The 72,089-nt window shown below is 45.3% G+C and overlaps 2 protein-coding genes across 2 annotated transcripts in view; both read left to right on the top strand.

Annotated features, from left to right (window-relative positions):
- The window catches only part of LOC115323497, a 17,869-nt gene extending 8,617 nt beyond the window's left edge, over positions 1-9,252 (top strand). Inside the window, exons 2-5 of the mRNA XM_040216539.1 lie at positions 1,499-1,653; positions 7,308-7,381; positions 7,708-7,785; positions 9,128-9,252. Of these exons, the coding sequence (XP_040072473.1) occupies positions 1,499-1,653; positions 7,308-7,381; positions 7,708-7,785; positions 9,128-9,252 (432 nt within the window). The remainder of the gene's footprint in view (positions 1-1,498; positions 1,654-7,307; positions 7,382-7,707; positions 7,786-9,127) is intronic.
- Positions 9,253-40,739: 31,487 nt separating this feature from the next.
- On the top strand, positions 40,740-67,076 carry LOC120844658 (chymotrypsinogen B-like). Its single transcript, XM_040216540.1, has 6 exons — positions 40,740-40,788; positions 55,207-55,426; positions 60,078-60,291; positions 60,364-60,499; positions 62,451-62,710; positions 66,786-67,076. The coding sequence occupies exons 1-6, from the start codon at positions 40,740-40,742 to the stop codon at positions 67,074-67,076; spliced, it is 1,170 nt and encodes a 389-aa protein (XP_040072474.1).
- Positions 67,077-72,089: the final 5,013 nt, after the last annotated feature.

Raw genomic sequence — 72,089 nt, 5'->3', positions numbered from 1 at the left:
TTTAGAGGCTGTCTGAAATTCCGAGACTCCATATAAAATGGGCCGCAAAAAACAGCACCTGCACGTAGCAATCTAAACTTTTCGTCAAAAATGTATTTCACAGGTGGTTTTCTCCTATAAAATTCCAAGGCGCGGCCCCCTTTTACTACAAAATGGGCCCAAAACATTCGCCAGGGCCACCGCGGACAGCGATGCAGACGACCGAGTCGAGTGGCGGTGCCCGTTTGGTGCACGTATTGAGAAATGGCGTCGGGAGCGGCGTTGGAAGTTGCAGTCGAACAGTGAAAAAAAGCAGACGACACGCAGACGAGATCTGACGGAAAAAAGAGCGCCGTCGTTATGCAACCGCGTTTTCCTTTATTTTTATTCACGTTTCGCTATAATCGCCCGCATTTCTTTTGAAACCAAAGGTACATTACAAAAATATTAGGATCATTTCAATATACCACGGTCAGCGAGGGCACTCCAGATATTTTTTTTTAGAAAGCAAACCGGAACCTTTGACCGGAACAAGGAGGTAGCGCCATCTATCAATACGTACGCCAAACGCTCCCCGCCGCTCAACCCGGTCGTCTGTGTCGCTTTCTGACATTGACCCTGACAAGTTTCTTGGCCCTATTTTTTCAAATTTGTAATTTTTCAATGTAAAACCCATTTCTGCAACACAGCTTTGATGAACAGTCTAGATTGCTACGTGCAGGCGCCGATTTTAACGTCCCATTTCAAATCAAGCCTCGACGCTTCAGACACCCTGTAGAATATAACAACCTCAATTTTGGTATTGCCGTTGATCAATAGTCGTAATTACAAATTTAAAATGTACGTATACGATTCTAGAGAGAAGGAGTTTTTTTAAAGAATATGAAACGAAGAGCATCGGGTGTCAGGAAAAGAAGATCACTTGCGGTACGTAATCAAATAAAAAGTCTGGGGAAGAAAATGTAAAAGAAATGATATCGTACTTCGCATCAATCGCCATTTGTTAATCAGTATTTCTTCTCTGATGCACGCTATACTGACCTCCCAGCCAGAAAAAGTACATACGGTGCTTTGAGATGTCAACCTGAGTGCCTTGATTACAAAAAGGAATATTAGAGTTTGTTGGACTTATGTGCATTAAAACCCCAAGGATCTAGGCCAAGTGAATATACCTTGGAAACACACAGCGCTTTATGTGTTAAGCTGTAATGTAGCATTAAATGATTCTTAAAAGTATGACTTGCATATATACTCACTCTATTCCATTGAAACTCAAGAAGGTAGGGCGAGGGTAAGACGGGTCGAGGAGGGGGAAGCAGACGGAACGCTGGAGAAGAGAGGGGGAACGTCCCTTCTTTCTTTAGCGTTCCTTCTGCTTCCTCCTCCCTGACCCGTCTTACCCTCGCCCTACCTTCTGGAGTTGCAACGGACTATATCGTTCCTTTCCAGAGTATAGATGGATGATTGCTTCTGTTGATTTTAAAGTTAACAAAGTTGGTCGAACTTATTTCCGTTCTAGTGCTTTCCGCTTCAAGGGAGTTGGTACACGATCTACAGAAATTATGAGTCTGACCCAGTCTTTGGTGGATCAGAGAAGTGCATTAAATACACAGAAAGCGGACCACCCGTAAATGGCGCCTATCCTCTTCGTTTCGATTTTGGAAACCAGTCTGGGTAAGCAAAACCTATTACTACAACATATTTCGTTTGTATAAGCAGCAAGATTGTTACAGCCATCACATCTCATCTTTTGAAGCTGGACAAGCTAAAAAAAGTAAATCAGCCGCGCAGAAACAATTTCAAAGTGATTTCAAGGTTGCGTAAAAATATGGGACTCTTTGGCTCTTTGTAGGGTGTCCATATCTGGTAGTCCTTCCGTTAGCAATAGGTTACTATGGATTTTCTTTTCGTAAATTAAAGCTTGTACCTAACTTTCAGGTTGCATAGGGTAGCAGGGGTTGATTCAGTCATAATGCTATCATATGTAAAACAATACCGAATAGTTTCACGATGGTCGAATACGTTACATATTTCAATATAATATTGAAATATGCTAAGCAATAAAATAAGAATAATTTACGTATTTTAAAAACATATTTGAAAACGAATATCTCCACTTGCATTTTTATTATCGGAAATACAGTAATAGGGGAATGGACATAAAATTTCGAAACTTTAATAAAGGGAGTAAAAACAATTGAAATATTAATCTTATTAATACAAAATTGATAGCGACCTATATTTCCAAAGTTTTATGGTACACACAGGAAATAATTCTAGGAGCAACCATTATTTTTTTTAAAGAAGACATTAAGCATATTTTATGCATATCGATGTCTAGTTTCCTTTCCCCTATTTAAAATAGTTTATATGTATGTGCGAACAATCCTTTACACGTTAAAATTGTGTTCAAGGTATCTGTATTTTGCACGAAGTCCACTCCACTACCGCGATTATTTTTTATTCTCTGTTTGATTCGTTATAGTGTTCTTAGTAGAACCACCAATGACAATGTCTATTTTTCTTCCGTCTGTCTAAACTTCGCCTATGTATATTTGTGAAGTTTCTTAGTATATTGTAAGCATGTTTAAGTATTTTTCGCACTTTACCCCAGAAAACACAATCGTAGGAATGTCCTTGTGGGTAATGAACTTGAATACATCGTTTCGGGGAGTGAAAAACTTCGATTAAAGCAATTCAATGGGGAAACAAATTTGATGCATGCGTCCTGTGCCATCAATTTCCCTGCCGTATTTTCTGGGGAAAGTGATTTTTTGTTGATATCTATGACATCAAGCCACGTGACGTCAATTTTCACGCTGAATTTAGCAGGGAAACCTACTTGGTGCAAAATCACGTTATATCAAATTCCCCGCCGAATTAACCGTACGAACTGAATCGTTGCATAGGACACGTGATACCTGGTCACGTGACGTAAAGCTTTTTTTGCTTTATGAAGCTTCAAAACCGAATCAGTGTGGTAACGTGAAATCAGGTAACTTGACATCGATTTCCCGCTAAATTTAGCGTGGAAATTGAATTGGCGTATAGGTCACGTGACTTTACCTTACCTGCTAGACCTAGCTGCGAAACTATATTAGTTTATAGATCACGGCACGCCAAATAAAATGACATCAGTTTCCCCGACGAAATTAAATATTAAGCTAAATTGGTATATAAGTTTCGTGGCAGGACTCGGGACATCAAATTTCCACTAATTTTAGCGAGGAAAGTGAATTGGTGTTTAGGTCACGTAACGTCAATTTGCCCCGCTAATTTTAGCGGGAAATGAATGGACACATTGACGAAAACTGAGACGGACGGAGAGATAAAGTTTTGGGATTTGGAGTTGAGGGGGGCTCCATTAGAAAGGATTGCATGCTTTAAAAATCGTAATAGTTGAAGATATTATCTTTTTTCTCTGTTTTGTTTAAACGGAAGCCTTCTAAAATAATTGTGTATTTTAATGCATTCTATCAAACACTAACCCAAAGTAATTGCAACGCAAAATATGCAAGATGTTAAAAAACTTTCGGAAATAAAAAAAAAAAGATCGGGAAGCCACGCTAATTTGTTTATGCAGTGAAGCTAGCAGAACGGGACATATTATAGGGGTTATTCGTCACAATAACTTTATTAGTTAATTAATATGCGCTGATTATGTTTTTAGTTATCGAATGATGATCACATTTTTCCTATTAGAACCTTACTGGGCGTCATCGAAAACTCTGAATTTGTAACTTCTGGAAAGACTTGGATCGTGTGCAAAGCGCGGTCGTATGTTAAAAAAATTACCAAGATGCGCAACTCTGGTGAAGTGAATAAACGCCGGTGCAGTTATTCCGTCGTTTATCTAGAATTTAGTACCCCCCCCCCCCCCCGCCCCCGCCAGCCTTGCGCCTATTCGAGGAGTGGCAGCTCGCTTGCGAATTATCGTTCTCTCTTCGCGTTCGAAGTTTTTTCTAAAATTTAATGATATAGTGGATTTCAATGAGGCTCAGCAAGTTTGTTTAGTTTGAAGCCATATATTTATTTTCATTAATAAATAGTTAATTAACGCATTCTGTTTGTTTTGACAACATATCGGGACGATTATACCCTGGCCCTATAACTGAGGGCACAAACTGAATTAGGGAAGCTTTCCCTGATTTGTGAAGACAAAGTTTTAACGCCAACAGATACAAACGCAGGTTTTTTTTTCTCTACTATACCTGAGCGTATTGAGTTACAAAAGAAAGAACGCCGAAGCTTTGTCATTTTATAGACCCCTTGATTTCCGATCTTCTAACTCTGCCTCGATGTTCCCTACTAGAATAATTAATTGGATATTGCTTAGAACGCAGCGTGACAGAACAAACGACTTAAAAATAAGCTTTGACGTGACAATGTATTATGGGAAGGGGTGCTTGTACCAAAACTTATGCAGCAAGAAAAATGCATCACTGAAAGTGCGTAACTCAAAGCTACAACAAACAATATTTCTTACATAAACCATAAGAACAGAAAAAAAGCAAGGACGTTTACGATTCTCTGTAGTGCGATATTAGAGCGCAGTTCTTGAGGAGGAGGGGGAAGGGTGCCGTGGGGAGGGTCTTGAGGGAAGCTACATGGCGGTGAACACTGATATGATTAGGTAGACTCTGCCACAAGAAGACAAGTTGAATCTTGAAGCCAGATACCTGTTGCCCTATTTTTGATATAACTGCCCGCTCCATTATGGCGGTCATTCATGCTCAATCCAGAAATCATTCGTGTTTCTAAAACGAAAGGAATCCCCGCCAAGCAAAAAATCTTAAAAATTCTCAAAGCTCTTTGCAATTCAAAACATTAAGCCGTGCCCCCAAAAGACGGGCATAATATTCAAAGCTCTTAGTCATTGCGAAAACACTGTTGGGGTCCCGTAGAAAACGTTAAACATCGTCAGCCTATGCTGAGACGGACACCACCTGATTTCCGAAGAGCGGGAAACCTCGTGTAATCTCAAATATTTTCATTGGGTCGAGGTTCGCCGTGTGGGGAGAGGCGCGCCCGACACAGCGTAGGCAAGATTCGGCGGCGCTTCGAAGATAGCCAGTTTGAATTTAGTTCTTGCACCACGAAACAATAAACTTAGCACGAAGGGGCGACAAAGGCCAGCACTGTAGAAAACTCCAACAAAATAAATTCGAGATTTAGTTACCCACTAAATGGCAACTCCGCCCAAAACTCAAAATTAATTAAATTACTGGTACGGCTGTACTGACACACAATACGACACCAGCCAAAATATTACGTCCGTGGGACGCCGCATTCTCAACTAATACCGTTAATAAAAATGCGACCCGCCGCGAGCCGCTGCTCCTTAGCGGGCGGCCAGCGTTTTGCCGATTGCTAAAACAACATTGGGCCGTGACGTCAGTATCGTTCTCTTTTTTTCCTCCAGTCTGGGAGTTGCGCGCAGTGCGCTTCTTTGAGCCGCAACCACCCCTACTTCGGCGTGTGATTGGCGTGTTTAGCCGTTGCATTTATCTGTAGCCCGTGTAGCTTCGGTATAGCCTTTTGTTTATTTGCTTGTGAGGACTCCAAGACTCGTTTTAGCAAGCAGGTCGGTGCACCCAAGACTGCCCAGCTGTTTCTCGAATGATGCCAAGTACAACTTGTAGCGCTGTGGGCTGCTCAAACAACCCGCTGCGCAACACAGAGGTGCTTTTTCACAAGTTTCCAACCGACCGGAAATTAGAGAAGGTTTGGGTGAACGCTGTTCGACGAGTGGACTTTGGACTTAGGCTTTTACGCGCCCGAGGAAAAAAAGAACAAAAAACAGACGTGTACAGCCCAGCACACGTGTTCGAGCGCCTCGGCCCACGCCGGGGAGCCTCAAAGCTTCGTGTCTGGGACTGACCAGCAGCGCAAAAGCGAGAGGGCCCACAATGGCTGTACGCCAATGGCAGCGCGGCGTAGAGCAACGCCCCTTCATCCACGGATCCCCGATTACAATTTAGGCCTAGCGACGAGTACGGAAGATCGCACACACGGCAACATACGCGGAGTACGGGAGCGTACGAGTTCACGGGTTTTCCAGTCGCTAGCTTTTGTGTATACGCACTATCTCTTGCCAGATATGCTGGATAACTACCACGTATACAGAATTAAAACAAAATCAGCTTACCTCCTATCTTCAGACGGCTAGCGCAACAGAGGTAGGTGCCGCTCGGCCTGCGAACTCATTAAACGAGAACGATCCTGACGTCACGTTCACATGGCGGCTGATTTCCAGTGTTGCCGGGGCCTCGAGCGGCTAGTTTCGATTTTGTTGGCCGCGCCCCAAACAAAACTTTGAGGCTTCGATATCTTTAAAACTACGCACAATAACGAGTAAAAAATTACACCTTGCTATTCAGGGACGCCGACTGCACTAAAAACAGTCGAAATTCTAAAATTGAAAGTATGAACAGGAGTTGCCCTTTAGCAATCAATCCAACACGCGTATAAGTGTACAAGGTTTACACCAATTGTACGAACTAGGGGAAGCCAAACCCGTCGAGCTACGCAAAAAGATACTGATGCCGCACACGATCTAAAGCTTTAGATTGGTCTAGTGATATATGAACACCACGAAGGCCTTGAGATATTGCATACGCGAACAAATCGTGCATCAGTAATATTAACGGGAATATATTCCGTCCAGGAACACAGCATATGTTTGAGATGAGCCTGCAATATACGGCGTGCCCTCTCGGATTCGCTTGACAAACAGCATGTTAGCATTTGATAATCAGCGTTCAGCTAAATTATAGGCTTCCACGCGTTCGGTGATGCGGGGTTTGCTTCTTTATCAAAAATATTATTCGCCCACGCTGAGAGAAAGGTGGCGAAAGTGCAGACTCAAAAACTTATTTCCACAATTTTTACGCCTGTGACATGAAAAAATATTGTGGAGCTCCTATGGAAGCCCTTCAGCGCCGAAAGCGGAGCGTACCTTCACTGAGTTAAAATGGTAAAATCGTTCATGCCGTGTGGTGGAAGCGGTCGAGGTTTCAAAATCGAACAGCGGGAATTTCGGCGGATTCTCCCAAGAAACGCGTCCGCATCCTCGGAGAAGCCAGCTGCGCTGCTATTTTCTCTAATGCAAATACGGGTGAGATACACTCCATAAATCAAGTTCAATATCTTGGGAGCAAGAAGTATTTGTGCCGTCTGGCATGGATACATGTATAATTTTATTAAGGTGCACTCTGCCCACGGTGGCAACAGGTACCTTAGCTTTAGAAACTCAAAAGAGTATGCATTTTTTTCTGCGAAGTATATATTTTGATTTCTAATAGTTTCGTCTCGCACTTTTTACCCAGTATGGCAAGCACGATACTTGAGTCGTCCCCTGGATACACGGGCAAGAACATGTTGAGCCTTACTCCTACAGGTGGTATGTATGACTGAAGTGTCCGAATCCCGAATTTCTTCAAAATATTTTAAATGTGTTTTACCTAATTGAGCAAATGTAAAGTTAGGTAAGTTTGTTTACTTAGCACTGTGGAGATAATAAAAAAATACTTTTTATTAGGCACTTGAACTGACCAAAATATCCGATCTATAAAGTCATAAAAGACCAGTATTTTATCAAATTGAATACGCTATTTATCTTCTGACGTTGTTTGTGTGTCCGGTTTTTGCAATTATTTTTTGTATAAGACAGGAATATGCCGGATAGCTCCCACTCAACTGGCGCAATATTTCCTTCTATATTTGCAGGAAGTACATCGGTGGAGGTATATGGCGCATATGCGGAGTGTGAGCAGTGCTTCGTTCTTAGGAACACCTACATCAGCAGTAAGAACTCTTTCATATCGAAAAGTGCAACTTGTGTGTCTTAAAGGAATGGTGAACCGAAATTCGGATTTCAGAAAAAAACAATGGAGGAGATTTAGGCGGGACGCTACAATCCCTACAACACTACTCGTAAGGCGATATCTCAAATGGACGGCCGTATTTTTGGAAAAAGAGGTCGAGATTGAACCAGGCCGACGAGGCGCGTGACGTGAAGATACCTTGTTTTTTCCTCCTTTTTTCCTCTCTTCGCGTCGTTCCTTCAAGGCCGCGAGGTGGAGAAGACACGAGGCCGTTCCCTCTCCTTCTCGGAGAAACATGACGTGACATTTCTGTCAAATGCGCCTCCTTTTCTTGAAAAATACGGTCATCCGTTCGAAATATTGCGGTATGAGTGATGTTTTGGTGTTTGTGGCATTCCGTTGCACGCTTTTGCCACGTGTTTTGTGGAATCCAGATTTCGGTTCAGCATCCCTTTAAATTCCCAGAGTAAAAATATGCGAAAAAACTGTCAACAGTTGCAGTTATTTTTTTTTTAAATTTGTGCTTTTGTGTTAAATTTTATGCTTGTTTTTCTAAGGTTTTACTCAACGTCTTTTCGATCTCAGTGGTAGTTAAGAAAAATTATGTGATCCCTATAGAAAGCCTCCGCTAAAAGGTAAGGAACACTGCCTTAAAATAAGTGAAAGCTTTGAAGATTAAATATATATTTTGTGTGCTATTTTCAACTCGCAATCTCCTAAAGGCTGACGAAGGGTTACGAGTTTCACAGATGCTGGCTTGAACCTTCTCATTACTCAATTTTTTTTCCTATAAACTTGTGATTATTTCAAAACTTTGAGTCAAGATTATGGGCCGCAAAACTATTTTTTTTTTGTTTTTGTTTCTGTGTTGTCGTAAATAAAAGCCCGGGACACATTTCCGGCAGAGTACATTTTTTTAGATGCACTGGGCTGGTGTCCTTAATCCAAAAAAGGCCCAATACACAGCAGTGAGAAATTATAGGAATGGAACAGGTGAGGTAGCCCATTGACGTCAGTCAAAAATGCACACATCATGGTACAAATAAGTATGACTTGATATACGTTTCTCACTTACATGATACCGATATAACACCTACCTTCCGCTAGGAATCGATGCCGTCAGTGAAAAGAAGGAGGGGAAGGTTGTATAGTTCGGAAGAATTTAGATTGTACGTCAGCCTTTAAAACTCATAAATTATATGAACCATGCAACCCTGTCCTAAACTGTAATCAGTGTCAGACGCGAAAAACGTTTTGTAGACCCCTTTTACTTGTGGAATGTATTGATAGGCGCAATTTTCTAAGCTACTTGAATCTTGCAGATACAGCGTGTGCTTTACTTGTGCCCGAGTCTGTGTTGAACAAGAACACCACCTGCTGTGATTTTATTTTTGACCTTCTTTGCGGCACAATGCAGAAGTACTACATCTACGATGCAAATTGCTAGTTGTGCAAGCTAAGCATGCTACTCTCGCCTGAGGAGAATGTAGTGACACCGTTACTAGGAAAATAAAGACCTCGCAATGGTTGTGTGGGATTAAAACGTTTGTTTCATTTCAGTATATGACTTTGCAAAGCTAAGCGTTATCTTAATCCGCAGTAACATTGTCACGGAAAAAGCGTATACCTGAGTGATTGACGGATATGTAAAGGTGAAAAATATGAATTAAGGAAAACAAGAGCGGCTTCAAGTAGATCTAAGATATTAATATTTGTATTTATTAGTTTGTTATATCAATTGAAGACTAAAAATCTTGAAAGCACGGCTAGAAAACTATCGTTCTAAGAGCCAAATCGCATAAAAAACATTTATGAAATAGCTCTAAAGTCACGGGATCTTGAGAAAATAACTCTAAAATTTTCTTATGGTCGCCATTTTATTTGATATAATGCAGAGTTTCTCCGGGACTTCTTTATTCTTGGTGAACGCCCCTAAATTTTCTAGTGGCGGGACGCTTTCAAGAACGTTTTCTTTTTTATATACCTAGATTTCTATACCCACACACCTGTGAAACAAGCGTACATCGTACCTTCACCACATGCAGCGTTCATGCTTGGAGTCATAGAAAAATAATTTTTCTGTCTTGAAGTAGCAATAATACCATTGTAAAGTATCCGGGGAGGTAAGCATGAGTGATAGGTTTATTGCGTGCGCCTTACCAAATACGCTTATATTTACGATGAACGCTTTCAATATAATGATGCTTCATAGCGATCTTGGAGCGACTGGTTCGCAATGACCCTTTCGAAAATTCGAAGATTTCAAGGAACCGGAATGGAGGTTGGCATGGCAACTAAAACCGATCAGCCCTTCATATTGCTAAGTATGGTCGCTTTCATGTTAGCATCTGTGTCCACTTAGTAGGCAGGGAAGCAATGGCAGTACTTTTTTTATGATCCAGTTATTGCAGGCAAACCAGAAGAAACTAGCGGTGCGTAAATTTTAATGTTTATGATGATAGAAGTCGCCATATCAAGCTTATATTTTGAACAACGTATCGCTGCGTCACACAATCAGGATGAAATTAAAACTTCTTCACGTGGGTGTAAGCTTGTGTTCATTTTGGGCTTGCCGGTTTTATGCCAGGTATTCGGCGCGTCGCTGCAAAACTGGGGAAAAGCTTTCCCACTCCTTTCTCATTCCGACTTAATACAGAAAGAATAAACAGAAAGGACGGACAAGGACGGACATCTTTCGACTTTCAACAACATGTAGCGTTCTTTATTAGAAGTTGGCATCGAGATCGGTGAACCTAGAGAAAAAAGGGGGGAAGGAAAGGACAAGTGACAGAAGGGAGGGAGAGGGAAGAGGGAAAGGAGTAAAAGGGGGAAGGAAAGAGAAAGCGAAACAAGGGAGGGAGAGGGGGAGAGAGAATCGGGGCAGCGGAGGAGCGAGGAATTGTTAGCCCAGTGGGACAAGAAGGGGGGTCGGCATGAGAAAGTCGGGAAGTTGTTAGCCCGTTAAGATTAGGAGGAGGGGAAGGAGAAGAGGGGTCATCTCGAGACACAGAGCGGCGCCGCATCACCGCACTGTCAGGGAGCAAGGGCCCCCCGGGCCCGCGTCAAGGCCGCAAGTTGGGGGCGCAAATAAGCCGCCTCCCTCTCGGAAAGGACAAGCGAGGGAGACGAAATGTTTTGAGATGCCTGCTGCATGGCGTAAGCTTCAATTATCTCGCGTCCGTAGCGGTCTCTATGTGAGCCCAGGATCCGCGCGTTGTGAAACCGGGGCTCACACGAAGAACATGCGCCTCTATGGCGGAGAAAGGGATGCTGGGACTCAATGTCCCCTTTTTTTATTTCCCTGTCGTGCTCGCCCAGCCTGTCATTCACGCAGCGGCCCGTTTGACCGATATACTCGGCGCCGCACGACAGGGGAATGGAGTACACGCGTCCAGTTGCGCAGGAAATGAAGGGTGTTTTGTGTTTCTTTGCACACCCTGCTCGTGAACGGCGCTGGGGGTCGTTCACGAGGCGGCACATGGAGCCTAATCGGAACCGGCATGATAAGGCCACATCCACATCATACCGGCGGGCCGCTGCCCTCGGGCGATGTGATGTGCTGTGGTGGTAAGGTATTACCGCGAACTTTTTTGGTCGAGGCGGTCTGGCGCGGTCGGGGTGAGGCTGGGAGATTAGAGACTTTAGGGATGTCACAAGGAGGTCGCGTGGATAGCCCGCCTTTCGGAGGCGACAGATTTGGGCGGTTAAGCTGGTTTGAGAAAAGTGGGAGCAAGATTTGGTACGGGATGAGGAAAGGAGGGATCTTACAATTCCGGACTTCACAGTTTTTGAGTGGTTGCTTCCGAACGGTAGAACGGGCTTCTTGGTCCGCTGCTGGAAACCCCAGCAGAGTCCATTGGGATTGGTGTGCAGGCGCAGATCGAGGAACTGCAATTCCCCGTCCGAAGGGTCCTCACTGGTGAACTTGAGGCCTTGAGAGTGGGTTGAGAAAACCCGCTCGATGGAGGCGGAAGTGGTGCCGGCTGTGTGGAGTACGAGGTAGTCGTCAACGAACCGAAATACCTTGGTTCCCGGCGCCTCAACGCCGAGCTCCCTCTCCACAGCCAAGTCCACCGATGACATGTAGAATTCGCTTAGAACAGGGGCCAAGCAGGAACCGATGCAAACGCCTGACTTCTGCCTGTAGATGTTCCCTTGGTGTTCCACAAGGGTGGATCTTTCTCATTCCCCGGAGGTTATTTTGGGAGAACATAACGAAAATATTATCAGGCATTGCAATTTATTATACCTCTGTTTCTCTTTGTTGCTTTTTTACACACATTTTATGTAGCATAGGATCCAGAGGTCACGGTGACCTTCAGAGATCTAATTTGTGAAATCGTTTTTGCTTGTACATGCATGGCGTCTGATTGAAGCACGCAAATGCTCGACAAAGGTAAATGAGATGCCACATTAGTACTTAATTGCTCACAATTTCACGTACGTATACACGTTGCTGAAAATAAGGATTAACATATTAAAAAAATGAAACTATGATAGGGAATCGGGATTCGTTTTTGCACGTGATTTATGGTTAAAGGCTCGCACAAGCGCAAGGATAATCGCAGTCATCCATGTCTTCATTTACTTAAACTCAGCAATAAATATTAAACACCTATACTTAGGGTCTGTACTTGGGTTATAGGAACATTATAGCCTCACATTTCTTTTGTTTATTCACTAAAAATAATATTAGTAATATAAAAATGAACAGGTTGCAACATCAATGTTTTGTTTATACTAGTGTGTAATTGTATGGTCATCGCCCAAAGGTGCGTGCTGCAGTAGTGCACGACAATCATGACAAATAATTAGTAGTTAAAAACTCTCAGTTAGATAACAAAACGGCGTGTAAACTTCTCAACCGTTTCACTGCTGTATAAGGAATTCGTAAAATCAATATGAGCATGGTTGGATGTTTGCTTAAAGAACCATGGCTTCCGGCATTTTTTTTTTGTTTTGAACTCGGCACAAATTTTGTGGACTTCCTTTTTGTGAAACCCAACCTTTCGAATTACTGACAAATTTATATTGGAGCCCTAACCCCAGAGCGGAAACCCATGCAGTTTATTTTTGCCTTTCGAAAGAAATTTGATGAAGTCCTGCATAACAGAATTATTTAATTACGCACTTTCTAAATAGAACCTTTCGTAATAAAATTGATTGAAAATTTTCTCTTCAACCACACACAAATTATTCTCATTGATCACGAATGCCCGTCTCACGAGAACGTGAAGTTTGTGGTACCGCGAGGGCGGTCCTGGGCCCTTTACTTTTCTTTTTTTATGTCGCCGACTTTCCGACAAGTTTTGAGGCAACAGTTGATTTGTATGATGAGTATGTAGTAAATAGAAATATTCAGTATTTATTAATGCACTGAACTCCAAAATAGCCTTGGTTGGTATATCAAATTGGTGTAAAAATAGCAGATACAGATAAATGTTATCCAAGATATTTATTTGTATAAACACATATACATTTATTGTGGTTTATTTCACTTTAAACATATCTTGGAAAACACCTACCAATTACATGACCACCGTAAAGGCAAGCCAAGGTTTATTGTTGTTTGTAAGAAGAACACTATACATGATTGATTGGGAAACAAAACTTTTGGCCCGCACCACCCTTGTGGACCGCGAGCTGGATAATGCATATGTAATAAAAGAACCCTGATATGTCTCATCTAATTAAAAAAAATTAGCCCAAAACAATGACACAATCCTCATTCAAAAATATTACTCGTGCACAAGCATTACACTAATAAAGAACGATCTCGATAACGATGTTCTCGCAGGAAGAAGGGACAAATACAGACTGGACTCATTACGCCCTTTGTATTAGCATTGCCCATCAAAGAGACGTTTATATGATCCCGTCGCATACCACATACCCCACGCAGTGCCAATTCTGATAAGTTTAATTGGTCACACCAAAACGAACCTCTAGAAATTTTCACCTCTTCAATTATTCATTTCTCGGTGGAACTCTCATCCTGATAACGTATTGTAATTAGTCGGGAATCAAGTATCGTGAGCTTGACTTGCAAGTGTATTAGGCACGTACCAAGAGGTTAGAGTGTTTTTCTTATCTTATTTTAATTTGTTGTATTTTGTTTGCCACCTCTCAAGTAAAGCCGAATACGCGTCTTAAGAACATATTTAAAAAAATGGGCCTCAGAAAGAAGAGCAACGTATCTGCATGATTAGCAGCAGTTTGGGCGACCTGCCACCGCCAAAACAAAATGATAGATGTTGCTGCACGCCGATGGCATTATTCGCGCGAATCAGAACTCGATAAATTGCCATACAGCTTTCAGTGAGGAGATTAAATTCCAATTCTCGACATTACAGGCGTGTACGGCCAAACAAGTATTAAGGAGACAATGCTTGCCCTCACATAAATGTCAAAACCGAGGAGGTTTTTTTCAGACTGTAAGACCAGTGTCTCCTTGAGTCTTAATGTGGCACCGAGGCATATTTATTGTTTTGGGCCCCGAAAGAAAAGGTTTGATAGAGGATTTTGTGTGGAGTTGAAGCCAAACATGATGATGAAGGATGCGTTTCTCTCAATATATTTTAGATTGTAGTTTGCATCTTTTGTTGTCCAAATGTAAGAGAAGACGCACACACAATAAGAAGAGCAGCATTTGTCAATATAATTAAAAGGGGCCATTCACTTAAAGGCGTTAAAATCTATGCAGCACTTCAATCTCCACAATTTTAATAATCTCTCGAGATGTTTAATTTTACACTCGAAAGAACTTCAGAAGAATTTCACAAAAATAGTGGATTTTTAGAATTCACTTGAAAATTAAGCAACTTAGCATTATGATAACCAGCTGCAATAGGTTACTTACCTCAAGCATCCATAAGTAACATAAGCATACCACTTGTTATCAACGCTGATTTTGCTCCCTGATGTTGGAATGACACATGTTGCTTCCTAAAACTGTTGATAATGGTTTGAGATAACCACTTTTACCTTTCAAAAATCTTTTGGACTGAAGAAGCCATTGTGCTCCTCATCCAGTGTCGCACCAAGCGAACACGTTTAGGCAGGAAAGGAATATTGAAAGCAATTTTATTGACTGCATGATATCCGATTTTAATCCATGTAGACAGCACAGTAATTCGTCCGCTTATGAGAACAGGTGTCTATGATCTTGTGCGATACTGAAGACCAGTGTTTGAATTAAAATTCAATGGTACCTACAGACTAAATCCGGCCGTCATAATATTCTTCGCTCTGTACACATGTTGTTGATTTTGAAAACACAAAATCTAAAGGGGGGGAAATTAGATACACACATTGTTTATCTTAAACGTTAAATACAATTTCTAATTTTATAAAGTAGATGATATTATCACGGGTGGTGACCAAACAACAAGAAATAAACAGGAAGAAATAAACGTTTAATGTGGCGAACTTGTGCCAAAAATGAAAGGGTGCAAAAGATAATAACAGAGCGTCGCGGGCGTCGAAGTCGGCATAGCAGCAGAGTCGAACGCTGGGGCGAAACTGACTGCGGCTCGCCACGCGGAGCCGCTTATGTACTATCGCGGACAATATGAGCTGGAACAGCGCTCCGGCCGCCGAACGGTAGTACCTGCGCCGCCTGTCACCTTGCATGGCGCAAACTGAGTACGAGATAAATTCTCACTAGCGCTCGTTGCGCCACTGCGCTTTTCCAGCCGTCTGCAAACGAGACGGCGGGTGCGACAGCGGGCATGTGTGTGGTAGGGCGGCGGGGGGAACAAAATATTCTACTTGTCGTCCCTCGTTAGCAAGTGATTTACATTACTCTGTCGCGCAGAATCCCGTAGAAAAGCGCTGACTGGTGAAGAAAAAATATTGAAGTGTCTTAAATTTCAGCTGCGATTATTGCTTTTAAAGTCACATCAAAAGACGTTGCAGGTTGCTTTTGTTTGATTATAGGTGCCCGCACAAAGTAGGACATCGCAAAATATTGGCCAAAATCTGTATGCCGAATTTAATCCAGTTCCAAGGTTTTTTTTTTTCATTTCATTGATCACAAATATTTAAAATAAAAAAAAAGCGCCAACCGTATACATGTTACTGAGGAAGGTCTGTAAGCTTGATTGGTCTGAAAAGGGTCAAAAGTATTATTTCTTTATTACTGGGCCCACGTGTTTGTTTCAAACAAAACAAGTTGCTGACAAGATACCAGTTTTTTTTATCACAAATTCCTAGTAATAATAAAGTGGGACAAACAGTCATGTATTTGCCAGGAGAAGGAGACTGAAACTTAATCGAAAGAATATTTGCAGAGGACAATGTCAGACACAAAAGATTAATAGTAGGCGTGGAATTTCAACTGCACTATAAAAGAAGATCGGGATCAAGGAGGCACCACACAAAAGTATGCTTGGTTAACGGCGTCGAACAGTGTGTCGCAACCGTAGCATCAAGCTTTGTTCCAATCGGCAGAAGTCCGCTTCAGGGGGTCCTGAGGCGCAGTATAACTTACAAAATAATTCAATACCGAGTCATTCTTCCCGTGATCCGGTACCACGGCTTGCATCCTGTCTGGTAAGAAATCATAGACCGCGGCCAGAATTTGTGGGCAGTGGTGAGGTGGAGGGGGACGCCGTGATATGGCTACCTTGAGGAGCCTTCAAATGTTTTCGATGATATTAAGATCGGCTACTTTTGGAGGCCAAGCCAGCTTTGTCAGGCAGCGCTCCTCGAGGAGATACAAGCGTGACAATGCATTTTCCACTTTGGCGCTTTCTTGAAATGCACTGAAAATCATGTTAGCTGAAAACGTGAACATTAGGCTACACGGCACGGGCATCGTGATGGTGGTTCCATCGACCAATATTTTCGCTAGCAGGCGGCCGGAAGAGCGCAGCGGCGCAGTGAGCGCAAGTGAGAATTTATCTCGGCCTCAGGGTGCGCCGCGTTTAGGGAGCGATACGACAGGCGGTGCAAGTACTACCGTGCACAGGCCGGAGCGCTGTTTCAGCTCATATTGTCCGCGATAGTACATGCCTGAGCTTCTGGAATTATCGGCGTAGAATGTTCGACGCGTAGAACCCTTCGGACCTCGAAGAAGCCCCCAACACGATTCTCGAATTTACCAGAAAACTAAATTGCAGGATTAACAAAAGATGCGTCGCTCCCAGTAATTGAACCCTGGCTTTTCGCGTGGGTGGCAGGCACGATAACCGTTAGGCTACGCGCGCGCTGCTTACTTGGCCAGCTGCGCGCGCGGCATTACTCCCCCGTTTAAAAAATGCATCATCCCGATGCAACCCAAAAGAAACCAAACCAAATAAAAAGAACGGTAAGCTGAAGAGTCATTTGGAGCACATAAGGTCCGCAGTCCTATCGAGCGTAGTACGGCCTCAGGCGCACGACGTGGACGACTTCAGGTCGCGGTGGGCGGCGTGATGATGTTCTTGCTCCGTCGGGCATCACCTCGTAGTTCAGATCCCCAGGTCGACGAAGAACTTTGTAGGGTCCAAAGTAGCGCTGAGTCCCCGGCGGCGAATAGGTGTCCAGACCCACACCCTGTCTCCGGGCTGGAAGTGGACGTCCCGACGACGAAGGTTCTAGCGGCCAATGTCGATACGTTGTTGAGCTTGAATCCAAAGTCTGGCGAACTGACGGACTTCTGCCCGTTGGGCAAACACCTGGCGTCGTTGCTTCCGTCGACAGCCGGTTCGTGGGGTAACATCGCGTCCAGCATTGTCGTCACTTTCCGACCATGAACCAGTTGAAAGGGTGTAACCCCGGTGGTCTCTTGCACGGCCGTGTTGTAGGCAAAGGTGATGTACGGCAACACCTCGTCCCAGGTCTTGTGCTCCACGTCGACGTACATGGAAATCATGTCAGCGATGGTCTTGATGAGTCTTTCCGTCAGCCCGTTGGTCTGCGGGTGGTACGCCGTGGTGCGACTCTGGCTGGTGTGGCTGAGACAAAGGACTTCTTGTGTCAGCTGGGCCATGAACGAGGATCCACGGCCTGAGATCAGGACTTCGGGAGCGCCGTGCCGGAGGACGATGGATTCAATGAAAAACTTGGCAACGTCCACAGCAGTTCCGGAAGGAAGGGCTTTTGTTTCGGCGTACCGCGTGAGGTAATCTGTGGCGACGATGATCTTGCAATTTCCCGACGTCGACGGTGGAAAATGGCCAAGTAGATCCATTCCGATCTGCTGGAAGGGTGCTGTTGGCGGAGGAATTGACTGCAAGAGTCCGGCCGGCCTCATCGGAGGTTTCTTTCGTCGCTGGCGTTCATGGCATGATCGTGTGTATAGGTGGACGGTTTTGGGGAGCTTGGGCCAGTAATACTTCTCACGAATACGGGCCAGTGTCCGGCTGTAACCAAGGTGTCCGGACGTCGGGCCGTCGTGGCAGGCTTGAAAGATCTCCTCCCGAAGGTCGGTCGGGATTACCAGCAGCCACGGCGAGTTGTTGTTCCCGAAGTTCTCTTTTTAGAGTACACCTTGTCTAATGGCGAAGGTCGGCAGGGCTCGTGAAAAAACGCGTTTCATGGCACTCCCGCGCCCTTCCAGGTGCTCTACTAGTGCGCGCAGCTCAGGATCGTCTCGTTGACGTTGGGCCATGTCGTCGGTGTTCACTGCGCCCAGAAAAAACTCGTCGTCAACGTCGTCGCAGCTGCCAGGAGGTGTTTCGACGGGAGCTCTGGACAGGCAGTCGGCGTCGATGTGCTTGCGGCCTGACTTGTAGACCACGGTCATGTTGAACTCTTGTAGTCGGAGACTCCATCGCGCGAGGCGTCCTGACGGGTCCTTGAGGTTCGCAAGCCAGCAGAGTGAGTGGTGGTCCGTGACTACGCGGAACGGGCTCCCGAATAAGTACGGACGAAACTTCGTGATTGCCAGACCACCGGAAGGCAATCTTTCTCAGTCGTGGAGTAATTTCTCTTCGCCTAGTACAATGTCCGACTTGCGTAGGCGACGACTCGCTCGGTGCCTTCTTGTACTTAACCAGTGCCGCGCCAAGTCCTGCGTTACTTCCGTCTGTGTGAATCTCGGTTTCAGCACCCTGGTCGAAATGTCCAAGAACAGGAGGAGTCTGCAATCGTCGCTTCAGCTCGTCGAATGCCTGCTGCTGCTCCTCGGCCCATTCGAACTTCTCGGCGTCCTTCGTGAGGTTTGTGAGCGGTGCGGAAATCTTTGCGAAATATCGAACGAAGCGCTGATAATAGGCACATTGCCCAAGGAACCTTCGCACGACTTTCTTGTCTCTTGGCGCTGGAAATGCTGCGACGGCGCGAGTCTTCTCTGGGTCTGGGTGAATGCCTTCGTTACTAACCACGTGACCTAGGAACTTCAATTCATCATAGGCGAACCGACACTTTGACTGCTTGAGGGTGAGTCCGGTGGTCTGTATGGCTTGGAGAACAGCTCGCAGTCGTCGCAAGTGCTCGTCGAAGTTGCCGGAAACACTACGACGTCGTCGAGGTAGACGAAACAGCTCTGCCACTTCAGTCCTGTCAGTACGGTGTCCATGACACGCTGGAAAGTTGCTGGCGCCGTGCATAGTCCGAAGGGCATCACCTTAAACTCGTACAGTCCATCCGGTGTGACGAGGGCTGTCTTCTCTCGGTCCCGTTCGTCGACTTCGATCTGCCAGTAGCCGCTCTTCAGGTCCATCAATGAAAAGGATCCAGAATGGCGCAGCCGGTCGAACGTGTCGTCGATGCGGGGGAGTGGATAGACGTCTTTCTTTGTCACTGCGTTCAGCTGCCGGTAGTCCACGCAGAACCTAAGCGTCCCGTCTTTCTTCTTAACCAGTACGACTGGAGAGGCCCAAGGACTGCTTGAAGGTTGAATTATGTCGTCGTTCAGCATCTCCTGAACTTGTTCCTGGATCACCTGCCTTTCTTTAACGGAGACTGTATGGAGATCAATGCACAGGGCGCGCGTCGTCCTCGGTAACGATGCGGTGCTTCGCAACGGCGGTTTGGCGCACCTTCGACGACGTCGCAAAGCAGTCGCGGTATTCGGCGAGGAGGTTAATCAGCTGACGTCGTTTCGGGCCCGATAGCTTAGGGTCAATGTCGAGCTGCGATGGCGCCGTATTGTCTTCCTGAGGTCGCGAAGATTCTTCAATAATGGCGGCGATTTCGGCGGAGTTTCGGAGTTCCTCGACGTGGCCAACGGCTGTACCTTTCGTGAGGTGTTGCGTTCCTTGTTGGAAGTTAGTCACGAGGAGCACAGTGCGCCCATTCTGAAGTTTACCAAACCCTCTTGCGACGCCTATTCCCCTTCCGAGAAGCAACTGGAGGCTCCCCTCGAGCAGAACGTCGCCGCAGAAAGCTTCTGTGATCCCGACAGGCACGAAAACACACGACCGCGGCGGTAAGTTCACGTGACTTGCGAGGACTCGGACCGCGGTTGACGTCGCTTTGGGTTCCTCCGGTGGTGAAACAGGTATTCGTAGAGTTAGCCGGTTTGCTCCGAGGTCGATGACGGCGCCGTACTCGCAGAGAAAGTCCATTCCGAGAATAACGTCCCTCGAACAGTCTTGCAGAACGACGAACTTGACAGGGCATGTCTCACCATGGATCTCGACGCGAGCAGTGCATCTCCCGACTGGTGCAATGAGGTGTCCTCCGGCGGTTCTTATTTGTTGTCCATCCCACGGCGTCATGACTTTTCGAAGGCGGCGGCAGAGCCTCCCACTGAAGACTGAGTAGTCTGCTCCGGTGTCCACGAGTGCCGATGCGTCGAGGCCGTCAATCTCAGCGTCGTTGTGATGCGTAGCGTCGGGAGAGTGGGACGCTCCGTCGTTCTTGGAGGCTCTTTACGTTGGTGGTCTTCGGCAACTCCGCATCCAGGGCTTGCCGCTCCTAGTTTCCCCGGCGAGGAGCGAGGGGCGACAGGCTTTCACGTCGGGGTCGGTGCATCGGCGAAGCTGGACGTCGCGGCGACGGCGACCGGAACTCTCGGCGGAACGCAGGCTCGGAGGACTGGGGTCGTCGCAGCTACTCGTCGATCTCCCGAGGGCGTTCACCATACCGGGGGCGCGGGTCGTTTGGGTGGAATCCTCGCAGCCCGAGTCGTCGGTGTGGGCATTGGCGGTACACATGGTCGGCTTCCCCGCAGTGGTAGCAGAGCGTGCGTCGGTCGGCCGTTCACCACAGGTTGGTCTTCCTCGGCGAGGGTTGCTCCGGGCGGACATCCTGGACTTGTTCTTCCTGGCGTCGAGGATACTGTGGCATCGGAGGGTCTCGTCGGGGTGGCGCCGTGGCCTGGCGCTTAGCTTGCGGCGGTCGTCGGGCCATGGCGGCGTAGCTCAAAGTCGGCTCCTCTGGCGTCGTCGTGTTGATCGGAACCTCAGGTTGGAAGGCCCGGTGAACTTCCTCTCGCACGACCTTTGCGAGCAACAGGGAGGACGGGCGATCCGTAGCGGGGAGCATCTTGTGGATTTCTTCCCGGACGACTTCACGGATCATGTCACGGATGCTTGGGAGGTCGGTACCAAGGTCGTATCCGGATGTCGCCAGAGTAGTCACGCCAGGGCATCGCTCGTAGTGTCTGGCGCGTGCAAGTAGGGCAAGCTTCATATTCGTCGCCTCCGTGACGAGCCCGTCGACAGTTGTCGGAGGATTGCGAATGAGACCTCCGAATATCCCGCTTTTCACACCACTCATCAGGTTTCGCAGCTTCTTCTCTTCTGTAGCCTCTGTAGCCTAAGGATCCGCGCGGGCGCTCAGGCGAAGAACATCCTCGACGAAGCTGGTGATGCTTTCATTCAGGCATTGGGTCCTTGTTCGAAGGATGTCTTCTGCCCTCTCGCGTCGGTGGTGGCCGCTAAACGTCTTCTTTAGTTCTTGTTCGCACACCTCCCACGAAGCTAAAGAAGCCTCGTGGTTCTCCAGCGAGTACCTTGCAGTACCTTCCAGCGTGAAGTAAATGTTCTGCAAGAACTGTTCAGGTGTCCACCCGTTATGGCTGGCAACACGTTCTAGTGTTACAGCCAGTCCTCGATGTCCTCGTGGGCGTCCCGTGGAAAGGCGTCGGAGTCCGGGGTGTGACGGCCAGGTAGATGACGGCAGGAGCGGCCGGTGTCTTAGACTGGTTGGCCATCGTCGTCTTCTTGGGCCATCGGCTTGTCCGGCAGCAGACCCAATTCAGGGGACTGACCTCTGATACGACGGCTACTTCGGACGCGCTCAGCCCCGGAAGGGTAGCCTTCCGGGGCTGAGCACGTCGCTTGGCCGGGATGTCCTTGGAGGGGTACGATTAACGGGCATAGAGTGGTCTACCACGCACCTCCCCCAAAATGTCACGGGTGGTGACCAAAAAACAAGAAATAAACAGGAAGAAATAAACGTTTAATGTGGCGAACGTGTGCCAAAAATAAAAGGGTACAAAAGATAATAACAGAGCGTCGCGGGCGACAAAGTCGGCGCAGCAGAGTCGAACAAGAAATAAACAGGAAGAAATAAACGTTTAATGTGGCGAACGTGTGCCAAAAATAAAAGGATACAGAAGATAATAACAGAGCGTCGCGGGCGACAAAGTCGGCGCAGCAGAGTCGAACGCTGGGGCGAAACTGACTGCGGCTCGTCACACGGAGACCCTTATGGAGTACATACATGACTGAGCTTCTGGAATAATCAGCGTAGAATGGTCGACACGTAGAACATTCGGACCTCAAACAAGCCCGACACGATTCTCGAATTTACCAGAAAACTAAATTGCAGGATTAACAAAAGATGCGTCGCCCCCAGAAATTGAACCCTGGCTTTTCGCGTGGGAGGCTGGCACGATAACCGTTAGGCCACGCGCGCGCTGCCTACTTGGCCAGCTGCGCGCGCGGCATTATGTTCAGCATACACATTTAAGACGTGCATATCTGCTGTAGCACGGTCCTACTTAGTTTTCGCATTAATAAATTGCTTTAAAGTACTGTGTGGTTACTTCAATTATTTTAACTGCCTGCAGGGAATTTTGTCAATATAATTTGGGCGTACTAAATGGTTTTGTTGCTGGTGGACTGGTGACACGTGTGATCGTGTGAAGAAGATAAAGTAAACCTTCGAATGAAAAATTTTCGCTTCTGTGTTGAAGCGCTTTGGTTTATAATTTTATATTAAGCTTTGCGCTCAATCTCTTGCGAAATCCGGAAAACATCCATCGTTCGTAATATGGGAGACACATTTTAAATATGGTTCAATAAATGATTTTCGCTCCTCGTGCGTCGCGGTTTTTATTATTTTAATGGATGGTAATAGACGTTTGACCTTTTTATACTGATTATCACAACCCTTTAGTACCTTAGTCATAATGCTTGTTTGTGCGTTTTCTCTTAACTGATAAGCGTATCTAAACCCTATGTGGTAACAGTATCGGGTTTTTGGTATTCTATATATACGTATTCTATTTCTTCAAGGCGTTCAGCTACATCTGCAGCCTAACTTTTAACATGACACAGTGTTAGGATGACTCGAGTCCTTTGCTCTACTCATTTTTCGAATGCACACGGAATATGAGAAATCTATTTGAAATGTGTTTTTTGCATAGTTTGTGTACATTTTGGCAATTATTCGCTTTGTTTTCTGGTAAAATATGCCAATAAAGAATTTGTTCTAAAAACGCTACAGGAATGATGGGATCTATTCCATTTTTGTATTTTATTCAGTTGACGAACTATAGCTCTCACGCTATGTAGGCCAAGGGCCCCAAACACAAACTGCAACATCCCATGTATTTTTTTTTTTTGATAATCTGGAAGTTCTTTTGATATGAGCATTTAGTTTGACTGCTGTTAATATAATTTAATGTATCGTCCCAAACCGAGAGGGATGTATGCGCGTAGGGTGGCCGAAAACTCTAAGTTGGCGCAACAATTGGCAGACAAATTAGCACCAGGTCGTAACAATACCTAACTTTCAGTAAAAGGCATTTTAGTTCTGCGTTTTACTTTATAAATTTTCAAAGCTTAGCTCCCGTCCTGTACAAATTGAAACTAATAATCTTGTCAGGAACGACGGCGGGCAAATTCGCAGATGAGCCAGCTAGCAATGATCAAAACTTGTGGCGCCATCTTTCGCTAAATGCTGCGGCCAGAAAAGCAGTCTTTCGCCTGCTAGGTATGCCTATCGGGAGATGGCATCACTGGTTCCGACCATCGCTAACTCGATCGTCCGCGAGTACGTTCGCTGTTCACCCTGCAAGATGTTTTGCGCAATTTGTTTCTTTTTAGAGGAAGAATGCTAGTCCTTTAAAATTTAAAATGTCATATGCCCCACAAAATTACGCCTGTGTTAAATATTTCATAACGGTACATGCGGGGCCGGTTTTAGCAGATGATTTTAGAGCCAGCATTGGGATTTTTGGCAATATACATATCTTACATGGCAAAGGTACATTTTGTATTTGTTTAGCTTTCCTCTGTTTCTTATGCTGCGTTGAGATATAAAAACTGTAACGAAAATGGCTTGACATAACAAGAATAACTATTTAATTAAACAAACCCATCTAACTCCTTTCTTAAAATCAAGAGCTTAGCTATGTGCAGGAGGTACTGTATAAACGTAATCACCCGACCGTTCTATCAACGGTGTTAAAAAACAGATGAACGAACACGTGACGCGGTAACTATCCTGTACGGCAAGTGAGCTCCATCGGCGTTGGAACGCGGACTAAGGCCGTTAGGTGTACGAACTGTGTACCGACCCTACAAGACAATTTCCCACGTCGGAAAGACGGCGCGAAAAAGAAAAATACAAGTCAAAAAGAACATGCATGGGACGTCGCCAAGGCCGCGAATATTGTCGTGTTGTCTCTGTTCAAGTCCGCACCCTTCGACCACGCCTAGACCACAGGCCACACCATCGACTTTGACATTGTTACGTCACCCCTGGCGAAGGAGACAAGAAGGTAGGGACCAAGAAAGCTTCTAGAGTCCTGGTTCATCCAGAGACACCAGCGCGAAATTCATTCATCGCGGGTAAAACAAAAATAAGAAAAACACCGCTGTTTGATGCGGATGTGTATACAAACTTGATGCTTAAATTGTTGAACTTTCGGGTGCCACTACTATTTTGACTTTTGTCTTACTGAAGATGCCTCCCGCATAAGAGGCGAAGTGATTAATTAAATCGCTATTGTTTTGTCCAGCCGTTTGCGTTATTGCTTTTATCAAGCCTTTGCCTGGTTTCTGCAGTATATTTGCAGTCATCTGTACAATTTACGCTTGTAACTTACTTATGAATGTTAGAAAGTACATTATCAATCTACCATGATCGTCCGCCTACAATGTCACCAAGAATTCGATCGTCAGTTCTTCATCAGGATACTGAACTGATTTCGTAGATCGCAGGGATTGGCTCTTCAAGTGTTTTGCGTGTAAGTAGACGCGAAGGCATTTTTTAGAGTGTACATAGTCGCGGACAGCTTAAGAAATGCTGGTGTAGTGAGCTCCGGCCTCTTATCATCGTGGTAGTCAATCATTCCGCAGCATTAACCGATACGAACATTTAAGAACGAATTGTAAAGAAAAAAGTGGGAACTGAACACCGGTTTCAACAACAAGAGACTACATTTACTAGAACATGGACGAGACGATTAACATTTTTCATAGCGCCGCCTGAGTCCAGACAGCGAATCTCTGTGCGCCGCTTCTGATCGCCTTATCAAGGAGGCGCACGGGTTGTGCGCCTGACCGGCTTGATTCAGCCGCCACGCGGGAAAGTTCGCCACCTGTGCATGCAGTCGGGCAACTGGGCTGGGGAGCCGCCAGGGTGCCCACACTTCCCCCCAGCCTCAAACTTCTTCCGGTATGTCGATGACGGAGACGTTGTTGTGGGCGTCAGGAGGTGGATAGCGCTGTTGGACGGACTGACGTTGCAAGTCCGGTTGGCGCCGCTGGACGAGCGCGCTGGCCCGTTGGAGGTCGCGCTCGCCGAGTTGGTTGACGCGCGCGATGCGTTCGGCCTCCACCGGGCTTGCGACCGACTGTTGTGGGGAGGGCTTGTTCTGTTGAGGCGGGGGTCAATGCTACATGGCTGTGGGATTGCGACCGCACCGTGCTAGTTTTCACCAGCACTTGCAGTAGCAGACTGATGAAGATGGTTTGCTTGGGTGGTGATCTCCGTTGGGCCCCAGGTTACGATAGGGCTCGGCCAACGACCTCCCAGCCTCTAGCGACGACCTCCACCCGAGACCTTCACGGGCCCCGCTGTGACCTCCGGGGACCATTCAAAGAGAGTTGGGTAAACATCCGCTTATCCCGCACAAGAGAACGCCAAGCACGCCACGCCAACACTCCTGATTCACCTGGTGGGAAAGAGAGGTCTCGTTCAGTCTGCGCATCTTAACAGACCTCAAAACCCCGCTTCCAAAAACGAAGCTCATCTGGACTCCTGGCCACGAATCTGTAGATGGAAATCGGCAAGCCCATGCTGTAGCCCGAGCCTGTACACACCGGGTGCCACCAAACAGAGGACCACAACACAATTCGCAAATTTATTCCCGTACCCAACCAATACACTGAAATCCTCATCATTAACGAGGCGAGAGATTTAGACACCCCCCTCCACATCGGAGCCTAACGCGGGAAGAGGCCGTGATCTGGCGCCAACTCCAATCCCACACCTACAGACACCTCGCCCTCCTCCACAAGTTTTCTCCCACCATGTACCCTGCTACCTGCCCACATTGCTCAGGGTACCCCTCCTTATACCACGTCACGTGGGCCTGCAAATGCCACCCATCCCTTTCCCCCATTTCCTCCCCTTCCCCGGAGACTTGGGAAGCTGCGTTGCTCAGCTCGCACTCGGACGACCAGCGTAGTCTGGTTGAGCGGGCCAAGGCAGCAGCGGCCATCACTGGAGCCTTGGACTAGGTGCCCCACCCATCTTCGGATATTTCCATATTGAAATAAAAGTTTACAACATCATCGGACAAACCACTTGCGTGCAGACCTCGGGACCCCACCATGCGCGTGCCGGTTCGAGTGCGCACTTGGCTGGTGGCGGCGGCACGTAGTTCCGCTCGGCATGAAGAGTTCCCTCGATGAGGCGGGCACCCCGGGCTAGCCCTTCGAGGGTCTCAAAGGTGCGGTTGATTAGGTGGACGTGGTATCTTTGGTGTCACTCTCTTCTGACCCGAGCTACTCTGTCCGACTCCGGAATATTCGGGTCCGCCCTCTTGAAGAGCTCTTGCATGACCCGAACGTACCGGACCAGACCTTCGTCCGGGTGCTGCGTCCTTGCCTCAAGCTCTCGAAGAATTTGTGTTGCGTAGCCTGCAGACAGGAACTCTTTTCGAAGCCTTGTCTGGAAGTTCGCCAGGCTGGTGAAGGGGGCCTGCGACCCCAACCAGCACCTGACTCTGACTTGCAACGCCAGCGGGACAATCCGGTCCACAATAAAGGCTTCCGATTCACCGGAGGCAATGTGGTACGTCCGCAGCTAGTCCAGGAAGTCTGCAACGGGCTTGACGTCGTCACACCTTCTGTAGACTGGAACACTCAAGTGTGGTTGGGGCTCTCGCGGTGCGGCCTCCTGCTGGCCAGGCGTGTGGGCCGAGCACTGCATCACGGAGTCGCGCATCTCCGTGACCTTTGTGAGCAGGTTCATTTGTGCCGCTGCGGCCTTCGCGGCTTGTTCCTGATCCCGTGTGAGCATGCCTGCAAGCACAAAAAAAGAAAGATAGACACTCCCCCAAAAACCGAACGCAAGCGCGCAAAACGATTGAAGCGGTCACAAAAACACAGTCAGATACACCTCAATACAACGAACGCGGACGTGACGGAAGCACAGAACGACGGTAGGAAAGACGGGGAGTGGGAGAAAGGCTTACCGAAAGAAGAAACCAAGCCAAGTGAAATTCCTGCGTGTGGGTAGCAAACTATTTGGGCACCATTGTGGTCGTTTTGCCTTGCTGCATACCCGACCCGGAGGAATCACATGGATCTAGCGGTTTCAAAAACACGAAACTACATATAATCGGACATGGACGAGAGGATGAAGATATAATAACAGAAAACCAGGGAGCACCGGCGGCGCTTGAGTCCAGCCAGCGACTCCCTGCCGGCCAGCGACTACCTGTTCGCTGCCTCTTATCTGCCTCATCAAGGCGGCGCAACCGATGTGCGCGTTGCCGACCTGATTCCGCCGCTACGCGGGAAAGTTCGCCACCTGTGCCCCACAGTCGGGCAACTGGGCTGGGGAGCCGCCAGGGTGCCCACACCTTCTAAATATTATTCACCTTTATTCTTTATATGGTGCTCCTGCAGCGACAGCAGGCATTATCGCAGTGGGCGGAGAAACGCGAGAAAAGTCGTTCAGTATTTACGGCACAAACAATTTAACAAGACAATGCATTCCATTTCTTAATAGATTTTATAAAAAACTACTTTTTACCTAATTCCGTTCTGGTGCGAAGTTCCCGCATTTTATGCATCTGGTCATTTCTTTTGGATATGTCATTTAGAGGTAATAAATAGGATGAGCTATTAATGTCTGTTGTATTATAAGAAATACTCTATAAAAACTTTAGGCGCACATTTTTTCATGTCATTGGATCAATGGATACCACGCAAACTCTTTAATCATGCTGGTGACACTCTCAAAACGGTCGTACCGCGTCAGGATGAATCGAGCTGCACGATTTTGATTTTGCCCTAGTGCAACAACATGGTTTTCTGCGAGGAGGGGTCCCAGACGGTGCAGGCCTACTCTAAAACTGGTCGTACATAGTTAAGGTAGGCGAGCTACTTAGTAGTTTCAGAGCACTTTTTGAAATTTCGGTTCAAGACCCCAAGTGCTTGGCCGGCCCTCGTTACAACATCGTCAATGTAAGCGTTCCAAGTTCACTCAGCTGGTAGTGTGACACCTAGATATTTAACTGCTTGGTTCTTGGGTACAAATTCCCCATACAACTTAAAACAAGTTTCAAAATTTGTCTTGGTTTTGCGGGAAAAACTAGCATAGGTAAAATTTTTTACCATTGAGCTGCACCTTCCAATTTTTGCACCCTTGTTCTATCCGATTCATGTGAGCCTGCAACGCACGAGACCCTCATTGTCTGTTATAGATATGTAAACAACACAGTCATCAGCAAACAATCGTACTTTCGAATTCAGACCATGATTAATATCATTAACAAATATACAAAAAATGATCCCCAAACAGAGCTTTGCGGAACGCCAGATGTAACTTCAATAAAATTACAAGCTGCGAAGAAGATGAGTTACCGTAAAATAACCGCGTCGAAAACAGAGTTGAATTTATGACAAAAAAATGTTATGCTCAAAATACGTCCTAATTTCACAAAATAATTCCTTTTCCAAAACCTTGCTTCCCGAGCCAAGCAAAGAAACCAGCTTGTCATTCGATACCCCTAATGTATTACCTGCCTTATGAATGGGATTAATTTTAGCCACTTTTTACTGCTTAGCAACCACTCCCCTCTAACGACTTGCTCTATATAACAAAAAGAAATTTGAACAACACTCTGCATATCTTTTAATGAATATGCTAGAAATATTTTTTTTTTGCCGGAATAATTTTTTGTATCTTAATACAGTAGCGGAGCGAAGATACCCCCTACTGATAAACGCATGCTAGGGATATGGAGCAAGTATAATGAGAACTTGGGAAGAGAGTTGTCTCTAACGGTGTGACACTGTGGTGACATAGTTTGCAAATACTTTAACTATTGGGGATTTGTCTACCGTTTTGATACCACAATCAGTTAAGTTGCTGGCAAATTGAGTTATGCTTGAAATATGTATCCAAAAGGGTTTTGGGATTGTTTAAAAACAAATTCCTGTAACAGTGCCGACCTGCTTGGGGGAACGAGAAAAGGGGGGAGAGGGAGGGTTCCGAAAGAAATGCTATTGCATTTATTCAAGTTAATATCATGGTTAGTGGGATTAATTGGCGAATTTCGACAGATGTTCGCAACACTGGCTGGTAAGAGAACTCTGCAAAATAAGAGTATTAGGACGCGTTTGCCTCGGAGGTTTCCCTACAGCGATAGCAGGTATGGGCTCTTCCGTCCATTTGAAATTAACTCCGTTGTTGATGTTGTAATTGCTGTAGCAGTTGTTGTCGTTGTAAATGGCGGTGTAGGGCGTCTGTCGTCGATGTTGCCAAATTTCGGAAAAAGATCGCCCACCCCTTGCGGCGATCAAACCTGGGTCAGCTGCGTGCGAAGCGGAGCCGTCACCGCAGAGCTGCACTACATCGTCAAAAACCAGCTCTATACTTTTTTTTTGTAGTATTCTATAGTCTATACCAAATGAACGCTGCACGTACTGTGGAAAAACAAAAAACAAACATTGAGCAGGTTTATGTTAATCCAAAGTAGTCACAGCGAGAGCTTGGGACAGATCTCAGCAAAGTATTGGGCATCGGTGTCACGTTCACTCAATGTGGGGTGCGTAGGCAAAAAAAAAAAAAAAAAAAGCATTCTGAACGAAATGGACATCAGTTTTGTACCGAACGATCTCTTTTGTTCCGTTCTGTTCCAAATGCTTTTGTTTCTTTTTGTGCCGCAGCACGTCAAAGCGTGTCTCCAGGCACGAGCTCTCGGCATTCACAGCGCTACAACGGCATTTTGTTATCTGCGATTTTTGCTTCTGAGAGCCTGTGCAGTGGGCATCTGTTTCATACTTAATATACAACGCTGTCAAAGCTACTGGCGCGAGCACGTGGCTTCATCTATGGTTTTGTTTGCGCGAGAACGCGTGCAAATGATCAACGAGATCAAGCTCCATGCTCGCGCAAGCAGCTTTGGTAGCGTTGCGCACTAAGTATGAAACAGAGTATAAGGAGAGAGGATTATTAACGCTGTGGTGTCGTTCAGTGGTAACGACTCGGCTTCGCACTAGTGGACTCAGGTTCGACGGTCACACTGCATGGCCAACTACAGCATCGGCACCGACAACCACTACAACCATAACCAACTACCTACTACAACTACATCAAGAACGGACGTCATTACCAGTCGCTGGGAAGAGCCTTTAACAGCTCTCGCTTTAAAGTATAAAAAGACATATGACGATATGGTTTTGAACGTTTCAGTTTCTTTTTCTGTTCCGGAGCGCGCGATAGTGCGTTTCCCGACACGAGGTCTTTGCATTGACAGTGCCAGAAAACATATTGTTATCTGCAATCTTTTTTTTTTTTTTTTTTTCACAGAGCACGTGCCGTGGACGTCGGTTGCTATAAAAGCTTGCAAGGAAGACTACTGGCCGCCCCCATGCCTCTGCTTATGTGGAAAAGCCCGTGCGATTTCAAGCTTGCCAAAAGCTATGCTCCCGTGCAGGCTGCAGATGCTTGCACGAATTGTGCACCAATCGATGCAGCATGTTCGCAGCTCTCTGTACACGTTTTCTGTTTCGTGTCATTCTCAGTCACGTGGGTTCGTATCTGGTATGCGGGACGAAAAATTAATAAAGCATTTCAACCGGGAACACGCGAGAGAATATACTTGAGGCAAAAGTAGAATGCGTGGCATTCGCACATCTTTCGTAAACACCTTCCTGCGGCGTGGAAAGGTTACAACAGTTTTTTACCGCATACCAGAAGTGACGATATTCAAGATGGCCGTGACCTTGTGAAAAGGCGTATACTCAATTCACTCCTAAGCTGAGTCTAGAAGCTCCGCTTTCACTGCGAACTTTCTGTCCTTGCTAACACAAGTGTGAATGCGCAGGCATGCCCAACCAAGGCAATCCGGAAGCCAGCTAGCTCGCGCTGAAGGCGGATCTTCTAGTCTCAGCTTAAAGGTTAACGGAGTATAAAAAAAAACCCCTAAGTACACAACGGGTTGTTAAGGCGGGCGATCTTTTCAAGGATTTGGCAACATTGATGACGGACACCTTACAACGCCAACTACAACTACGTGAACAACTGACGTTATTTCCAGTGGTGGGAAGAGCCCATAACAGCTGTCGCTGTAAAATAGCGGATATCAAAATGCGGTCGTAGCACCGTCAATGCCAAGAGCACGTGTCGGGAGACGCCCTTCCTTGCGCTACGGAGCAAAAAAGAAGCAAAAGCGTTCGCAAAAGAAAAAAAGAAAAAATGAAACAAAGGAAAAGCGTTTAAATCAAAACAGATGTCAATCTTGTTCCGATCGCTTTTCTTCACGCATCGTATAGGGTGCCTGAACGCGACGCCGATGCACAAAAACTTCGCCGTGACGTTTCGCAGCTACCTCTTTGACTCTACTGTGGATCAACATAGGATTGCCTATTTTGATATGGCAAGCAGTGGCGCACCAACTGGTCTTTGAGTGGGGGGCAAACCACACCCTCCCCCCCCCCCCAGATCGGGCGGGGGGGGGTGGGGGGGGTGATGCCCGTGGTATCTCTTGGGCGCCAACGGACAGTGTTTGGCCTGCCCAGTGTGGTTGTTTCAAGTGGGGGGGGGGGGGGGGAAACACATGCCTCGCCCCCCCACTCTGGGACTGGGGGGGGGGGGGGGGCAAGCGCCCTTGCCCCCCTGGTTGGTACGCCCATGATGGCAAGATACCATAATTATGGTAAATAAAATGTTCATTAATCAAATTTTGTTCATAACTAAATCGGAGGCTAAATTGTTGCTTTCATATAGTGTCCCCATTAGAGGATATCCTAGCTGCAAAAACGGATTTATCGCACCTCTCGTAGTCTTTTCGTTTTTTCTTAGTTAGTAAAAGTTTATTTTGATTTATAGTATACAGCAGCACATTATACCAAAGCACTGTAATGGTATTGAAGTATATTATAGCACACTGCTATATCGCTTATGCAGCTACTATGCACTGATCTGTCACAACATTATAGCAACCCTACATTGTGGGAATGTGCGGGCCTAGCTGACGCTCGACCCGCGATATCTCTCACCGTTTGTTTCGGATGGTGACTAACCGCAGCCAGTATTAGAGAGCCATCGTTTTGTTGACTCCGTGTCCGTGTAATAGGGAAGGCTTCTGACTCAAGCGACTTTGAAAAAGCGCAAATCGTGGTGTCAAGGTCACTTCTGACCAGGTACGCTCATTCGTTGCTTTTCTTCCCCACCGAAACGGCAATCCTTCAAAAGGACAACGCTCCATGTCACTTGGTCATAATTGTGCTACAGTGGATGGAAGAGCATGATCATGAATTCTAGGTGATGTCCTTGTGTTGTCAGGGCCTCAGGAACTCAGTGCTCAAACCAGCGTTCGTTGAGAATCAGCCATTTAATCAAAACTCCGGTGCTGATGTGATGCCGAAGGGCGACCTCCGGAACCTGATCCTCCGAAAAGGAGTTATGAAAGTCGTGAGATGTTGAGACTATTCGGCTAGTTCCAACTGCAGAAATCCGGAGTTGGCATCAATTTAGAAAAGTATTTCGCTCCAGTGAGTTGTCCCAGCACGTGTTCTCTAATTGGCAAAGGATGCACTTTTCACTTCACGTACTTGTTTAGCCCGGTCAAATCTACGGAGATGCGCACGTCTCCATTGGATTTTGCGACTATAATCATCCCAAAGCACCACTCTGTTGGCGCTTCCACGGGTTCTGTTACTTGCATCTTGACCATTTTCTCGAGCTTCTTCTTTGTATTGCCTAGCAAAGGAATGGCTACTCTCCTAGGCAGCGTCAGTGCAAAAGAAACTGTGTAATCTCGTAGCTCAATTTTGTAAGCTTCTTTCACGTGTCCCAGCCCAGAAAAAAAATTTGGGAAACTCACTTTTCGGCTTGACGTCTCCAGTACGTAAAGTCGCAACGTCGCAGACCTTTCCGACGATTCGCAGCTTCTCACTGGCCTTTCTCAAAAGATGAGCTTCATCCAAGTCGTTAACAACGTACAGCTCCGCTTTTGTCGACTTGGTTCTGTAGGTCATGTCCTTCGCGATCATTCCCAGCACGTCTAGTTCATGGTGACCAAGACCCTTTAGGATCTTCGTGGGCCTCTGCAGGTATGTCGCTGAAAAAGACGCTTTGTACATCTCTGTCGGAATGACTGTCACGTCAGCGCCAGTGTCGACCTTGAAGACGATTGGCACCTCATAAAGTTACACTGTCGTCGTCCGCCGTTGATTGTTTTCGCATTCGATGTCTCCAAGGAATTCGGTCCCTGTACTGGAAACTTGGTTCACCACTGCGGAGTATCGGCATTGGCGGGCGTAATGTCCAATTATGCTACATTTGTTGCACATCGCCTTTCGTGCCTGACATTGTTCGTTCAAATGCTGACTCTCGCCACAGCGTCAGCAGTGTCCAGTCGATGCTTGAAACTGAGTAGAGTTGGGTACCGTCTTCTCACTTACGGTTCCTCCACGATTGGCTTTTCTTGAAGGAGGCCTCTATGATACGTAAAGGCGATCCACGTCGGTGCCCCTAGACGTTTGAAGTCTGGTCTGTTGGTCGTTCACAACCTTAGACTCCCGCGTCATGTTTGTTGCTCTTTCAAGCTTCAAGTCTGGATCAAGCTGCAGTCTTTCAGAAAGCTTGTGATCTTTAAGTCCCACCACTATCCTCTCTCGAATCATTTAGTCGTGGGGTTGCACCCAAGTTGCAGAACTTGTCAAGCTTTTGCACATATGTTATGAACTCTTCGACGTTCTCTCCTTCTCTTTGACATGTCCGATGGAAAGTGGCTTGCTCATAAACAACCTTCCGTCTCACGACAAGGTGGTTCTCAAAGGCTTCGAGCACGGCGCTGTGGTCTGTCATTTGTTCTTCAGGTGAACTGAGAGACAGCAGGATATCATCCGTTTTATCCCCCATGAAGTAGATGAGAGCATTAACCTGTTCTGTTCCTGGCCTCGCAGCGAGACCACTCACGAATCGAAATCGTTCGAAGCGGCATTTCCACGAGGTTCATTCTTCTGCGTTTGCAAAGGTGTACGGCTCGGGGGGTTGGCACAAGAAGCTGGATGTGGCCATTACTTGCGTAGCTGCTCCTCTGGCGATGTCGCCTTGGCGCACTTCTGACACCATGTGTTGTCAGGGCCTCAGGAATTCAGTGCTCAAACCAGCGTCTTTTGAGAATCAACCATTTAATCATCTATCTCGAGCACCCCTTCCTCGTCTTCATCGTCGTCTCTTCCGGCTCACGCCTCGCGATGACTATAGCTCCTAGCACAGTCCTGACCACATAACTCGTCAGACATGAGTACGGCTGAGCACATCCGGGATGCAATAAGGCGCCAGCTCGGAGCTCCCAAATCCCCTTCTCGTAATCTAAAGGAATTGCGCGACCTGTGGTTACAAATCTGATACAATCTTACGGAAACCGTGGACCAAGTGAATGTATGATCCACGACAACATGGGTTGCAGCTCTCTTGCGTGCCAAAAGTTGATGAACGTGGTATTAGGTTGGTGGTCATAATATTTTCCTTGATCACTACATGGCTGTATAGATCTTCCTGACATCGCCGCAAAAGCGCACCTTATTGGAAAAGTGATGAAGTGATTTCCGAAATGCGACGTACACCGCGAGGGGATTAAGTGAACACTACCTTGATTTTGAGACGGCGATTTGGCGAATTGAGTTGAGAGGAGGCTCGCAACTTTAGCAACGGTGCCTGAGTAACGTACCGAAGAGAAAATAAACGAAGAACGATATTTCACGGAGGCAAATCGTGCAGACTCTTTACATCTCATAACCAAATATCCAGCTATCCTTCTCCTTGGTCTCAACTCTATTCACTGCAATATCTATTATTGTGGTACTTACCAGCACCCTAAAAGCCTTGGCGGTAAGGCAATCAGTAAAAATTAACTAAGACGCACACCGACATTGTGAATAACCACTCCAGTCAAAACAAAAATTAAAAAAAACGGACAAAAAGACACGCAGCGTTTGAGATGACGTGTGTGTATGTCCGATATGTAATTCTTGCTTCATCGCTGGATGAAGCATATGTAGAAGACACTCAAATACCCACAGCAAAAAAAATTTTTGAACTATGGATCTGTCGTTATTGAAGTGGGGTTGATGTGGGTAAGTTCTTACTGCAGGTGAACCCCACAGCAACAATAACTATACAAGAATGATGGTTCTCGTTTTAAAAATATATGCTTTCGTGGAAACTGTTAGAAATTGCGTTCTTCCATATGTTAAATTAGCAAAGCCGGTCACAAATTATTAAGGTGCTGAACTTGAAGAGTTTACATCTCCCATAGATATTTATTTTTTGGGAGTGTCTACATCCACGCGCGAGGATGTAGCCACGTCGGGAGGAGATAAGGCTCCATCCACGCACTACGTCACTTCCGGCGCCCTACGTCACTTTTTGCGTGGACGGAGGCAGTTCTCCTTCCGCCTTCTCTCCGTCCACGCAGCAATCAACCTACGGTCTTGTCTCCCATTGTTTTGCCATGTGTTCGGTGGCCACTGCTCCTTGCGTTCCTGCCGTGCGCGAACTGCTGTTCCTGCCTGGTCTTCCCCAAACGAATTTCACTGAAATGTTTTTTTTTTTTTTTTATTATTGTTTTCGTGGTCAAGAAGTTGGGCCCTTTGTGTATTCGCACGGTTGCGCTTCTGATATGCCTCCAGTTTTGGATGCCGGGGATTCGATGGTGAAATACTTGTCCCAGTATTTCACATCGAATAACCAGGTTGCTGTCAAAGTGCGGGTGTTTAGTAACATTAGGATCAAAGCTTTGTTTCTCAAGGTGTCAGACGCCCTGCTCGATTTTTGGCACAAACAATACCACCGTTCGTGCCAGCGCGTACGTTGACAAGTACCGTCGGCTGGCCGCTCAGATCTTGGAACGCAATTTGACGACGCAGATCGCCTTTTCTTCCGAGGTGAGAGAACAGGTTCTCTTCGTTGGAGTGTCAGCGTAGGCAGAGTGCAGTGATCCAGGCGTTGAATGATCGGTACACAGAAGTGAACTGGCTCCTGCAGGAGTTCTGCCACAAGAAGGGCTTCGTGTTCATCGGTGATCTCGTGGACGAGTGGCATCTGTGCATCGGCTACTGTTTTATTTGTCATGGAATAATCTGTGTTTGTAATCTTTTACCGAGTTTCCTCGATTGAATAGGTTTGTTATTACTCAGTCTAATGCATGCTTTCCCTTCTCGCACAATCTTTGTGAGATAGCCAGCGTGCGCGCCAAGTCAAGAACATACGAAGCGGTGTGCTCGCACTTGCCCCCTTCGATGCACATAAGCTCACACTACAACGACTTAAACCAATTAAACCAATCACATACACGGCGAAGCCTCGCCGCCTCGCCTCAGCAGCGATGTGCACATGGGCGAAAGTCCCGGAGGCCGCACCCGCGCCAAGCCAACCAAGCCCAAACCACATGGCTGCAGGCTGCACGCCCACACGCACGGATGGCACGCACGCTGCACCTGTGTGTGACTCCTGGACAACATAAATATAAAGATATCTATTGATACTATTTTTATGACGTATGATATTTCCTGTTAGTCTTAGAAAACAGTGAAACATTGATAAATTGTCTAAGAATTTGTAAGGTCACGTGATATATTAACTTTAAAACAAAAAAATATGCAACCTCTTTATTTTTAGATCCTATATTTACTTATAAGGAAGCATAATATGTGCATAAAAGACAAATGTCCTTAAATTATAAGTCACGTGACCTTTTGCGTGGATGGAGCCTTGTCTCCTCCCGACTTGGCTACGTCCCCGCGCGTGGATGTAGCCTCGGCCTTATTTTTTTCATAAAACGTGAACAAGCTATGCTTTATTCAATATTTATAAGGACTTCGACCATCTGTCGTAAATGATATGTAATCGAAGATATTTTATATTTGTGAAATTCTCTAGTATGTATGTGCAAAGAGGCCGTCATGTATCATTTAAAAAAATTAAAGTTGGAATCAGAGAAGGTAGTGCCCCATCCACTGGAAACAGCGGATGGGGTTTCAGAGAACAGAAACTAATGTTTGTGCATTCTGAATCACGATTACTGAATTAATTAAAAAGAAATACTCGACATCAACTGATTTAAAATTTTTGCGATGAGCCTAATGAAGAAACTGCTTGCTTCGCGCGAGGTTCATTTACCTAAAAACATTAAAGTGGGACCCGTCTTTCATTTGTGCACCCATGCATTTTCACTCGTTGCAGCCTAGCGGCTATATTTTGACGTCGAATTACGTCTTTCCCCGTGCTTGGAAGTGGGTGCCAAGTTCAGAGATCGATGTCGCGGAAATCAAACAGATAACAGCGGAGCACCGACCGATTTCTATCATCGTGGTCACTGACGGCAGGCAGTGCCTGCTGCCGAGAACCCCGCGGTGCGTACGCGGGTTCTTTTCATGGTATAGCACTGTTTAGCTACAACCGCTTCCCCGAAGTTCTTGGACTTTCTGGCCTACTAATACGCAGTAGGTATCCGCAGTACACCATATCAGCTCACATTCTCACACTCCTTTACATTCCCACAACCTTCGAAGGACCTGACAAACTTGACGTTGTTTTCGACCTCGTCCTAGATGTAGTTCTTGAGGTCCTCGTAGATGTTGTTCTAGACGTCGTCTCTGACGACTTCCTTGAGGTCGTCCTAGAGGTCGTCCTTAAAGTCGTCCTAGAGGTTACCCTAGAGTTCGTCCTCAAGATCGCCTTAGAGGTCGTTTTAGACGTCCCAGAGGTCACCCTAGAGTTCGTCCTCAAGATCGCCCTAGAGGACGTTTTAGACGTCGTCTTTGATGTCGGTCCTAGGACGTCGTCCTCGACGTCGTCTTATACGTCGTACTTAAGGTTGTCCTATACAATTGATATCGTAACTCATAGACAACCAACAATAATGGTTTATGCTCGCTTCAACGCGACGCGTTCCTCTCTGATTGAATCGGCGATAGACGCCACTCCGGCAGCCGTGATTCCACATTCTTCGCTCATCGCACTGGACAGCAACCAAGAGGCCGAGCTCGCGTCTTCTGCGGCACGAGCAGTTCACGCGACTCTAAAGTGCGACTCGGCGAAGCGTTAACTCCCCCCCCCCTCTCATTTCTTGTTCAACCCACACCTAGTTTTACGGAAATCTACGCAGCATAGTACACCTATGCACCGACCAATTTTATTGTTTCTGCCGTCACGTGTTGGTGCCGCCTTGCACTTCCTGCGCAAATGAATGTAGGCTGTTCAATATCTCAATCCTTAAAGAACGGTTTTTTTTTGTTGCATTTGTTCGTGGGATACGCTTGGGCACGTGTGTGCTTGTCTTCGAAGTGCTGCTTCTCACAAGTTAGAATGCTAATCGACCCTGCTGCTTTTGAGCCACGGTGTGAGAAACACATTTAGGTGATGACACACCTCGTTATTCGCAAGAGAAACGATGCCAGAGGGCGCTACGTCGAAGAAGCTAGAAGAAACGCAGATTCACCTCGGTGCACGCGTCGGTGGTGTAGTCGCCGAAATATTTACTGCGCCGATGATAGCTGCAAAAAAACTAAAACAAAAAGCCCTATACCCCGTGATGTTTCAGTATCGGTTTGCTCCCAGCCCCTCCAAACTGAGCTGTCTTTTTTTTTTTTTTCTACGTTAAGCGCCCTGCTTGAGCATATGATAAAAAAGTCTGTTTTATTTTATAGTGTTACTTTTGCCTGGCCTGTATTTCTACGCGTATTTTGTTAAGGTGTGCTTCTTCCTTGTTTCAAAATTGTAAATCTACGTCGATCAACATCGCACATTATGGCACATGCAGCCTTTCACTGCGTGTGTGACTGATTATGGCCTATACTATTTCTGAATTAAATAAGTTTGTTTTGTGTTGTTTTTCTTCGTGGGATACGCTTGGGTACTTGTGCGTTTGTTTTCGATGTGTTGCCTCTTACAAGTTTGAGTGATCATCGACTCTGAGGCAATTGATTTCCTTATCAAATCGGAATTTGACGACTAAAACAAGGACGTTACAGTTTCGGATAAACAAATGACTAAGGACGTTCAAAATGGTGACCTCAGGGTGCGGGGTGAAGTTACCACTGCACAGAGCCTTGCATCGAAAAGTAAGATAAAAGAAATTTGTAAAAGGTTGGAGACATTCAGACATCAAATAACTTTTTGCCCATAGAACCGTGCGTATTTTATAAACAAAATATACTTCACAGAGCTTGCTCAAATATTATTGACACCAACTTTTGCGTTTTGAATGCGGAGAAAAGACCCGGCACTCAACCCGTTACTTTCGACCACAGCTTACGCTATACTTCCATTGAGACGAACGAGCAGCGCCAAAAGTGAGTCCTCATGCGCTCCTCGTTTTTGTGCGTTTCCTATCGCGGCTTGGTCATTCACGCACAAAGAGATCGCTGGATCATGCCGCAATCTCCGCGCGTAAATTGGTTAGCTGGTAATAAAAGATGCACAGACATTGCACGGGGCGATGATGCACCTTTAGTGCAGCATGACTGACTCCATCGTATTGTAGGCAGGGAATTTGAGGGAATCGTTTTAGCGCATCCGATACGGTGCAATGGCCCATTCCGGTACAAACTGCGCATGCGCTACCACAGAAGACTCACATACGGGCACTTCGTACCGGAGGGCCTATCGTACTGCATCGGATGGGCAAAAACGGTTTCCTAAAACTCCCTAATGTGAAACGGAGGATACCGCCGTCGGCAAAAAAAATCGCCTAGGACGATCTTTGCTATTCTGAAAGCCACGGTCCGCGGTGGGTGTTCTGCATAGAGAGCTCCGCCATTATTGGCTGGAAAAACAAAGGCATGCTTGGTCCCAAGACAAAGCTAACTCGAAGGAAAAGGGTGTAGAATTCGACCCCACGACCTTCGAGCCTTTTTGATTTATCAACCGAATTCCACGTGCTTTATTAACTTTTGTTTTTACTTCAACGTATGGCGTTAGCGACGTAGCAAACGCCTAGCAGCTGTAGTATATTGAGATCCATGATGCTCCCACGTGGAGTGCAGAATAAAACAAAATGCATAAGATCTAAAATATATATAGAGGCATTCTTGGAGACAAGCAGAGGGATAAAACGTTTAATGAACGGTCATGATGGGTTCATCTTTCTTTGCTTTCGTGGCTATCTTCTCGACATTTCTCAGTAAGTATACTTGCAGTCTTAATATACCGCGCCGCACTCGATTTTTTCAAGAATGAATAATTGTCAAAACAAATTAGAAAATCAAGAAAGTATCTTTCAAAACAAAGTTGCCTAGATATAAATGTATTCTGAGAAATCGCTGGGCATATCTTATATTACTAATGTAAAAAGGCAGCGAAGAATGCCACACGTAATTACCTCTTGCCAGGCCGTCCGCATTTAGCCTCCGACACATTCTCTGGAATTGCCCAAATCTTCAGTACCGCCTCCTTCCCCTGACTCAGACACGAGACCTCAACCTAGCATCCCCCGAGGACTACTACAAATGGACCAGAGTGAACGCGCATGCCGGAGCCCTTTTTGGCTTTATACGGGATGCACAAATAGCGCACCTAATCTAAACCATCAGGCTGTGCTTGTTGCACGAATAAAAAAAAAATATCTCTGTAAAGTATACGACGTATTCTCAATTAGGTTCTTAAATCCAGTAAGTGTGTGTTTTTGTTATTCTTCGAGCCGTTTAATTGATTTACGGTCGAGGACTTAATGCAATTTTTTTTCTTTTTGTTTTAACTCTAAACAAGTGTTGCAAACATATATGTGTTTTCATTTGGATTCGGGAAGTGGGATATACTTGTGTTTTCTAATTATCTTTGAATATTATATCCTCTTTGGTACACCGCGTGAGGGGCAATGCTTTAAATCGAGACATTTGTTTTTAAAAATGTATTCAATTACTTGGAAATACTATCGGCCCCACTCAAGGAGCCGTAGTAGGAGTGTGTACACCCTACGACAAAATGTACAGTCATATATAGAATCAGAAAAAGAGGAAATTCAGGTAAGTAACATTTCCACAGCAGAAATGAAATTTTTTACAGGTATGAAGATGACAATATTGTTTGGTAGCTTATTCCAATCTTGAATTGCCCGAGCAATAGAACCCCAAGAAACGGGGAAGTACTTCATGATACAAACAATTATCGACCATGACATTCTGATTGAACCTATATTTCAAGCTGTCATACCAACTTGCCCTAGAGACGTTTCTTTTTTTTTTTTTTTGGCAATTTCTGTGTTTGGTATTTATCGGCCTGTAAGTCGCGCCATTGCGTAAGCCACATCCCCCTCTAAATTGCCATTTTCAGAGAGAAAAAAAAGTCATATATAAAACATGATGCTTAAAACCTAGGACTGCGAAGGATGCGTAAAACTAAGTAGAAGGAAAAGAAGACAGTGGACAGACACGAATAATATGACCCAGTCGCGTGCACATCGTTTATTTTTTTTCCAATTGTACAAACTTGCATGACCTAAGTTGGAGTAAGCACATAAATGAAATGTGTGACGAAGCAATGAACAAGCTTTTGTTTTTAAGACGAAATCTGAACAGTGCTCGGCCTAAAGTGAAGTTAATTGCCTACACAGCCTATATTAGGTCTACCTTGGAGTACGCTGCATCGGTATGGGAACCCTATAAAAAATCAAATTGATGAACTCTAAAAAGTTCAGAGGAAGGCGGTGCAATTTATTTTATCCAAATACAGCCGACTTCATGCTGTCACATAAATGCTGAACAGCCTCAATCTCCCCTTACTTCCCGTTCGTCGAAAAATTGCTCCACTAAAGTAGTTCTTTATGTTTTCTCACCACCTGCACAATATTGACCCGGATTCTAGAGTAACACATGGCGCATTGAAAGAACTCAGATACGTTAGCACTAATCAGTTTGAAGTGACCAAATGTAATCTTGACGCTTATAAGTTTTCTTTTTTTCCCCCTAGAACTGTAATCGATTGGAATAATCTCCCACAAAATATTCTGCCATCGAACTGTTTAGATGAATTTGAGAGCACCCTTCCGAATATATGTGAATTGGGTTGATAAAAGGTAGCTCTAATGTTTTTGATATGTAGTAGATGTTGAATGCTGAGAATTTGTTTTGTTTAGTGCTAGAAAATACGTTGAATGTTTGCGCTGTTTCGGCCTTTTTATTACAAGTAGACGTCGCTTAATGTGTACTGTATTGCAGTCCTGATATTGTATGTTTGAGTGCTCTCCTGTACCCCACACCTGTTAAAGCCCCGCTCCTGGGGTTAACAGTATTCACAAATAAATAAAAACATTTTTTTTAAAATAAGTCGCACATCGTTGTACGGTGGGCAGAATCGCTGCTGCCACTAGACGAATGCTCTTACGTTTCTGGACGTTTTTGACCGATGGAAGAGCAAGACATTGGCGAGTGCTGTGCTGTTCTTCAATCGTCAAAAACGTGCAACGACCTACATCTTGTACAGTTAAGGTCGAAACGTATAAAAAACAGACATACGTCGCTTTAGAAAAATCGCGAAAAAGAAAGAATATGAATTAAACTAGTAGGACGGCATTTAAAAATAAAACAAATTCGATGTAAATTTGACCAAAAAATAACTGCAATCACGAAGCTGCAGATGAAAACTAACCCGAATTGTTTTCTAAGAAGGCTTCAAAGACAAAGGGCGCCAAACACTACTCAGGCTCAACGAATATGCTGAGAGGAATGAAAATAAAAATGGCAAGAATCTATAAAAGATAACTCCGTTATATAGCACGCCCGGCAAAAAATATTCTACAACCGATTGTCGCACTTCTTCGCTTCCCTGAGTACGACTAGTGTTTCAAGCAAATTCTCTAATGTCGGCGTGAATTAATACGTCTTACAAAAGACAATTGGAAGACACTAACTGAGGCGTGTTTATTCCTGGTCTCACATTGTGTCACATTGTTCATGTCGCATTGGTCAACAAAAACTTTCTTCAGACGTGCTCAACGCATATATATGCGCAAAGCAAAGGTGCCTCTAACCTACCTGAGACGTTTCAGAAAGAACATTCTCTAAACGTGTCTGTAGAGCATACCGTGTTTTTCTTATAATGCATGAGCAGTGTAACTGTGGTTTCTTAAACGCGACTCAACAAGTGATGCTCAGGTACTCGCAGACTGTTTTGAACGTCGCATCACCGATTAATTTTTCTCATTCAAACAAATACCTTCCTTCATCCCAAAGTGGGTATAGTGTCTCAACGGGGCATTCCATCTGAACAGGCTTCGCTTTCACGCCTGAAAGTGGAGACATGGTTGTGTTCGCCGCCTCCAAGCTAAAGAACAGCGCTCAGATTTTTTCCAAACTGCATTTTCTAGACTAGTAAAGCTTCATCGCCTGTTCTGGCTGATCTCAAAGAATGAACAATATAATCGCGGTTCTTCGGTATTGACTGCATGTGAAAAGATTAGGCTGCATACTGCAGTCAAATCCTATGCGCAGCAAAAAAAGAAAAACTTTGGAAGAAAGTAAAGTTAAAAAGCCAGCAGATATTTGTAATACCGTGGCCAACAAAAAATGACGTCAATGCCAACATCAAAAAAAGTGATTGCTTCAATCACATTACACACTCGTTGCCTCATCAAGCGTGCAAGTACCGTATTACCACGAAAAATTATATTGTGTTTCTCGTGACTTCTACTTGGGCGTAAACGTTTGCGGGTTGCATAACAATATCACTTCAACAATGTGCCATAACGCGTGCCTCGACTTCACACGTGAACATATGAAGAAATGGGCAACCCAAACAAAAAGAAAAATCACCGCAGCTCTCGGGCTATGCGAGGCAGACGCCTACGCAATCATATGCCGCAAGACGTTATGAGATAGGCCTGGCATTGAACGTTAAGGAGCAAAAGGTGCCCTTCCAAGAAAGCGTGAGCCCTCTTTGCCTTCATTGTTTGTCCAGAACTAGCTGGGCCGATTTTCCTTCCCTGCTGCGTATTGGAGGAGTAAACTAAACTAAAGGAAACTAGGGTTTCTAGAGGAGGTCACCTGTATAGCTTTCAAAAGACCACTACAACGATCACCGCGAGATGCAATTTTCAGTCAAGAGAAGTGATCTAACTTTTAAAAATTATTTCTGAAGTATGACTTTATTACGTGCTTCTCAGCTTTCCCAGCATTTATGAAAAAAAATGATTATATTTCTAAATGCTTGCACATTTTTCAAGTTTCTGCATACTGAAAGTTATTTCAATGCCCCTTCAGATACGTTCCGAATAGTTCCTGAGCCTTCTTAAAAGGTTTGGTGGGTTGCCGTTAGCAGTGCCGTTTGCATGTCAGCGCAATTACTTCGCTTAAATGCAGGGTTCATGTCTTCCACGTTCGTGGTTATGTCTTTGGCAGTAGCCTCTAAATGACTTTGTGCAGCCTGACAAGTTTTAAAATCCAATGCGACAGTGTGAATTGTAGCGTCATTTTAAATTGTTTATCCAGTTTAGTGAATCAGGATTATTAGTTTCAACTTCTCTGCTAGAAGGCAGACCGTTCTGTGGTTATGTGTTTTAGTGCTCCTTGCATTTATGACAACAGCATAGGAACGTGCTTCCTTGGGAAATTAAATTTGACGTTCGTCGTTCTTCAAAGTGCATTGAATCAACTAGTACAGAGAATCAGGAGAAACGTCATGTCCATGGTCATCACGTAGAGAAACACTCTCACTCATTTTTGCTCATCACTCTCAAGAAACATCGAGGACATATCCATTTAAGGGACCCAAGTTTGCTCGGTATTTGTATGTATACAAAGATAAACTAACACAGAAAAGCAGACGAGAGCGCAAGGGGGGACGTCAGAGAGTCGAACCCTGATTGGAAGGTTAAGGGGGAGACGCAAAGTGCAGCTGCCTTGGTCACTTCACACTGTTCGAAAGCATTAGAACGCCAAACGCCGGCATCCGAACGCTAGACACTGCGCGAGGAGCATACAAAGCTATTGTTCGCTTTAATTGGCGGGCGACAGTGGGTAGAGACGAAGGCAGCTAGACTTTCCGTCTACCCGCTAATTCTTCCTTTGCGCTCTAATGTATCCTTGTGCACTCATCTCCTTCTCTCCCTCACTTTTACTCTTTAAATCAAGGATGGGCTAGCTGGTCGTAGTACTGTACATCTGGTTGCGACCTCGGTTTAAAAAAAATAAAAAGGACGTCAGGAGGTTTCGGGTACCTTTAGCGGTTCGTTCCGTTCGAAAGCATAATTTGTCTAACCCGTCATTCAAGGTCTTCATAAACCCAACAGTGGTAGACATCATTATCGGGAACAAACTTGTGGAGCAGGCTGAAAACACTTCGTTGTCCTGGGACATGAATGGGCTGCATCTGCTCCAATGTAAATGAAAAAAAAACGATGTGTTCTGACCTTACTTTTTTAAGGCTTGAAAATTGTGCTATTGCGGATTCTAACATATCAGTTTGTTTTTTTGTTTCGAGAGAACAGCGGAAAACTGCCTTCGGCGCCAAAGGTCATAAATATATCAATAAATAAATAAATAAATTAGTAAACCAATCAGCAATCTAAAAATCAATCAATCATAGATCATTCAATCAATCAATCCAGCAATCTATACATCAATCAATCAATTCACATCTTCATTATTCAACAAAGCAATCCATCAATCAACCAATCAGTCAGTTAATGTTTATTGTGCCCCACAAATAACTGGCATCCCACAGGAGGGGTGCCCATACATGAGGCGAGTGGACGCTGGCAGGGGCATTTGACACTTTACCTTCAGTTGCGTCTTCATTTTTATCACCTTCCCCTAAGATATATACCGACCTAGCTTCCTAAGACATAATTGCTATCATCCCCCCTTACAGCCCCTCGATAAATTTTTCGTGTTTTACCTTGACGTGAAACTTAATTATACAGTTTATATATTTTCTATCTTACCGACGGTGTTGAGGAGTCTATGTGCCAACAAACCAGGCGGTTCGGTTTCAGAAGTCATTCGGTGATCCACTCGTGGGAAAAATTAACTCTGGGTATTACCTTCCTTTTTATTTATTCAAGCAGAACGAATTCATACGCAGTTATACAATATGCTTAAACGTCAGTTAAGCATGATTCGTTCCGAATTTGTGGGTGGATTACGTGAGTTTGAGCCAACTACGTTCGCGGACAGGGACATTAGGCTTAAGAAACTGATACAATTGCGTAAAAAATTGTTTTTGCTTAATTATCGCCTTCGGCTCACGCACAAATTGCAATGGATTATTGTTTTATTTCGTGTAACACTGTTTGCCTACCTGTACAGATATGATACCTAGGATCGTAGCGGTGTAACTTGTTTATTGCGAGGAATAATCAGGCAGATATTTTTGGCATTGTTACTACTTGTATGCCCTATGTCACTGCGGCCATTTTTATATTCAGATATGTCGCAGAGACACAATCTTGAATCTGTTTTTTTTTTCTTACGAAGTAGTACTTTGTTAAAACCAAGTACTCTACTTCGATGGAAGAAAATTTGAACGATTTTGGTTCACTTAAATTTCAAGTGACGCGCACTCCATCCTTGTACACATCAGGTAAAGCTTGCCTACTGTAAAAAAATTCAAAAATAACGATCTCATTATCTTTTGTGACGCCTGTGATTTTTTTTTTTAGAACTATACAGTTCTTTTGGGATTTTTAGAATTTTCTTATTATTTTGGTACAGCTAGATTTCTATGGTGTAAGGAGCCGTAACTCATTTAGGCTATCAAACGTTTTCAAGTAATTGTTTCATTGAAAAATATCATACGGCTACAATTTTTTTATCACCTAGGGCCCTTGTAATAAAGCGGTACAACCTCTAAGCTTTAAAAAATTCGCAAGAGATTTCAAAATTGGTTTAATAGGGTCTATAATATCCGTAAATGATAATCGCACGCATGTATTTTGAGCAGATGACTATTTTTGTTTCAAATGCCCGGTTCCAGAAAATGTCTCGAAATCGGACAGCGAGGAACACAATGTTTCTTGGGATATCCTCTTCGTTCATGGTATTGTAGTGGCGGCTGATGTTGGGGGGGCCTTCGTGGTGGCGGGTTTGACGGCGGCGGCTGCGGCAGCCGGTGCGGGGCACGGTTTGCGGGAGGCCGGGCTGGCTGGACGGAGGCCAAGGCAGCGCGAGCCAGAAGGTCCGGGCGGCTTGTCTCTGGGTCTGGACCGCTGCCGCCACGTGGGCCGGGATGGGCTGTGCATTCAGCAGGTAGATATGCAGTCGACCTGCTTCGTGGATCTCCAGGTGTATTCTTGGGACCCCGCAAAGCCAGCAGGTGTCAGGCGCTTCCAAAACCCGTGGCGCCGCCGGCTGCGTGTGGCCACGGAACGGGAGGGGGACTTGGTGGTCGTTCTGGCCAGGCGTTAGTCTGGGTTGGTGTTTCCAACGCCGGCGGGAGATGAAATGGACAGCCCCTCCTTCCTCCCACGCCGTCCACGTGGCCATGGTGTGGCAGAGGGGCCGACTCCAGGCAGGCCCTGCCGTCGTAGACGGAACCGCTCCGTGGTGCGGGGGTGCCGTCGCGGATGGCGCTGCCTGGTGCCGCGATGTTGCTGCGGACGGCCCCGCCTCGTGCCACGATGTTGCTGCGGACGGCCTTGCCCCGTGCCGCACAGGCCTGCCTGCTCTCGGGCTCGCGGTACCTGCGGAGCCCAGGCGGCTTCGGCCCGCTCCGCCGTTCGGCCACACTCGGTGTTGACGCCTCCCTGGGCGTCTACCCCGAGGGTTTGGTCAACCGGACCAGTGGGATCCAGCCGCCCCGTGCCCTGGCCCGTCCGGTGGGCCCCCTGGGTATGGCCCCCTGGGGCGGTTTCTTCCAGGAGGTATCCTGTGTAGAAAGAACACTGTCAGAACACCGGAAAATCATGACTTTCTGTAGCCGAATATGGCGGCGGCGTTAGTTTTTATTAACTATGTTTCCCCATCGCGACGGTAGTACCCCTTCAAGTCCGCGATGTGAACTGGACCCGACTCCTCATTTGTATCACACCGAGTGTGTTTATAAGTAAGCCGTGACATTCGCATCTTTACCTCAAAGGGCCCTTCCCATCCATGAGCAAGCGATGCGGCGAAACCGCTAGCTGCGTTACTCAGAGTCACCAACTTTGAATTCCAAGTGCCTATGGCTCTTGTCATACTGCGCCGCTTGCTCGATCCTTGCGGCATCAAGATTCTGTCTAGCATCATGCAGCGCCCCAGACATGTGGTTCATTAGCTGTTCCGCGTACCTAGAGAGCGGGCGTCCTGGTGTTCCTTGGTTGCTCCGTAACTTGTTCGCCAGCGGAGACGGTATCTCTTTACCCAGGTTCAGAAACGCTGGCGCGAAACCAGTCGATCTTTTCGCGGTATTCCGAATGGCGAAACCCATCTCAGCGATGTGCTCATTCAAGTCTCGATGTCTCTCAGTTAGCAGAATTAGCATGCATTTGACATTCCGATTCACCCGCTCAGTGATATTGGCTTGGGGGTGGTACGGTGTTTTCTACTTGTCTTTATGTTCAGCGCCAAGGAGGATAACACGAACACTTTACTGGTGAAATAACTAGCGTTATCACTAATGAGACACCAGAGTGTGCCGAAGCGTAGGAAATAATCTAGTAACTTCTCCCAGATCCGCTTTGAAACCAGCTTCCTTAGTGTGTACAGTTGTGCCCACTTAAGAAAATGATCGGTAATAACCAAGTGGTACTGGTTTCCCTGCAGACTTCTAGGCAATCAGCCAATGATGTCGCAAGCGACGATCTCCCACAGGTAGTGACTCTCCACCGACTGCATCAAGCCCCGAGGCTTCCCCCCTCTCGGCTTCGCCTTCTGGCAGGCTGGACAGCTGCGGGCGTATCGGAGTGCGTCTTGCCTCATCCCCGGCCAGGTCGCGGCGCGGCACAACTTATGAAAAGTCATGCTGCCACTGCCATGACCTGCCAGAGCCGAGTCATGGAAGTACCCAATAAACCTCTTCCGTAGCTTCCTGGGAATCACGACCCTGAAGGTAGACCATTACCCTCCACTTCATCGATCGTTGGGATGTAGGAAAGCTATAAGCCGTCTTCGCCCAGCAGATATAAATCGAATTGATCATTAACTCGACCGCCAGCCTTCCTGGTGTCAACCGCAATTTCCGCCAATTTATCCAACGCCTGCTGAAAAAAAACCATCTGCTTTCTGGGCCTCGAGTAGCTCTTTCTTGCTGATGACTTCACCCCAAGCGATGATCCTTTGCTCCTTCGTGCCCCGCGCTAAGCCCGCTACCAGTGCCGCTTGCTTCACCTCCTCCCAACCGTTCGTGAGGGACCTCACCCCTGCATCCTAAGACATTGTCCTGTTCTTCCCGCGCTTCTCGTTACACTATGGTGTCGTCACCTCCTCACAACCGCCATCCTGGGGCGCCCGAGAGAGCGCGTTCGCGACCATGTTGGTCGATTCCTTTCGGTACTGAACCGTGTGCGAGTAGCGTTGCAAGGTTAATACCCAGCGGGCTAGCCTTCCCGCGGGCTCTTTTAGCCGCTGAATCCAGGTAAGTGCTGCGTTGTCAGTCTGAATAACGAAAGTCGTACCGTATAAATAGGGGTCGAACTTCTTCAGAGCAAACATGACGGCCAACCCATACTTTTCCGTCACGCTGTAGTTGCGTTCCGGCGGTGTGAGCGTTCGACTAGCGAATGCCACAGGGCGTAACCGTCCATCGTGCTCCTGTAACAATATTGCTCCAACACCGTAGTCGCTCGCATCTGTCTGCACAACGAAATGCCGATTAAGATCTGGTAAGCGAAGGCTAGAGGTGTTTGCTACTGCTCTCGCGAAAGAATAGAAGGCAGCCCCCTGCTCTGGACCCTGCAGACCCAGCTCGAGCCTTTCCGGAGCAGCAGATTCAATGGCTGCGCAAGCTCCGCGCACATCGGGATGAACTGCCGGTAAAAGCCAACCATCCCCAGAAACCTTTGAAGGCTCTTTACATCGTGCGGTGGTGGATAATCGAGAATGGCCCTCAATTTATCATCGTTCAGCTTCAAGGTACCGTTGTCTAGGACAAAGCCAAAAATATTTACCTTTGAGGCGGCCACCTTCGCCTTCTTTGGATTAATTGTTAGACTCCTCGGCCCTCGGAGGGGGTGGTACTGCAGCTCAGCGAGCAAGCACGCTTGGACCGTTCGTGCCTCTCTGGCAACTGCCTCCAGATCCGCGAAATCCCGTCCGCGCAAGTAGGCTTTAAATCTAGGGTCACATTGCCGTATCGCTCCAGCTACATTTTCTGCGTCAGACGCGGATGGTTCGGCCCTCGAGTAGAGCTCCTGAAGCGTGCGAACGTACTCGAGGAGGCTCTCGTTGCGGTGCAGAGTGCGATTGGCTAGCTCGTCCCTAATGCGCATCTCATAATCAGGGGAAAAATTCCTCCCTAAACCAAGTCCGAAAGTCCGCCATCGATAGAAACGATCGTTGCAACAGTCTCCAATGCCACGCGTTGCCCGTTAACGCGATCGGTACGATCTGCACCAAGGCCGTTTCTTCTGATGCTCGCAACGCGGCTACATACGCGTCCGAGTCCTGCCAGAAATCGCGGGCCCATTTTCCGTCGGAATATCCCGCGTAGGTCGGCGTCGCTACGGACAACCGCGGTCGGGGCAGAGACGTCGGGGCGGCAATCGCGACTCCTGGAGCCGTCGCGATTTGTCGCGAGAACGTCTCCATCATCGCCATCATGGGCGCATAAACTCGCCGAATTCTGCCGCGCCTCCAGCTAGAGCTGGTGGTAAAATCCCCGCATCTGGAGATGCTCGCGTACTAAGAGCCGTTTCCGGCTTCTGCAGCGTCAGACAGTTCCTGAGTTCCACTCTCAGACGAGTCGTCCTTGACCCTATTGGTGGTCGACCTCGTCTTGGGAGGCATCGTTAGCGTTTACCCTTCTATACCACGCTGAACGCTCAATAGATCTGTGTGACTTCCCGGGACGAACGGAACAAGCAGCAGACCAATCGGGTCCCACGTTGGAAGCGCCAATTGTGTGGGTCGCTCTATCAAACTGCTGCCCAAAAGGTACCCGCCTGGTCCGCTCTCCCAAGAAGTCACACGTTAAAGGATATGTTCAAAAACATTCTACTGTTCGTGGCGCTGTGTTGCCCGGCCGTTGGTCTCGGTGTCCACCCAATCGTCCTGGTGTCGTTCTGCTGCTGCCGTCCTTGCCTGTGTCTCGCTCCGAACTGCTCGTGGCGGTGTCACGAGCGCCGGGCCGCCGGCCACTGCTTCTGCCCCCTCGCGCGCCGTCGTCCTCCTCGACTTCCCAGATTGGACACCATAATCCTAAACAAAAAAATCATTGAGTAACCCTAAAGTGGGCAACTCTTCATTGGCTTTCTCCGCCAATGCTTTGCGATTGCTTTCAACCCCAGGCCGTTTCTACGGGTGAGCCGTACTTCCGAGGCCTGGCGCTGGTGTCGGGAAACTAACGCCATGACATTCCAATGAGGCTTCGCCAGCCTACGTATAGCGGGTAGGATTCAGCAATCGTTTTATTCATTTTAAATTGCGGTTCGAGTATTTCAGAATAAATAATTAATGTTAATGGGGTTGCAGATGAAACGGGGTCTATGACTAGACATCTAACGAGGAAAAAATTAGCGTTAAATTTTGTTTTTGAACCTGTTTTCGCAACAGCATGGTCTTATTAGGCGACATTCGGTTGAGAATAACCTTTGTTAATTTCAAGTCTACGCAGCCCCGGTTGTTTCATTAAGCTCATTATGACTCAATTTATTTCGATCTTCCTACGGCTTTCAATAATATTGATAATTGTGTGCTTGTACAAAACTTTTGCGAATATAGTATTACACCGACGCGATGGGTTTTAAGTGATCAGTCATCGAGGAAAACGCAATGTTCGTGTTGAAAATGTATTGTTAAGTGCGTTTTCTTTTTAACTTCATGAGTCCCTCAGGGATATGCATCGGGTCTCTTCTACTTTTAGCTCTAAATGACGTTTCAAATCGCATAAAATTTGCTATACTTTGTTCACCGATAAGCTGAGACTGGAGTCAAAGCTACAAGGGTAATCTAGCCTGCGTCTCTGGCTTTGAGACATGCATTTCTAGCTCGAGTGCTCGTTCTCCGGAAGAGCGCTTCAAAGTCGCGACCTTTAGCTCTCGTGCTTGTGGCACTATCTGGAGTCTCAGCTTAAGGTAAGGGTGACGGAGTATAGGGTGCTCCTATATGCAGATGACAAAAAGTTATTATGAGATGCTTCTTTCGAAACAGACTGCGAAACACTGCAGTCTGACATTTTGAATAATTCAAAATGGTGCGCGTTAAACCGATTGCCATTAAACGCGGCAAAACAAAAGTTGTCTCACTTTTAAGGCCTAGAGATCCCTTGAAATTTAGTAACTTGGAAAATAGTACTATTACTAGAGCTGATGTGATAAGGGCCTTGAGGTGTTAGTCGATTGCCAACTAACGTTCAAATCTCATGGCACAAATTTTTGTAGTACCGGTATTAAATTGCTCGGCATTATTTCACATATGCCTCGGCATTTTCGAGCGCCTGAAGCTATGTTAAATTTATTTTCCGTATTGATTAGGCAACGACTTAAATTTTCTTCTGTCATGTGGAGCCATTAATCGGAAGGTGAATGTTAGCGCCTTGAAGCGGTACAAAGGCACTTGTTTCGCATTGCATATGATAGGGATTTTCACAGAAGACTAAACTTCGAATACCATTGTCTTGTTAAAGTTTTTAATCTCAGCACTTTATGTGACCATAGGAATCGTCGAGAAAAAGTATTTTTTCAGACACTCATCCAAGGTCACACTGATGTAGCGGATCTTTTGGGCAGCATAATCTACGTATTCCAGCTAAATTCACGCCACATTGCGGAGGGTTTTATTCCCCCAAGCAAATTGAAGGATACCCATTACATCAAACTAAGATTTTTTCAACAGCCACGTGTTCATAACAATTTATTTTCTGTCACTTATTTCCCCTTTGAATAGCCGAATGTACTTATATATGTGTTAATATGACTTAGTCTCCCTTAGAGGCGATATGTGTTTCATGTTTTATGTTTAGTATGTTAATTTATAGGAGAAGAGACTTCTGCTGTGCACAAATGGGCGCGTTAAGTTAGTGAGTTCCAGACTCCGGACATCTGCGCTCGAGCGCGCTGGTTCGGAGCGCAGCTTAACAGCGCACTTTGGTACCGAGGCGCCATCTGACGCCTTTTTAACGATTCCGGTTCCGGCTTTCCGGCGCGCGCTTAAACATGGCTCCCGTCTCGTCGAAGCGTCGAAGAAGTGTTTTTTCGACGACGACTTCGATGAAATAACTGCGCAAAGACGGCGGCAACAGCAAGAGCTTGTATTTGCGTTGCACGCTGTTCGTGCGGCGATTAAAGCTACGCCGAACGCCTTCTAAATTCCCAATTAAAGAATTACGGCTGAATGGCCGAATTTATTGGCTCGCCTGATCCTGAAATTGCGGTAAGGTACATGAAGAACTTTGACAAGCATTTGAAGGATGTATGCATACCTCTCTACACCAGCACAATGTTTTTTTGTTTTTTTTTTTTTCACGATGACTGAACGATTGCACGAGCTGCCAAGCGATCGCCGTCGAAGTATCCACGCATCCAAGCAGGCGCGACTTGCGCATCCGAGGGAGTCCCTAAAGGCTTCGGCGCAAGCACGAACGACGCCGAGAGCTCCGAGCACTGCATGGTAGCGCAGAACGAGCAGCTCCCCACGACCGGCCTACCTCGGTGCCGTTCCTGGCTAGGCCGGAGCCTTTCGGGCGCGGGGTTCGGTTGGTGCGGTCGCGGTCGGCGAGGTTTGGCGAGGCGAGCACGGTGGCATCCTCGAAGCGTTCGGAAGCAACCTCGCTTGCCAGGGATTGCACACACCCGATGCCTCTGGTCCAGTGTGGCCCGGCGGCCCGGCCCGGAGCCCAAAACGCTTGGGTTTTGATGATTCTTCCGTCTCGTGCGAGACCACCGCATTACCGTGTGAAAGGTGTGAAACCACCGCGAGTAACCGCGAGACTGGCCGCGAGAGCGGAAACGCCGTCATCTCACCGGAAACCAATCTGTTCGAGCTCTCGCACACCACCTCCGACGACGGAGCTCGCGGAGCGCGTTTCGCCACCGTGCACCGGAAGTGAGATGATGCCGTTTAGTTTAGCTCGAGTGCACTCTGACCGCTGGAGCGCGCTCGAGCGCGTTAACTGAACGGGCCCAATGTCAAGATTTTCATGGTATTTTTGAGTACGTAATCAACATCAACATCAAAGCGGGGTCTGCTCGAGATACCCGGATGAAGACAAATGAGGATAGCGTGCAATGCATAGGGCCATTTTAAATCAAATCGATATGCTGAACTTTTTATTATAAGGAAAACGAATATTTTGTATACTTTCAACCTACTCATCCCCGGTGGTCCTGTTCGAAACAACCCTAATGTGGTCAGCCACCTTTTCCGAAGAGAAGAACAAAGCATATAATACTTGTTCATTTCGAAGATTCTTTGTTTGCGTACTAACTTGAAATTTCTGGCATTAGAACGCTTATACACAAAAACAATATTTACAGGAATTTCAATCACGGAGCCAACAGACAATGGTACCCTGGAAATCGACTGTGGACGGCGTCAGCAACAAGATATTGTATCAGAACGAATCGTTAATGGTACCGCAGCACATCCTGGCCACTGGCCGTGGGTGGTGGGGCTGTATACTTCTAATGACACATTATATTGTGCTGGCGTTTTAATAAGCAGCCAGTATGTGTTGACTGCTGCTCATTGTTATAAGTATGTGTATATTTATTTGTTTTTAACAACAAACAATTATGCTTTAGGATCCCCATTTGGTTTGGTGATTTTCCGATGGTGGTTCATAAAAGTCGAGCTGTTGCCGAGGTGCAGAGATGATCCACAAAAGTTTGGGGGGCTGCAAATACGTATACGTTTATGGAGCACTTCTCGGCCGTAGGTGATGTCTGTAAAACATTTTAAATAACCAGTATGCGTGTGATTTCCTTGGTGAAGCCTACACAGCCTGTGCGCGCTCACGTTCGTGCAAGAAGTGAAGTCATCTAAAACACCCAATGTAGGAGTGTCGAGTCTTCTCCTCTGCAATATTTTCAGTAATAAGCATCAATACAATGTAACTAGAAAAGCCACGTTTTTACAAAAATCGCTGTTTCAAAAAACTTCTCAAATTGCGCAGTCTTCTTTTTTTGTGGCTAGAATAGGGATTGTGTGTGATAATTTAGGGCCTCACAAGGCCTGTAGCATTCAAGGTACATGCAAATGTGGCCCCATTGGCAAGCGTTTGGGTATATTGGTTTTAATTCGCCATAAAAGGGCCAAAGTCAGGCTTCGCTGCTGGTAATTTGCCTGCCATCTGGCACGTGTTGGCCTGTATAGCAAATCAAGTGCCCGTGTTATGCTCCACACCTGTTTGTTGGGTCTCTATACTGCAACTTAAGGCGTACATTGACAAAGAAGTGCCAGATTTAGATTTCACTGCTTGATCCAATCAGCTCATACTTGACATCTTTGGTTCAAACATGGCACTTCGGCAATAATGTTGCGAGCCAGAGAAAAGCTGAAAATAAGCTCTGTGAAGCTAACTAAAGCCTTGGAGAAAGATCTTATGGCCAAAGTTAGGCGCGTATCATTGCCAATTTGTGCTATGTAAGGTTTTTGTCTGGCGTCTTACCAGGGTTTACTGCCCTCCGCGCCTTCGGCGGTTATTAAGACGCTGTCGAAGCCGAATATTTCCTCTACTACGCATTTCTTGCACAATCTATATGTGACATTGGCAACGGCGCCCACGTTGATCTACACCCGCAGATCACCAAGCTTATTCCCGCTATAAAAATCAACAAGACAGCCTTGACTTTTTATAAAATTAATCTCTAACGCTTAAGCTTCCCTCTACGAATTCTGGTGCGTCTACATTCATGTAGAGAACTTCGGAGAACCAATGGCTGCAAGCACGTGAAACTTTGTGCTCAGTGTCTTAGTGCCGATATATTAAAAAAAATCTGTATCTCCTGCTGTTTGCTTTCCGTGCATTGCAGTGATTGGCTCTTTCAGGTGTTGTGCAAGAAAGTACATGTTTTAGGAGGTTATGATATGCTTTTTTTTTAAGGATTAGGAAGGGAAACACCTTGGGTTGCAGGGTCCCGTTTCATCTCGGTACTTTGGCTCTGTTTCCGCGAGTCATATCCACTTACTCTGGAGGTAGTCCGGGTTTACTGATATTTGCACTGTGCGACTTCTAAGTCACATGTTGGTAGCTCCAAAACTAAAACACAAACCTCCCACACAGGTGTCTTTCGTAGTTCGGTGTCGTAATATGTGTAATATGCCAGCTTTATCAGACATCGAATAGATCACGTTGCATCCCAGTATACAGCTCCTTAAAGCGCATACTCTCATTCGAAAGGTGATGCTGTGGAATATAAAAAGTAATGATGACTGCTTTATTTATTGGAAGGGTTTTGAACGCACGGATGGAAAATGACGAACAAGCAGGTACACGACAGATACCTACGGCGTTCGACTCACAGCCACTTTACATCCACCAGTTCGGCGTGGTCTTCCCAACTTGTCTTCTCCGAGGGCTATATGGATCCCGTCTCTCCGACATATTTCTCGAGTTCTGCCTCCAGAAATTTCTCTTCTTCGTCTGTCAAGTGCAACAATTTTTGGTTTATGTTGTCGCCACTTCTCTGATAAGCAAAGGCTCCAATTACCTCTTTGTTCAGCCTTTCACTGTCTATTTACTGCTACCGTGCCTTCAAGGATTGGCTGACACCACCCCCACCCCTCAATAATAGACGTGTGCTTTTCACGACGCTCCCCGGTGATCGTTGTTTGTATTTATGTTCTTTTAAGTGTTCATTTAAACAGTGTCAGTGTCGCGTTTGTTCTAAATACGTTTTTAACCTGAAAGTGGGATGTAATATAGTGCGTTATTCTTACATTTCACAAATTTTATCTTGTCTTTGCGCTGACATTGTTTTACTAGGCTTGCTTCTCCGTTCCCCTAAAATAATAAGGTGGAAGAAAACAGAATGAACTAAAGATTTACTGGGGACGAACTTGTGCCAGAATCGAAAAAGAACAACACACGTCGAAACAGCAGCAGCTGGCGTTGAACGGTGGTAGCAGCAAGCGACGGTACGTCAACCTAAAAGTTGAATATTGCTAGGGAATCAGTGAATGAAGCGGCAATACGGCGCTTGGCACTTTGACTACTATGCTCGTCGTATCAAATATTCTACCTAGAATGTTCGGAAAAGCGCTAGGTCGACACTGACTAGGCAAGGTCATTCTGGGCTTCTTATCGTTTACGCTCGGGGAAACAGTGTACGCAAATCTCCTAAATGAAGGGAGAATTGTATCTTCTCGATGATGCACGCAGCAATATGTCGGAGAAAGGGGTGCAATCTAGCCTTCGGGGAAGACGAGTTGGGAAGCCCATGCCGAAGTGGCGGAAGTAAAGTTGTTGTAAGTCGAACGCCGGCCGTGTCTGTCGTGTTTCTCCTTGTTTGTTCTTTGTACATACTTGCGTTGAAAACCGTTTCAAAATGTTCAACCAACACGCTATCCTATTACTTTCTATTCTTTATTTAGGTGTTCCGAATTGTGGGCAAAATTAATTTGTTGACAAAACAATTTACCTACATAACTTTGTTTTACAGGGGACTGCAAATCAACGTATTTCTAAGTTTGTTAATGGAGCAGAGCCAACCCCGCGAAGCTCTCGGATGGTTGTTCGTTCGCTACCCTACCGAAAAATCCGGTATAACTTTTCGCTATCCGGATTATGGAACCGGAAATCTATCTGGACTCTATCTGGAATTTAGGTTTTCAGAAATTTTTCCTTTGTCTGCAATCTGGATTTCGGGTTTCCAGTAACAAATTTCCGGTTCCATAATCCGGATAGCGAAAAGTTATACCGGATTTTTCAGTAGGGTAAAGACATAATTATGCGTAAATCGGGACATTGAAATACGTATTTATATACGTCATCATGAATTTTAACACGCGAAGTTAAACACAGTCATGCTTAACGATTCTGAAGCACTGGGTGTTATAACATAAATTCCTTGAAACATTTTCACGACAAAATTCTTATTATTCAGCGCTGGGTTTTTATGTACGAGTTTTTTGTAAGCTGAGCCGCTATATTTTGCTAACTTTAGCGAAGTTAAGTGCGACAATATGGAGTTTTCGCAGTCCGCGTCCCCCCCTCGCCCTTCGCAACGAAGAAGCCGCTACTGCGCCTGCGCGCCGATGGCCTTGGCTGTAGAGTTCCGCGTGCCGTAGCGGGTTGCAAATCGTGTTGCAGGACGGCAGAACCGATCTACGAAAACTCCTTAACGCTGGTGTTCCGATAATGTTCCGGGAAACTAAATTCCGTTAAATTTGATGGAATGTAAATCCGATATAATTAGTGCGGAAATTTTTTTTTTTTGCGTTAGAATTGTTAAGGACATATAAACTAAAACTCTATTCCTAAATACATTTTATGTAAAATGGCAGCGTATGGTTGCTTTAAATAAACAGTGACTGGGCTCTTAAAACACTGATTCAGAGAGACCCACATTTTAACAACGGCGTGCTGAGTATATGCGTCACAATCTCTACGTGGTGGAGAACTTTAGACTGAATATTTTTGTGCACTATTCACTTATCAAATTTCAACATTACCGTTGGCAATGAAAAGGGCTATGCACTACCTGACAAAATGGCTCTCATGCAGCAGCTACTGACCCTCTCCTCTGTGATTCCTCAAATCGTATTACAGAGTTTAGTATGGCGTTAATGTTGTGCCCATTGTGTCTATATTTATTCATTTACAAGCATGCGCCTTCCCTTGGGTAATGCCGCTAGCGGATACTAAAGTAAAATAAATGATGATGTTGATGATTTAGCGTGGATAACGCGGCGAATATGTAAGGCTTGTAAGCGAGACGGAAAAGCTATACGGCATAGATTACCATAATAGTTTCACCGCTACTGCAGGGATTTCTCGCAGGTGCCTCGCTCCTGTTAAGTGGAGTAAGCGATCACGTGCCCACGGCGAAACCAATTCTTATCGAAAATCGCAATTTCAATTTCTGTTTTTTATTGACTGCACCTAAACCACCGACCCAAAACCTTTTTATTTTGCATATGATAACATTGTGACGCTTAATATAAGCACTGCCGCAGTATTCTATTGAGTTTCAGCTTTCGGTGCAACGCTGCGTATAGAAGTCGTAGGTATTTTGGTTTGGTTTTATACTTATCATGACCCGAATATAACACGTCGCCGAACTCGAACTGCTAAGACGTTTCTTCCACGAGTCACTCTGATTGAATACACTTTTTTTGTTTTGACGTAAACTTCACAACTTTAAGGCCAAATATAATTTTTCCTCCTTCCCATTGATGCTTCCAGAGACAAGAACAGTACGGGCTTTCTTTCCGTTCGTCTGGGAAGTACGAACCGAACGAATTTCACTGTAGATTGTCACCGAAACGTAGAGAAAAGTCAGAATCTAGAACTAAGTGACACAGCAGTCAGGCATGAGGAGCCGGAAGACAAGGTCATTTGCGTGGAGGTTGAGGACGTCTGTATCCCCGTCCAGGGCAACAACTGTACGGAGTTCATGGTACGTATACCTTTTTTATTTTAAAAAAAAGCTCAAAGTATGTTTTGTTTAAACTGCTCTTTTTTCTTACAGATAGACCTTGCACTATTAAAATTAAAAAGACCTGTCAATTTTACAAAACACATTCAGCCAATCTGCCTTCCGTCAAACTGCGAAGAAACGCCTTCAGATGTTAGCATGTATGGTGTTGGCTGGGGCAGAGTTTATGGTAAATTGTTTTCTCACCTCATCCTGTTCCATCTATCAATATCCTAAGCGAGTTGCGAATATGGGTAAAGATTAAAAAAAAGGCGATGAAACTATAGCCATTGAAAGAAGCAAACTCTATGGTGGTCTAACTTAACGTCAGACGGCGACAAACTATGGAAACTCAAAAGCGAAAAAGAACCGGGTGCTACTGCCACTGCCTACTTCCTTAAACCATTTCTCGCAGTCGGCGTGCTAGTTAGACACTTGCTAGTTCCCGATACATTATTAAAAAAAATGTTTTCAATATATTTTTAGATAATCATCGACGATGTTCCGAAATTTCGTATTTTAAAAAACACACAAGAAAAATGTGATGCGAATTTATTTTCACTGTTAATAAACTGGTTAATTTCTGTAAACTTTTCTAATAATACGTTTGTATGCCATAGCAAATTACAAAATACACGCAAAACACGCAGGTATGTGCGTAGTTATAAGAACTGATCCCGCGAAATTATTTGTATGAACCAACCGAATAACTCAATTTCGTCGACGGATTTATATATATATATATATATACAGTTTTTTTTTTTTTTTTAAGCTTAACAGATTTGTTTAAAAAAAAGCCAAGAAAGTTACACTTATACCGCTTGTGAAGGTGAGTTATACGGCCAGGGGTACATATTATAGGGGGCTAATCGTAACGATCAGTCGGATAATTGATTAAAATTCGTTAATTAAGTTTTTAATTAATGAAAATAGACATATAGTTCCAATTAAAAACTTGTTCAGCGTCATCGAAAAGCACTAAATCAGTCATTTTCAGAAAGACTTTTGGCCCGTGAGAAGCGTTGTATTCTACTGAAGTTACCACTCGTGGAGCAGGTACAAGGCTGGGGCTAGATAAGAGACGGAAAAATCGCGCGGGCGCCTTATCGCAACCGCTAGCTTTGTACCTGCTCCACGAGTGGTAACTTTAGTGCACTGCTACGTTTCTCACGCGCTCAAAGTCTTTCTGAAATTACTGATTTAGTGGTTTTCGATGACGCTGAGCAAGTTTCTAATTGGAACCATATGTCTATTTTCACTAATTAAAAAGTTAATTAACGAATTTTAAATAATTAGCCGACTGATCGTTACGATTAGTCCCGCATAATATGTCCCCCTGGCAGTATAACTCACCTTCACAAGCGGTATAAGCGTAACGTTCACGGCTTTTTTTAAATAAATCTGCTAAGCTTAAAAAAACACCCTGCACATATATAAGTGTATATATATATATATATATATAGTATATATATATATATATATATATATATATATATATATATATATATATATATATATATATATATATAGACACTTTGATGATAGTTAAACATTCTTTGAGGTTTTCAGAGGCATTATCATCGTCGATACGAAACTTTTTAAGAGTTTAGCAGTGACTCGTTGCTAAGTGCGCCCTGCGAGATCCAAACGTAAATAATTGCCTTGTACAGCTGACTCAAAAAAGCTCAAGCTGATTGCCGAAAAAAAATTATGCCATGCCGTTATGTTGTGCTTCGACTATAATCGTGAGGTCAAAGTAAACACCCATAGTAAATATTAAGTACAAAACTTTAATATTACGCATAGTATTTATCAAGCTGATATCGGTAATACATTATTAACGTGCGTTCCACCACTAGCAGCCAAATATTTTTATGCATGCCAAAAAAAAAAACACATTAATAATCATATTTTAATTACGTGCATTGTTCCTGTATGGCTAAAGAGAAAACAATCACGGAAGTTTTTGTAATACAAATGTATTGTCTCATTAGTATAAATAAGAATATTTTAAATTTTGAGAGCTTCACATCTGATCCAAGTAAACAATTACTGATCAACTAAATGCCACCAAATAACATGTAAAATCTCTGAATGATGCGTATACCTAATAATAACCAAAATGTTTTAAATATTTTCAGACGACTATACCTTTTCTAACGAGACTTCTGATGAAACAACAGACACAACGGCTGAATATTTGTACGAATATTCAGAAAATCCAACAGAGAATGAAACGTACGGCACCTCAGAGTCGGAAGCAGATAGCATTCTGTCATATTATGACCCAGACATGTTGATGGCAAGAAATATATCCACTCTTACTAATAAGGAATGCACACGTCAGCTTGAAAAAAGTGTTCCAAATTACATCCTTTGCTCCGCTGGTGGAATATGTTATGTGAGTAGTAGGGCTGGGCGTCGATTAAAAATTTTAACCCGATTAATCGCCACCCTTTAATCGATTAATTAATCGATTAATCGGTTGCGTTAATTTTTATAAATACTATATTAAAATAATGCAACGACTCGTCTTGCCTTTGAAGGCTTATTTCCCTCTCTGTTACACGGCGCAAAGGACGTTTAGAATTGAGGATACGTATAGTTCAACGATTCAAAGACTCACATATGTTTGCTCCAGCTCCGAAGACAAAGAAGTTTGTCCACATTCTCCGACAGGAAGACAAGAAGTCGGGGCTTGGGCGATGCTTTCTTCTTTTTTTCAGAGAAAGAGGCCTCAATAAGAAGGCGTTCATTGTTATCCGCGTTTTGGCGGATCATCCATGTTGCAGCGGCGTACATGGGTGCTTCGCTCGTTGGTTATACTGAAGCGAACTTACGCTTCCACTGCACGAAAACGGCTTTTTGTAGATGAGGCAGTGGACTTCCTTCGAGTTAAAAACTTCACCGATGGAGGTTATTTTAAACCCAAACTTTCCAGCGAGTGTGACTTTTATACTTGTGTACTCGTCCATTTTTACGGGCCGAATACTGGAACAAGTAACCATGGCGTTGTTAGCTTCCCAGCTTGCTTTTCTGCTTGTTTGTCTTGCCTGGGCAGGATGTGTAAGAGATCCTCAACACGTGAAGGTTCGCGATCACCCGGGAATCAATTGCGGGCCCGGCTTGTTCGTCTGGCCTCGGCAGAACTGCAATGCATATCCTCGAACATGTGACGCTTTGTGAGCGCGAGAATCGAACCTTGCTCATGGCACCTGGCTGGGCACGGAAAACCGCTTGGGACAGAACGACCGGATACTCGCCACGCACCCCTAGTTTGGGCAGGCCGTCCAGGATAAAGCCATGCGTACGTCCAGTTGACTTCTTTTTGAGTACCGATTAAAAACCGATTAACCGGTTAAAACATTTTATCGCGATTAAGCCCTTAATCGATTAATCGGAAGGTTAATCGATCAATTGCCCAGCCCTAGTGAGTAGAAATTATTTTGACACATTTTCTTGCAAACAAGAGCAAATACCATTTTTTCGTCTCTGTTTTGGTCTATAACAAAATATAACAAAAATTACACGATGTACGATTATGGATTTCTAACTGAATTATTGCATTTAATTATGCATTTCTAACTGGAATATTGCAAGATTAACTTGACATTTGAAAAGTTGCATATTCAAAAGAATTTTATCCTGGATATCAAAATATGTGCAGTTTAAATCAAAATCCAGACTTCTCTAAGAAGGACGATAACTTCTCAGTTTTCTGCTGGAAGCAAGATTGTTTGTGAGAGCTCGCGTTTGAAAAGTAAATATCACAACTTTTATTGAACGCTTCGGAAAGTGCATGTCGCACCTGGAACTCGCGCCACTTCATTTTTTGTTTCACGGAAAAAGGAAAAAGAAACGAGGACTTCCTGTTCAGTTTTCAACTTTAACAATTGCCTTTCTTATTTGCTTCTAATATAGGTAGTTTAGGAGGACGCTATTTCGCAGATCCGTTTATAAACAAGCTGGCAGCTGACTACATAATTATTTGAGTTGCATCAAGAAGACGTTCTCACAGTGACAGTCAAAAGCCATTGCTATAAGTCAATCCTGGCAACCTAAGCAAGCATTTTTTGAAAATGTAACTTCAAAGTTTAAAACCTTGCACAGTCTAAATTTCGCGTTGCAGATGTTGACAAATAAAGTTGCAGTGTTTATTTTAGACTAGTGTTTAACCGTGAAATTGATTCAAAATAGTTCTACAAAATCTTAAAATTGAGGCTGAGCTCGAAGCTACCCATTGATTTGAAGACATTTTTTAGCGACAAACAAAGCACACTCTACAGTGTAATCATCTGGAACGTAAATGTTGCGTTAAAGCGAGCAAGATACGCCGTATCTGAATTTAACAACGTTTACGTAAAATACTCATGGTCCGTTAATGTAACCACGTAAGCTGAGCAAACTTAAATGTGTAACGCTTTATATGCAGAAACGAATATGTTTGATTGCAAACTAGACATCTAGAGATGTTGTTTAACCCCTAGATGTCTTTTATGTCTCGTACCTAACTGGTTTCGGATTCTCGGAATGACTGAAGGAAACTCGAATGCCAACAATACGCGGACGCTCCATTCGTCTCAGCGGTTGGGCACGACTGCTACCTGAGCGTCTTACTTCAGTAGGTCCGAGTGACTCCCACAGGTCTAGGGTGACCACCCGTCCCGCGACTCGCGCGACTGTCCCGCATTGAGGGCTCGTGTCCCGCGTTCCGCAAGAAATTGTCAAATGTTCAAAATGTCCTACATTTCATACTGTAGTAAAATTCACTCTGCAACTCATGGCGCTGCCAAACAACGGAGCACGGGGAAGCGCGGATGTCGCTGGTTAACGTGTGAATCGCAATGGTACACCATTTCCTATCCAAGCATTGTAGGAAGCAACCGTCATTTTTGCAGGAGAACCGACGCGCATGCTCCGTTGTGCCTCTCCCCTTGGCAAAATATTCTATGAAGAATTGCTCACCAGAAGTTTCAATATAAAATAGTGTAATTATTTTTAATTCACTCTGTCAATGCGAAAGGGTTGCTGTGGATTTTTGTTTTAGTGAAGACAGCCATACAGGGCAAAAAGCCTACAACCCGCAACGGTCGAAAAAGAATATAATGTTAAAAATTTGTGTAGGACCATGTTGATAAATGTAAGCGCTGACAGGAAACAATAACCCGAAAAAGATTTACTGTTTCTCATTTCCGTTTGATTCATTGAGTTCTGCTACAGTCGATTTTTGTATTTTCAACTTCGACACATTAATAACACATTTGGCATAAAAGATATATCACTGGGAGTGAAAATTAATTGAGCTTAATTGCCGCAATACAATTAGCAGGTGTGTAAAGTGCACAGGTTATTAAATGTGCTAACCGAGCATGGGTTCGTGGTGCGTTGTTAATAAATTTCCTCTACCCCCCCCCCCCCCCCCTCCCTATTGCGCGTCCCGCATTTCGCTGGCAGGAAGGTGGTCACCCTACACAGGTCACCTCACGTACTAAGGGTAGAGCGCCAGCGGCGGGCTCTACGCCTAACACGCGCTAAACGAGCGAGCTCCGGGCTTTCAGCGTTCTTGCCGGGCGCGCGTTTTTGTTTTTATTTTTTTATTTTGTTTAATTTGGTGCGCTTTTTGAATAAGGCCGTTTCGGAGGAAGTTAGAGTGCGGCGCGACTCTTTCATCGTTTCCGTTCTGGTATTTCTCTTTCCCGGAGTTGTGGTGCCAGTGCTGCCGCGGTGAAAGAAATGACGGCACCGCGATTGCATCTAGCACGACACTTCATCATATTGTCGTACCACTGTCTTTGACAAAAGAAGGAACAAAAAAGTCTATATACAAAAAGAAATAAAATATTGGCCGTGAGTACGTTCGGACGAGTGCAATATTCCTGCACACCCTAGGGGGCATTATCTACTTGCAACAATAGACCGATCTCATCAAGCGTTCGGCGCATGCGTGACGTCGCCATAACTTTAGTTTGCAGGAGGCAGACGGCCGTGCGTGCGAGGGCTTGTGCCGTCTCGTGCTCTACACGCACAGACCTCCAGCGATGTTGTCGCACGTGGAAAAAAAAAACAACTAAAGTTCTCTCGATGCATTGCGGCAGCAGCGGCGTAGTCAAGCTGGCTTGCTGAAGTGGGTCTATTGTTGCAATATTTTCCTTTTTTCTTTGCAAGCATAAAACAAAATTAGTTGCCCCTGGGACCTGAGCTAATATTTTGTTTTAGTTGCGCGTCTGATATTTTATTTAGCGCGCGAGTGATTTCTTATTTATTCATTTTCGTTGTATACCACAGTGTCGCAAATGCAATCCAGAAATAACAGAATCAGAAAACGTTACGAAATACGGGAAGGCAGTTGCTATGGAATGCCCCACGAACTTGCTTCTCTGACTCAGTTCGAGGGATTGTGCGTGCGAACGTCTTCGGTTTATTTATTCAACGTTTTTGGGAATGGTGAAACAAATTGTATTTTTTCTTCTTTTCAGGGGGACAGCGGGGGACCTTTGATGTACCAAAAAGAAGGGCGGTGGTTTCTTGCTGGTATTAATTCTGCTCTACGCGGTAATTGCACTCACCCAGTTCAGCCCGCGATACATGTCAGGGTATCACACTTTGTCGACAGCTTTATTTTGAACTTCATGCAACAACATGAGGAGTCTCAAAAAGTAAGGACAAATGGCTTGTGTGCCAGGGATGAGGATCGTAAAAGATGTGTAAGAGAGTTTTTTAACTCTTACAACAGGTCAGTACACGATGAAATCAGTGAAGTAAACTAAATTCGAGTAATTGCAGAACCATGTCATCAATCTTGAAGTCAGCTGTAATTAGGGACTTTTTCTGTATTCGTGTGTGATCATTTGAAAGCGAACTCCAATGTGACACCTCAGTCAGCATTAAACTAAGGGCAGAAAAGTTCATGCAGCCATGCTTCAGATTCAATTTAGCTTGGTCATTGTCGCCTTGCTTTTTCGCCCAGTTCTGAGTTCACACATAAACGGTGGATTGAAGACGTCCCGTTGACTTAAGTCTGTCTCACGAAGCGCCAGACCTTTGCTGCGGACGTAGTAACGGAAACGTGTTCCTGTGATAGCATGCTCATACACTCTCTGCCCTAACATTTTTTAATGCACAGTGATGTTCAGTGCAATTCTTAATACGCTAATGTCTGCAGACCGGCACTTCCCGTGTTTTAGATCGGAACCTTGTGCAATGGAGTCGAGAGAGCAATCTTGTTCTTCTTAGTTTTGCTATATGTCGGTTACGGTACTTGCCAGAAGCCTGCGTCTTCCATCGGATTACTGAACTCGCTGTTCGTGAAAAAGCTTTTTCGTGCGGCCATTGACGGCAAAAGCGGCTCAACTCACGGTTACTGATCGAATGGATGGTCTATGTCATTATTAAATTCCCTTTCGCTCCACCATTTTCTTAAATGGAAATAAAGATTATTATTATTTTTATTATATTTTAAGCGCCCTGTTTATTTTTCTCTTCCAGACTTTATAGCAGATTCGCGAAACGTGATTTAAATCTTTTTGCTGGAATCCCGGTTGAGAAAGTTGCTACTTCGCGCGAAGTTATGCACTTAAAATACATTTACATCAGATTTCCTTGTGTCCCTCCAGCCATACATTGTTCATCTGTTGCAGCCAGGTCGCTTTCATTATCGCTTTACCTCGCGTCGGTGCCGCCTTTCTCTAGATATTTATTCTTTTTATTGATATACTATTATATACTATCTATATGATATACTATCAATATGATAGTATATCATATTGATATATGATATACTATTCTTTTTTTGTAATGCTTGAAAATCGGCTTTTGCCTGTGCTGTTTTCCTAGGGGGGACACACTTTTGAACATATCTATGTGTTTTCAAAGTGTTGTTTCTTACATGGTAAGGTGGCTCAAAAGCGGCTTTGACACTTTTGAACCACGGTGCAGACACGCATATAGGCGATGCCACTCCTCGATATTCGCGAGAAAACTCAGCTAGATAAGAGGGACCTTTAACAAACCGTTACCGAGTTGCGCGTAGCGCACTACCGAAAACTTTGTATCATTCTTTTAAGAGCGAGCCCCCGGGTGATAATGTGACCGCGGGGCGCTCGCTACGAAGCAAACTTCAAAGGCTCCGGTAGTGCGCTACGCGGAACACGGTAGCGGTTTGCCGAAAGTTCCAAATGTTCGAAACTGTATGGGTAGAAATTGTTGCCGAGAAGGAGACGAGAAGGCGCGGGGACGTCAGAACACCGAGCCCTGGATGAAAGGATTAGTGGGTGGACGCATAGCTTCCCTGCCGTTTGTCTTTACTGGCCGTCCGAACGCCCAACGCTCGTATACAGCATTCGGCGTCCGCGTTCGAATGTGTTCGGGCAGCGAGTGGAAAAAAAGAGAGCAATTATATGAAATAAGGGACGAGAACGAGCTGTTTTAAATATTTTTAGAAACGAGAAACGAAAGTGACCTTCGCATACTTAGGAAGATATGTAATACAATTGACGGTAACATTGAAACGAAAAGTGTAAAAATGACGTGAACGAACTCTCGGGAGTTATGGGAAATCCCCGCAAGATGTGGGAAACAGGCAAAGAGACACCATCAAATATTATCTCGGCACAGAAATATCCTTATGAAAACGAGGCGCTTACGGCCGATTCACACGACGGGCTGATCCGAGGACGGATTGATCAGGGGACGACATGTCCGCGGTTCGTCCGTCTCCCAAGCGCATCCACACGAGGGAGACGACGAGCAGACGCCAGCGAGGACGAACCGAACCTGCTGGCCACCCTACAGTGCCACGAAACGCCGACGTCGCACCGTCGCAACGCTGTTTGATCTACGCTTGCTGCCGCGATCAAGAATCGGGGCGCCGCTTTCATCTATAATCAGACTTGTACACTTTACTGAAAAAAGTAACCGGTTACAATTACCATTACTTCACCAAAAAAAGTAACCGATTGCAATTGCAATTAGAACCTCAAAGAAGTAATGGAAAAATTACTCTAAAGTAATCTAACTTCACGTTACTTTTTATTCAATTTTTTTATTGCAATAGTATAATCCATGGGGTCTCGCGCTCAGTTGTTCCGAAGAAAAAAAAGAAAGCCTTGACCGTTTTTGCTTAGAGCTGAGTGAGTGACGCGAACACCTCCCTCTTGAGAAAAAAATAAAAATAAAATAAATTCCGCTGCTTAAATAAATTACTCACAAGAGGCTGAATAAGGTTATTTTTCATATCCGGACGTTGTCTCCGGTGTACCAAAAAATAAATGTACCCAGGAAACGAAGCATAGTGAAGTGGCCTACTAATCCTCGAGGTTTTGTGCTTAGGTGTGTCGAAAAAGAACAGAAAAAAGACCGTTGCCCAGAGCTGAGTGACTCCAGCACATATGACCCCCCCCCCCCCCCTTAAAAAATTAAAAAAAAATCTGAGAAAATTTGTAATGAGTAATTTTGTTATCGATTACACAAAAAAAATAATTCAATTACAAGGATCGTTACTCTTTAAGGAAGTAATTGAAGCGTTACAAAATTACACTAAAATATCATCGATTACAAGTAATCCACTACTTGTAACGGGTTACGTACAAGTCTGGCCTAGAGTGCATGTCGAGACAGAACACGATGATAGGCTTCGCGCGAAGCGCCACTAGTTTTGCTAACCCCAAGCATGACGGTGACAGAGACATGGTCCGTGTCGAGAAGGCTTCGGCGTAGAAGGGACGAAGTTCTGGGCTTGCGGAATCGGGCGTTTGGAGATTCCTTCACGCAATCCGTGCTCGTGCACAACACTTACGCACACCACAGCCAGAAGAAACGGCTTGCTCGATGAAATGTTGATTGGACCTGCAAGAATTATCGCGGCGAGCCTGATGAGTTTTGACTGAAGCTTTTTGTCACGGACCCATAGGAGTACCGGAAGCTTCGTCGCGTCAGCCCGACAAAGTTTCTGGAGTTTCTCCCACGCGTGGAAACAAGAATCGCGAGACAAAATGGACCAGCGAGCGCACAAAACACAATGATGCGCCATTTTTGTTCTTATCGCCCGAAAAAGCAACAACAAAACATTGTATTGTTGCCATTTCCAAGTCAATCTCCCGTCAAAAAATCCGGGAATGAAAAGGCGCTCGACTTTATCAGTCCGCACGTCCGCGGACAAGGCGCGGATCGCAGGAAGCGTTGACGCGTCGGTCACGTGGTACACGATCCGCCGACGGAAATCGCGATTCGGTCCGTCATCTGAATCGTATATATCGGATGCACAGATAGCAAAGGGTGATTTCAGATAAGATCGACCAAAGGATGGCTAGTCGACATTTTCAAATCAACTGATGTTTTTATATGTTATTGTCTAGTGTCTGGTATGAACGAATCCAAACTTAGTTTTGACTAGAAAAAATACTTGGGGACAGGAAAAATCGTAAGGCATGAGGTGGTGGACAGTTGCATTAACGCGCACTGATGGAGGGGGCCCGTTTGAGAGTGAATAACTAAAGCGATAACATTAGGAGAACTCTAATACGTTTTAGGCGCAAACTATGGGTATAGCTTGCTTGTAATATAAAGTAATCATATTTATTTAAAATTTATTTATTTTTCTAAAAATTGACAAACATGCCTGCTCGAACGACAAATGGCAAATTTTGGAGGTCTGTATCTCATGAAATAATTTAATCATTATGATATAATTTACAGATATTATTCTACTAATATATAGCTAATATTTAAAAAATAACTAAGGTATCTGTGTGATACAATAGTTAGGATATATTTAGTCAAACATGGAAAAAAAATCAAACAAAGAAAAATTCCGATGCGAATAAAGAAAAACACCACCCTCGATTTTTTTAAAATTTAGGTAACCTGTTATACTCTATTTCGGAATTCATTTCCATTAAAAACATGTTGCATCATTTTATTGAGAAAGAAGATACAACTCCCCAAAGTAGGGTCCTTTTTCAAAGCCTACACTTAGCAGTGTTTTATACAAGAACTGACTCTGAGTTCCAGTTTCATGAAACCAACACACATCTTATATATATATTTATTCAGATGAGGCCAATGATAACTAAAGAAATCGTTCACACACTTAAATTAAGGAGAAACTACTGTGTACAAAGAGGTATCATATTACGGACTAGTGATCCGAGAAAAGATCATGCAGCCATCGGCCACTAGGAACTTTGTTTACTTTATTCTCCTGCGACACTATATGCTATTCCCTCTTCCGCTCTACCTTCATCTCCCTCTCTCTCTCATATATATCCCTGATATATATCCAGAACAAAAACATGTTCAAGCATTCCCTTTCTGCGTGGTAGTGTTCTGTGGCTAGCAAAAATCATTTCCTCGCTGAGCTCACGATTATGGCAAAATAGTTGCCGGAAACCGCAGACGACACTCGTCGCTAGTTCTGGCAAAACGGCCGATACAATCTTTTTTTCGCATTTCCCCGCTCGCTGTCAAGGACAAGGGGGTTCGCTTCAACCAGCAAAACATGGCCGCCGACGCCTGTTTACTGAGCAGTCATGCCTGTCGCCATCTCACTCGCTGGCGTCACGGGCGATAATATCAGGCACAAAGGGGCACACCAACCGGCAGCATTATCCCCAAATACTCGAGCCTCGCGTAAATACATAGAGTGTAAACGCTGTCGCCATGTTATCGTAGTAAGACCGCCCCCCCCCCCCCCTCCCCCAACGGGGGACTGCAGTACGCGAGGGCGTACTAACACAACGGCGACGATATCGACATCGCGGGCTCCGAATTTTCCCATAGTTCTA

This window comes from Ixodes scapularis, unplaced genomic scaffold (assembly GCF_016920785.2).
Source record: "Ixodes scapularis isolate PalLabHiFi unplaced genomic scaffold, ASM1692078v2 PGA_scaffold1__304_contigs__length_218370807, whole genome shotgun sequence".
Taxonomy (NCBI): Eukaryota; Metazoa; Arthropoda; class Arachnida; order Ixodida; family Ixodidae; genus Ixodes; species Ixodes scapularis.
This window is presented reverse-complemented; position numbering and strand designations above follow the sequence as displayed.

What these genes read in the sequence shown, in the direction of transcription:
- LOC120844658 (XM_040216540.1), top strand. Translation starts at nt 40,740, where the DNA reads ATGGGTTCATCTTTCTTTGCTTTCGTGGCTATCTTCTCGACATTTCTC. An exon ending in TATCTTCTCGACATTTCTCA is followed by an intron (nt 40,789 to 55,206) that starts GTAAGTATACTT and finishes CAATATTTACAG; the next exon opens with GAATTTCAATCACGGAGCCA. An exon ending in ACTGCTGCTCATTGTTATAA is followed by an intron (nt 55,427 to 60,077) that starts GTATGTGTATAT and finishes TGATGCTTCCAG; the next exon opens with AGACAAGAACAGTACGGGCT.